Source organism: Petaurus breviceps, unplaced genomic scaffold (assembly GCF_028583685.1).
Source record: "Petaurus breviceps papuanus isolate PSGF00001 unplaced genomic scaffold, PetGlider_PUasm1.0 37, whole genome shotgun sequence".
Taxonomy (NCBI): Eukaryota; Metazoa; Chordata; class Mammalia; order Diprotodontia; family Petauridae; genus Petaurus; species Petaurus breviceps.
Window position 1 is genome coordinate 93,095,883 of NW_027186296.1, and position 72,089 is coordinate 93,167,971.

The 72,089-nt window shown below is 35.6% G+C and overlaps 2 protein-coding genes across 2 annotated transcripts in view; both read left to right on the forward strand.

Annotated features, from left to right (window-relative positions):
- Positions 1-848: 848 nt before the first annotated feature.
- On the forward strand, positions 849-19,009 carry LOC138168663 (pancreatic triacylglycerol lipase-like). Its single transcript, XM_069097570.1, has 12 exons — positions 849-894; positions 3,677-3,831; positions 4,445-4,570; positions 6,958-7,092; positions 8,329-8,440; positions 9,999-10,118; positions 10,217-10,336; positions 11,068-11,186; positions 13,218-13,347; positions 15,627-15,735; positions 16,295-16,459; positions 18,946-19,009. Exons 1-12 carry the CDS (start codon positions 849-851, stop codon positions 19,007-19,009), a joined length of 1,401 nt encoding a protein of 466 aa, XP_068953671.1.
- Positions 19,010-61,486: 42,477 nt separating this feature from the next.
- Positions 61,487-72,089, forward strand: part of LOC138168664 (pancreatic triacylglycerol lipase-like) — a 16,613-nt gene continuing 6,010 nt past the window's right edge. The window contains exons 1-8 of the mRNA XM_069097571.1: positions 61,487-61,532; positions 64,377-64,531; positions 64,707-64,832; positions 67,907-68,041; positions 69,264-69,375; positions 70,867-70,986; positions 71,085-71,204; positions 71,886-72,004. Coding sequence (XP_068953672.1) covers positions 61,487-61,532; positions 64,377-64,531; positions 64,707-64,832; positions 67,907-68,041; positions 69,264-69,375; positions 70,867-70,986; positions 71,085-71,204; positions 71,886-72,004 — 933 coding nt within the window. The remainder of the gene's footprint in view (positions 61,533-64,376; positions 64,532-64,706; positions 64,833-67,906; positions 68,042-69,263; positions 69,376-70,866; positions 70,987-71,084; positions 71,205-71,885; positions 72,005-72,089) is intronic.

Sequence of the window (72,089 nt, forward strand, 5' to 3'; positions counted from 1 at the left end):
GATTATTGTCCATCTCTTCCACCTTTAGAGTCAGAGTATTACAAAATTCTCTGACCTGTGTTCTTCATTATCTCTCTAATTTCTTAGACATTTCATCTGTTCTCATAGATTCAAGAATCATCTCTATGCAGATGACTGCCAAAGCTATGAACCAGCCCTAATTACCATTCCTAAAATATATCCCTCATATCAATTATTTGCAAGACATTCCCTCCTAAATGTCCCAGAAGAATCTCAAAGTCATTACTTACAAAAATGGAACTCAGGAGCTTCCCCCTACACTCAACATTTGCTGAGGAAAAAATACTGACTCCTCAGTAATTTACCTGAAGGATTCAAAGCTCCCACCATCTATCTGCTTCCTACCTACCTCTCTAGTCTGATTTTATATTATTCCCCTCCATCTAGTCTATGGTTGTTGAACGTTTTGAATGTTGAAAATGAGCAACTACTAATTAGATTAATGAACACTGCTTTCTACCTACAGGCATTCTTTCTCTGACTATAAGTACTATGGAAAAATTTCCCCCTATCTGTTTTTTTCCATGATTAAAATGAGAAATATACACTTGGCAGCTTCTCTCTTTTTTGTGCCCATTTCCCATGGCAATGCAAGCAGAAGATAAGATTTTGTTATAAAAGGACATTTATAGGCTGTTGGGAACAGTGCATGGGGCTTGCCAGAACTTCCATGGTGAGTGAAGGAAATCCTTTCTAGGCTGTTTTATTATGCATATTATTGAAAACACAACAGAACAAATGAAAAAAAAAATGAAGTGAACATGAATCATTATGATCTTTGTTATGTTACTCTACCAAGACTCAACTATGTATTTGGCTTTATTTAGATGCTGCCAATTTGGACGATATCTCTGCTATTGGGCATAGTGGCAGGTAAGTAACCATATTTATGTGAGTGTTGGACATTTAATTCCCTTGTGTATCTCAGTCTGTGAAATGGTTTAGAATTATTTGCTCTATACAGGCAGTCTGATGTAATAGACAGAAAGTCAGCTTCTACATCAGGCAAACAGGGGTTCATGTGTCACCCCTGGTATATACTGGCTGCTTGGATGCTGTGCAAGTAACCTAGTGCTCTAGGTAATTACCTAAGACTAAGTTGCAGAGCAGTGGTTGATCTGCATTTTTGAGGGAGTTCCTCACAATGATGTCCCTATGCCCATGGAATCATAGGATGGCCAAAAATAAATATCCCATGCAACAGTGTTCTGACTTAAAATTCTGATAACATTGTGAACATTGAATATGTTTTCTTTGAGGGAGTGTTGACATTGTAATTTTCAAGCCCAGAATTATGCTAACTTCTTTATTGCTTTTGCTTATGGGCTGAACCTGCATGTCCTCCATCTTGAATGCCTGTTGGGCCAAAGGTTCGGTTAGGACCAAAAGATGAAAGTCTTTTGGGTCTTGGATAAAATTTAAGTTCTCAAGTAAATGCTCAGCACTAATTAGAGCTGAGACCATCTCTCCCTCTCACATAAGATTGCAAGAACATATAGGTTCAGATGTGTGCAGTGCTTTCCTGTTCAGCACAATTCAAAAGAAATTTAGTGAATACCAACTGTACCAAGTACTGCATGTACAGAAAAGGGAGAAAACAGATAGTTCATTTCCATAAAGACTCAATGGAATGAGGGACATGAGACATGTACACAAATAGCTGTAACGCAAGGTAGAATATGCTAATAGCAAAGGAGAGATCTAAGCAAGGTGACATGAGAAATATTAGTAAGGAGAAATGATTTCTAGTTGGTAGAATTAGAGAAGACTTTATTGGAATATAGCACATGCATTGGGCCTTGAAGGAAATGGGGGGGAAGGTGAAGCATGAACAAAGGATAATAAGATTTAGAGCTAGAAAAGACTTCTTACATCATCTAGTCCAGTCCCTTCAGTTTACAGTTTCCTAAATGAGATTCAGGGAACTTAAATTACTTTGTTAGGTCACACACCTGAAAGTAAGACTCTTGAATCTATTTGACTCCAAGCCCAGTCTTCTTTCTTCTCACTGTACTCCTGACTGTCCATGAGGCAGACAGGATGACACTGAGATATGATTATAATAGTCTAGTTTGACTAAAAGCATATGAGGGGATTGATATTTATTATAATTAGACAAGTCTACAAAGGAAGGATGGAATCATGTTGTAGAAAGATTTAAAAGTAAATAAAGGACCTTACACTTTATCCATTAGACAGTGGGGAGTCACTGATGGTATTTGATGAGTTATATTTTAAAGGTTACATAATCAAGATTATAAGGGAGAGAATAGTGATTGGAGGCAGAAAGACCCATTAAAAGGTATTGCTAGGTCCAACTAAAAAGCAATGAAACATTTAAAATATGGAGGTTATAGCAGTAGTAGAAATGAAAGGCAGGATGTGAGAGATGCTATGGATCTTAAATAAATAGGACTTGGCATTTGATTTGATGTAGAGGATGAAGGAGAGAGAGTAAAATGCAAAATGAATTTGGGTTTTGCAGCTTCTGAGACTGGGAAGATGGTGCTGTCATTAATATAAATTGACAAGTTAACAGAGGGGCAGGTTTTATAGGGGAAGGAGTTCAGTTGGAATCATGTTGAATTTAAGGGACTGATCTGAGAGGTGCTGTAGATAAATGGAAATACATATTCTCTCACTGGATCCCCCAAGCAGCACTACTATATATTATTATCATGCCTATTTTGCAATAAGAAAGCTGAAGTTCAGAGTTGCTCTGACTCCTCTAGACTCCTACAGCTAGTAAAAAAATACAAATCACACCTATGTGTTATTTTATGGTTTTAATTTCTTTGGAGAGGCAAGGTGAGGCAATTGGGGTTAACTTATTTGCACAAAATCACACAGCTAGTTAAGGGTCAAGTGTCTGAGGCTGGATTTGACTTCAGATACTCCTGACTCCAGGGATGGTGCTCTATTCACTACTTAAGTGCTGAAAGCAAGTTGTCAGGATTGGTGTTCAAACCTACTTCTTTAAATTACAAGAACAAAGTTTATCCTACTGCACTATCCATTTTTTAATTAAGAAGAATTTTTTTTTAGTCTGGGTCTCTGTGTCTTCCAGGTTAGAAGTAGGGGGGCTACTCCCTGGTCTCATCTAATCACCAATAGCAACATGGAAATTTTGATCTAGTCTGTTTCTGACCTGGGTCATTTCACTCCCTTCCTAGGCAACCTGGAAGTCCACTGCTCCCAATGACTCAACATTATCAAGGCCAGGGCAGATTAGAATTTATAAGCTCAAGAGATCCTTCAAGTTCAGCCTCCCTAGTAGCAGGGACTATGGTGTGGGCCACCACATCCAGCACTGAGGTGTCTCAGCAGTGCTTAGCACAGTGTGTAGCACATAGTAGTGCTTAATATGTTTGTGGATTGATTAGCTATGGTGTGCTTTTCCCAGATTCTATTGCTTGTGAACCCAGCCCAGAGATGGTGGGATTTAAAACAAAACAAAACAAAAACGGTTTTTGTGGAGGTCTTACAAGGACAATAAGAGGCACGAGGGACTTTAACCATTTGTTGATTTTGAGGAGAGAGAAGTAAAATCTAAAACATTATTTTAACAAGCCCTTATTCTGTGTAGCAGAAAGCTCAAAAAAACTGCCTTCTGGTTTAATTTATTACTGAGATGTTCCTTTCTGGGTGATTTCAGGAGACGAAGTCTGCTATCCAAGACTGGGATGCTTTACGGATGATGCACCCTGGGCTGGCATTGTACAAAGACCCTTGCATGTGCTCCCCTCATCTCCAGAAAGTATCGACACCCGTTTTCTTCTGTATACCAATGAAAACTCAAACAACTATCAAGTAAGCCATGCTATTATTTTAAGATTTGTGATTTGTGCATATCATTTAGAGGAAATAGTAGACTGCCTAGATTTCTTTGTTCCTCACTAAATACACTCCAGAGAAGGAAGGCAGTTGGAGTTGGAGATCTTTTTTTAAAAAATAAGATCAAGTTTTAATTTCTTGCGAATTATCCATGGAGTCACTATTTATCTTATGTCAAGTCATGTCAACAAACATGTATTAGGCATGTACTATGTGTCAGGCTCTGTGCTAAGGGCCAAGTTCACAGTCTAATGGGGAAGATCATATGCAAACAACTGTGCAAACAAGGTGAAGACCTATAGTTTGTATTTAAAATATCAATATTTACCTTAAATATAATGAGTAAGGATTAGCTCCTCTTTCTATGTCATATTTTTGCACATTCAAACTGCCTTCACTATCATTATTAGAGCATATGTTTCACACTTTATTTCCTAAATAATAGCAGAATCCTGTGGCATTTACCGATTGGGCTGTGATTTGCAATGGTGTTAGTGTAGCTATGCAAAAGACCTTTATCTCAGAAACTTTTCCTCTCATATTTCAGAAAACAGAGGGGTTGACATGCATGTTTTCCTTCTTACCACAGGAAATTCTTCCCGACAATTTGGCAGCCGTCAAGAGCTCTAATTTCAACAAGAATAGAAAAACTCGATTTATTGTTCATGGCTTCATAGACAAAGGTGAAGAAGGCTGGCTGACAAACATGTGCATGGTAGGGGAACAGCAATAGTAAACCCAACACTATCATTCTCTTATACTAATCTTCACAGAGCCCATCCTCACAAATATACCGTGAGGAAAACAGTACAAGTTTTGTTATTTTTGTTCTGGTTAAGTGAGAACTAAGCAGTTAAATGGTATAACTTAAGTGCATGCTGCCAAAAAAGGTCAATGAAGGAAAGGGGAAAAAGCATCAAAGGTATTTGGGTTCAAATTCTGCCTCTGATGCTCCCATTTGTGATCATGTATTCATATATTCAGTGTGTAAGGCAAGTAGCAAGCAAGATCTTTTGACTCCCTTACCAACATTCTCTCTATCATACCTTTTTGCCCTGATTATACTCTAAAGTTACCACTCGTGATACTCTGTCTTTTTTGAGGGCTTTCTATTTAGCCTTGGATTCCCAAATGAAGCATCTAACATGGCATAGGACAAAAACATTCCATCAGCCATGATTTCTGCTCATGGACTTCTCGCTGAAAGCAAAATATGTACACCTCCTCCATCTTTTTGATCTTTACCTCTGAAATATGTTTGAAACCTATGATCCCTCTGATCATAAAAATATGTAAAAAGAGAATCAGATTTCACCGTTTAACAAAACATAGTTTCCAGTAGCCAAAGTAGTATTATGGCCACATGTATTAATTCTTTCACTCATTCAGAAAATATACACCGATGATCTATTGTGGGCTGAGAAGATCAATGACTTCTCCAAGAAGCCCAAACCAAATCAGTTACAGGTTATGACCATTTCCAGAGTTTTATCCTACTGGCAAATCCCCTCATTTAATTCATTTCCATGGATTATTCATTAGATATTTATTAATTACCCAATATGTATAGGGTCACCATGATGGCCCCTGACTATTTGCTATAATTTAGCTCATTGAAGGGCAATTCACAGTGATCATGGAGATGATGTCAATTGTCTTACTGCAATCTACTCATTTCACACTTTTACACATTATGAACTACACGAGTTTTATACATTAAATGAAAAGTGAAGAGAGAAAATAAGGATAACGATGAAGGATAACCATTTTCCCCATAAATGAGGATGCAAGCTACAAAGGTACAGTTTGCTGATATCCTCATTTTGGTCTAGTATTTTTTTTAAAGCAACCGGGGTTAAGTAACTTGCTCAAAGTTACATGGCCAGGTGTTTCTGGTTGTCTGAGCCTGGATTCGATCCCCAGGTTGTCCCGACACTGGAGCCAGTGCTCTTACTGGCTGTGCTACCTGGCTGCCCCGGTCTAGTATTATAGACACAAAATTTCCTATAACATGGTAGGAATTATAGAGGGAAAGAGCACTGATTTGGGAGTCTAATCTTGGCTTCAGCATTTATTAGCTGCCAGCCCTTTTTCAAATCATCTGTCAGTTCTACTCTCAGTTTCCTCACTGAAAATAGAGGGAGTATAGAAAATAAGCACTAGATTTGTAGTCAGCGTTTTAGGGTTCAAATTCTAGATATGCTTTTTACTAAGAGTGTGGTCTTGGAGCACTTTTGCTTCCCTAGACTTTTGTTTCCTCTTCTATGAAATCAAGGGATTAGAATAGGTGACCACAGATGCTCCTGATTCTGTTTTAAGCTTTTTGACTAGCTGTTCCAAATTTGGGGGTGGGGAGGCAGGGTAGTACAATGGATTGTGTTTTGACTTTAGATTAAGGATGATATGAGTGGAATATCAGCTCCCTGGAGCAAAGCCCCATTTGCCCCATACTAGTTATGGTTCTATAGGAACGTAAAAATGCCTAAAAGGACCAAAGGTTTGAACTACGTATCTGCAGTATATTTTTTCATGTGAAATAGCTTTCCAGGGATGTAGCTATAAAGACAATTATATGGGGTTGTCCCCAAATCTCTTTAGTTTCATTGAAAACAGGATATTTTAAACAAACTAACAAACTTTTTCACTCACCAATTATACTGACCTCTAAAGTACTGCTAGGGGAAATCTCTCTATGCAGACTTGTCCCTGTTGTTACTTAATAACAATAACATATTGCATATTCTACTTCCTGTAATTTCCCATGATACACTTTCTCTACTTGCTGCAATGGAATCCCTCAGTATAGTCCTTGCTGAACTTCAGATACCAGTTATCAACGAAGTCAAATTAATAGTTGGAAATGTTAAATGTCAAAGGGTAGCAACTTCATATTGTACCATCCTAATGGTATATAATAATAAAAATGTTTTTATTATTGGTAATGTATATATTTCTTCATAGCTTTTAAGATCTTGAACAAACTATACATAGAAAATATAGTTCATAATATTTGTTAGTGATAAGCAAAAGAAAAAAACTTTTAAAAATGGATGTTCTGATACTCCCTTAATGATTGAACTATTTTTTCTTGTATTTTTCTAGACCTTGTTTAAAGTGGAAGAGGTAAACTGCATCTGTGTGGACTGGAAAAAGGGTTCACGGACTTTATACACACAAGCCACACAAAATGTTCGAGTAGTAGGAGCTGAGATAGCCTATTTTGTGGATTATCTGAAGGTAACTAAGTATCTTCATGCTGTCTCATACACTCTATCCATTGTTCTTTGAACAATGTGCCAATACAATTTCTAGAGGTCATCATGAACCTTTCTATACAAAGATTTTAGCTTTTTTTTTAGTTGACCAGAAGGGAACAGTAGTGTGACTGCATTTGGGTTTTCTCTGCAAATAATGATGTGGGCAGGTCAGTGGATAAAATGCTATATCTTGAGTTAATAAGACCAAGTTCAAATCTGACCTCAGATACTTACTGACTGTGTCACCTGGGTAAGTCACTTAACTTCTTTTTGCCTCAGTTTCCCCATTTGCCAAATGGGGATAAAAATAGCTTCTACTTCCCTGGGTTGCTGTGAGGTTAAAACAAGACAGTATTTGTTAAGTGTTTTGCAAACTTTAAGGTTCTAATATGAATGTTTATTATTATTATGAACACAGACCTATTTTTTTCATTTTGCCTAAATTGCCTTCTCCTCTCTTTTCAGAAAATGATTAAGCAACTAGTTTAATCGATGCACCTTACCCCCAACATCTTACAACTGATTTGCACCAGTAGATTGACTGAATTTTTGTAGTTTTAAAATCTACCCTACCTAGACATTTATCAAGGGGCAAATTATTTAGCATGAATCAATATCACCTTTTAATAAATGTTGGAAAGCAGGGGGGAACAGTGAAAAGAATGCTTGATTGAGGGTCTGAGGATCCTAGTTCAAATCCCAACTCTATTACTAAACTTCCTTGCATAAGCTTGGGCTAGTCAATTTTCTGGGTCTCCATTCCTAAATATGGAAATGGTTGGATTGGATGACTTCTGAGGGCACTTTCACCACTGAATTTATGATCTATTCTACTTGTCACTATAAGACATGAGAAATCTTAGACTCAAGCTGGAAATAGCTGGGCAGTTCCTTCTTACCACTTCTTATTCTACATCTTTCATTTGGGAAGCTTCTAATAATTCTAAATGGTGAAATTAGAATCAGATCTTCACTTTCCCCAAAACACAACAAAATCATCCTAAAGACAATGTTGCTTAAGATAAGAAGCACATGATAAAGGCCATAAATCATGAATACTTTGATATTCTCCCCTACTTGAAAAGTTAGACATATCATTGTTTCTCTATTGTGAAGTGAGAAACAACTCTCAATAAAGACTCTCAAGGAATCTTTATGTTATGATCATGTCACTAATACCAACCTAGCCATTTCTGAAGACCTTTTCTCTCATCAGAATGAGTTTGGATACTCTCTTTCCAATGTTCACATCATTGGCCACAGTCTGGGATCCCATATTGCTGGAGAGGCTGGGAGAAGATCAAATGGTCTCATTGGACGAATCACAGGTAGGATTAAAAGGGTGAAATCTGCAATGTTGTGCTTACATTGCAATGATATAATTAAGACATGAGGATGGACATTATGGAAACTTGGTGATCTGTTAAATGTTAAGTAAAATCTCCATTTCGCCTGCTATGAGCATAATATAGGTAAAAGGTACATAAAATTGTCTTTTGTTGGAAGAGACACTTGATCTGACTACATTTCCTGGTCTGGGATAATTAAGATTATTTTACCTCACAAAGATAATCTTATCCTTGACAAGACAAAAATTTTCAGGGAACATTAACTAAAAAGCTCTTTTAGACTTTTATCTATTCCCTTCTTTTTGTCTTTGACATCATAACTCTGTCAAAATAATCAGCAAAACTCTGGGATCTGGAGAATCTGTTTTCAGTATTTACATTTTGACCACCTCAAATTGATATTTAGAAAAAAATGGTATTTTCACAGGCTTTATAGCAGGGAAATTCTCAAAAAAGTTAGAAATTCATTGGTAAGCTAAAAGTACCCCCCCATCCTTCTATTTCTCTCAAGGTTAATACCACTGTGGTGTTATTCAAGTGATGGACAATTCTAAAACTGGTTTTCCCTGACTTCTATAAATTGAAACCCAGTGGTAAATACTATGATGCTGAGAAAATTCATTTTATAAAAGAAAGGGCTACAAAATATCCAAACATATTCTAAAAATAATAAGAAATTCAAGCTATCTTTCCCCTCAATTATCAATACACACACACATAAGATCTTGGGCCAAGTTACTTAACCTTCTTAGCCTCAGTTTCCTCATCTGCAGCACAGAGAAAACAATTACTCAAATTACATATCTTAAATGAATGTTTGAGTGAAATGTACTATGCAACTCAAGCACTACCTAAATATGACCTGTTATATTATTATCATAATTATTACATAAATCACCAAACGAAAGTGATTATTATCTACAAAGATCTTCTATAAAAATTCTTAGAGATATGGCCTAGAATTGTGATTTCATTGATAGTGAATTCTTGGATATGGAGTGACCAATTCAGATCAACAATTCTCTGCAATTTATAGAGTTGCCTAAAATATTGAGAGATTAAATTACTTGCTCAGGGTCACACATCCAGTGTGACAGATTGAACATCAAAGAGAGGAACAGAGCCCAGGTATTCCTGCTTGGACCTTAGTTCTCTATATACCATGTCATATGTTGCTGCCACTAAATATGGCTTATTGTCTTTTTTACATTTTTCATTATTTCATTTGATATTCTTCACTTTTCTATTTTTCCAAAAGAATTTTATTATTTTACTCATTACATTTTTTTGTAATTAAATAAAGATTTTATTGAATTATAAATTAGTATGGGTAAAATTGCTGTTTTATTTCACTGGTCCTGCCATTCCATGATCAAAAAATATTTCTGATATTTTAAAATCTTATTTTTAAGAATTTATTTATTTAATTTTAGTTTTCAACGTTCATTTCCACAAGATTTTGACTTCCAAATTAAATAATGGTTTATGTTATAAGAGATAAAAGAATATAACTAAAATAAAACAATATTTCGCCCAGGATTGGATCCTGCTGAGCCTTGCTTTGAAGGGACCCCAGAAGAAGTTCGACTGGATGCCAGTGATGCCTTGTTTGTTGATGTCATTCACACAGATGCTGCTCCTTTCCTTCCTAATTTAGGTGAACTTTTCCTCTTGACTCTTGCAACTATGATGAATAATAATTAAGTTGTTCACAATGCATTCAAATACACTTAACATTTGTTCAAAATGTCTTAGGTTTAGGAACGAGTCAAATTGTGGGACACCTCGATTTCTTCCCAAATGGAGGAAAGGAAATGCCTGGATGTCAGAAAAATATCCTTTCTTCAATTGTAGATATAAATGGAATCTGGGAAGGTAAGTCAATTCATCATACAACAAAAGTTACCAGTAAAATGCTTATTAAACCATCTTGCCAAATTTGCCAAGATGTCTTGCCAAAACTTTGCCTAAGTCATCTGTATAATTATGGATTTCAATTTCTGTTCCATAGTTCTCTACCATTGTATTAGACCTCCATCCTTGAGTGGCAGTATGTAGTTATGAAAGGAAATAAATTTGTAAAAGGGATCCATTGGGTCAGTCCAGCTTGTCCTTTAATTTAACTATATATAGAACCCCAGTAAATCCATTATGCCTCAAGATAAATTCCCCCCAGGCATATATATTTGATGCAATTTTTGTAATAATTATCTACATTTGAGAGTCAGAGTGGTCTAGTGGTGAGAGTGAATCCTACCTCAGACAAGTACTAGTTGTAAGATGCTGGGTAAATCACTAAGCCTTTTGGTAGCCAAGTTTTCTCTCTAAGTTGAAGAGAATGTGTCACCCTCCATTGGTAGAGGAACCCTCTTCCCAGGAGCTCCCTATATTAATGAAATGACAGGCCTGGTCTAACAGTTCTTTGTGATAGCTGAATGTATCACAAAGCAAACTATAGTTTCTAAAAAGTGCGTTATGTGCTTAACGTTCAACCATGGTATACGAAGTCTATAACTTATGCAAATGTCATCAATTTCTAGTAATAACTTTGGATCCAAATAAAATAATGCAGTGTCCCTTCTGTGTGATCCCATCTAATTTCACAGGAACTCGTGATTTTGTAGCGTGTAATCACCTGCGGAGTTACAAGTATTATTCAGATAGCATCCTCAACCCAGGTGGCTTTTCTGGATACCCATGTGCTTCCTACAAAGTTTTTGAGGCAGTAAGTAATTGCTCACCATGAGAGTCAGCATAGCATGCTGCATAGAGAATTGGGTACCAAGTCCATAAAAACTGGGTTCTCTTCTTAACTCTGGCACACATTTGCTTGACCTTTGGCAGGTAACCACTTCTTAGTGCTCTGGAAAGGTGCTGACCTGCACTGATAGAGGGAGTTTCCTTACCATGAGCTTCCTTATAAATGAAACCACATGTCAAGAAACAGAGAAAAGGTCTTTCTCCACACATTGTAAGAGACCTAGAAAGGACAATTAGAGGCCATTTAATGCAAACTATACTTGAAAGCTATCCTTATTACTATATACCTGAAAAGTGACCATCCAGGGGCTATGAAAGTCCTCTATCAAGAGAGGGACTCATAACTAGTCCATTACATTTTTAGATATTATAATTGTCAATATTTATTTACTATCATGTGGCCTCTTTCATCTTCTGTCCAAAATTCCTGGTTCTGTCAATTGTGACCCAAAAGAACATTTTTATTCCCTTTTATTTAACAGTTCTCAATTTATCTATTAAGTGGCACCTGTTTTTCCTTTTTTCCCGAATACAAACCCTCATTTCATTTAATCCTTGAGAACAAGTAAATGGAATATACCTAAGTCTCCCATCCCACCAGATCTCTATAGAATAATTCTGAACATTGTGATATAGTGGAAAGAACACTGAACTAGAAATTAGATGACCTGGGTTCCAGTCCTATTCTGACACTATGTGTCACAAAACATCATCTCTAGTGTTCCAAATTCTTTACCTGGAAGATGAGAAAAGAGGGTTAGATTTCCTAAGACCCTTCTAGCTCTAAGAAAATATAATTTATTGATTTCTAGTATCATTTTCCGCACAAAGTATCTTTAATCAAGTCTGCTACATAATAATTCTACTTTAAGTCTCATAAACCTGATTTTAATCACATAACGATATTAGGATTTTCAGTGTAAATATGACATTTTCATTCTGGTTCCAATTACTCTAATGATTGCCTCATCTTTCCTATTCCTTATTAGTACTTGTGAAGTATTTGTTTCATTTAGGAAAGTTTTAGAAACTTTATTTGGGATTCATTTTTCAAAAGAATACAGCACATAGAAATCTGATTTAAAGTCTATCTGCTGCCAAATTTAAAAAAGGAATTAAAATCAGAAAGTTTGTCGAAGTATGGATCAACTAAGCATACTGCTAACTGACTGGATTTTTTTCAGTTTTGTCTAGTAGTGTGGCCTACTATAAACAGAGCTTTAGATTCCTTAAAAAGGAAAAAAAGAGATTTGCTCAGGTATGCAGTACAGCATTATTGTGCTGTGATCTTTGATCCCAGGTGTTGATTAGGTTCACCCAATTACTTTTAAAAACTAACCTTTCTGATGTTCATACAAATATTCTTTCCAAAATGATCAATGACGAATGTTATTTAACAAGTAAAAACATCTCAAGTTCTAGTTGTGATTTATGTCACAATAGATGCTGCACTGGAATTGCTTTGTAAATACCTGAATTCTCATTCTGCCTCAGAAAGCTCCTAGTGATGGGACCCTGGGCAACTAATTAAATCTCTCTCAACCTCAGTTTCTTTATCTGTAAAATGGGGATAATAATGGCATCTACCTTACAGGTTGTGTTGTAAAGACCAAAGGAAATAACACATGTAAAGCACTTTGCAAACTCTATGTGCTGTATAAATGCCATCTATGATTATTGGGTGGGTCAAGGGAAGGTCATAGATCCATATTCCATTGTTAGGTTGCATAATACTCATTAGTAGAAGTTTGTTGAAAGCTGCCTTCATCGTTCAATTTAAGCTACCAGTTCAACATTTATTATATTATGCATACTTAGTATGGAGGACAAAATAACTCATTCATATATTTTTAGACATAAGATTTTTTTCTCAACTGTTATGAAGGTACCAGAATTATATTTGCTTTTTAAATAATTAAATGGATGGGGTGAGTGAAAGGAGGTAAAACCTGGAAAGATAACTTGTTCTCATTAATCATTTATTTATTTTCCTCAGAATAAGTGCTTCCCTTGTCCATCTGGAGGATGTCCGCAGATGGGCCACTATGCTGACAGATTTGCTGGTAAAACGGCAGCAATGGGACAGGTCTTTTATCTCAACACTGGGGATGCCAGTAATTTTGCTCGTAAGTTTCCATCTGACTTTCCTTATTTTCACAACTCTGTGACATTGTTATTGCCTGTTGGAAAGCTTCCTCCAGTACATACAGAAAAAAGATGGGATTGATCGTATTTAGGAGATGTCTTTGGAACTTGATGGCCAATTCAGTTTTTCAGGCCAATTCCCTGGCCTGAGAAATCTGGATGACACCACAGCATGGGTCCATTGTTAAATGTTTTGGATGTAGAACTGAACCTCTCTGCTTTCAGCTGATTCTTGAAACAGATTGACAAATATCCAAAGGTTTCATAAAATAAATTTCCTAGTTTCTGTAACTGAGATATTGGCACATTTTCTCAAGGTCATTAAACATAAACCCATATATTCTTTTGTGAATATTAAGAAACATTTTATAGTACAAGGCTTTGGAACCTGTGGCCTCGAGCCCACATGTGGCCCTCTAGGTCCTCAAGTAAGGCCCTTTAACTGAATCCAAACTTCAGAGATTCACAGATGTGTTCTGTGAAGTTTGGATTCAGTCAAATGGTTTTACTTGAGGACTTAGAGGATCACTGATGGTCAGAGGTTGCCTACCACTTTGGTCAGTCCATTTTTTTAATGATCCTTAACCAAGAACTGCTGAAAAATAAACTCTATGAGGTGTAATAACAGCTTATTCATAGCTAAGAGTATACAAAGGATCTGAGAATAGCTATGCATAGTGGAGTGTGGCATCATTTCCATGTTCTCTGGCCAGTAAAAGAAAGAGGACAGAGAACAAAGAGGCTAACGATATAGAAGACACCTTTGCCTTATAATTTTGCCCCCACACTGACCCCACAGGCTTTTAAAATTGTGTAGACGAGCCATGTTGAGATAATGTGGCAGACTACACAGAGTGAGGAACTTGGAGTCAGGACGACCTAGGTTCAAATCCCACTTCTGATCCTTCCTAGCTGTGGTACTCTGGATAAATTCCCTAATCTCTCTGACTCGCAGTTTCCTCATCTGGAAAATGATAGTGTTAACAAGATGGCCTCTAAAGTCACAATGTGAAGAAAGGTTCGATTCCAGTCTCTGCTAGCTGCTTTATATTAACATGTGACCTTTGTCAAATACCTTATACCTCCAAAGCCTTGGCTTTCTTGTCTATAATATGGGGATCATTATACTCTTCATAAATTTTTTTTTGTGGGAAAAACCTTTCATAAACTGCCAAACATCATGATAGTGATCTGCAAGTTGGGGAAGTAATCATAAACTATATAACTTTTTTGATATAAAATTTATAAATTTGGGAAAATTGAAGGTTGAGTCAGAGGACAGATTATTTAATGAAAAATATCTATTATTTAGTACTTAAAAAGAAATGCTATTTTAAGAAAGCAGAAATCCCAAGCCATATCTGAAATATGTAGCAATAAAATACAAGCAACAGGATCATGGAAAAAATAGTTATGAAGAGACATCAGAATTGTAGTCTTGGTCTGGTTTTGTCACTAATTAACTGTGTGACATTGGGCAAGATTAGAGTAGATTGAGCACTGAAGTTGGAATCGGAAGACCAGAGTTCACTCCTGGACAAGTCACCCAACCTTTCTAAGACTCGGTTTCTTCTTCTGTGAAATGGGGCTAAGAATAGCACTTTCCTCACAAGGTCATTTTGAGTATCAAATGAGGTGATATATGTAAAGTACTCTGCAAACTTTAAAGGGCTATAAAAATATTAGCTATTATCATTAAAGTCTATGCTCTGGTTTTCTTATAAAAGCTCTCGTTTGCACAAGATTTTAAGGTGTTCATCAACAAAAATGTGGGTGCCAGACTAGAAATTGACTTAGGCTCCCTCCACATTTAATATTGTACAGTTACTTAAAAATTGGGTAAGTTAATATTAAAATAATTGTGCTAGGCTAAAATTATATCATAGACACAAAATTTCTTTAACAGAAAAGGATTATCAAACAGAAGTTTGCAAATAAAACAATTGCAAACTATTATATTATGCAAATATCATAATTTTTGCATAATATAATAGTCAATATCTAAATTACTTGGTTAGAAAAGTCCATTGACATTAGTTTGAATTAATTTTATTAGTAAGAATTTAAAATTTGCAAATAAAGGAATTACTTAAAACTTTGTATAATTAAGAATCATGCATTCCATAATTAAATTATCACATTTTATGTTATTGCAGACTAAATTATGTTTTACAGAAATCTCTATTTTCTGCTTATATGTTTATATTTATACATTCAATATATTTATTTCTTCATATTTTATATCTACCTTTCTCCCTAGGTTGGAGGTATAAGGTAACTGTCACACTGTCTGGAAAAAAGGTTACTGGAAAAGTAGTAGTTTCTTTGTTTGGAAGTAATGGAAACAGCAGGCAATATGAGATTTACAAGTGAGTTCAATATTACCAAATATCTTACATGATGGAGTTATTTTATGTAAATATGTTTTACCCAAGTTATTGTTTCTAGTTTCACTACTGTGAAAACTGACTTAGTAGTATATACATTTTATAAAGTCAATCACAGGACTTCCTTTTGAATTTTGCATGCAGAAATTGACCTCAGAATTGGGTTTCTAACTTTGGTGCATTGCTACTTATTGGGCCAATAATTAATTTTTATTTCATAAAATGATTTTTTTCTTGTTCTTGTTACCAGGTGTTTATAATCAGTAAACAATTATGATGTTAACACAACAGATGGTGGAAAAAGATTTAATGAGGTCATCACTTATTAAATTCTAGGAGAAAGTTGGGACTAAAACATATTAAAATACTATGAGGCATTTGAGGGCATAAATTACAACTATGTCTGTGTGACTTCTTGCCTCTGTTTAATATGTTGAAAACATAATTGAATTAGCAAAATATGTATCATGTATAGATTTTATAAGTAAATTTATATGTAGAGATTTTTGTACTTTAGTTTGTTATTTCCTTCTGTTCCAAGGGGGAGCCTACAACCAGGTTATACACATTCTAATGAGTTTGATTCAAATTTCGATGTTGGAACAATTCAAAGAGTTAAATTTCTTTGGAACAACAATGTGATCAATCCAACCCTGCCCAGAGTAGGAGCATCAACGATCACTGTAGAAACTTCAGATGGACAAACGTAAGTATTTTTTATTGTTAACCAAGAGACATATGAAATATTGAAGAGACATATTTGTAAAATGCTCACACAGAAAAGTTTACTTTGAGATAGATTTGTGCCAGCACCCTTCTCATATTACCTTTAGCTTACATGTAAAATATTTCATGAGACAAGTTTACTTTAGGAAAATTGAGCTTTTAAAGATGTTTTAGTTGGTATCGTGTCATTCAATGAAAGTCCATGGAAAGGTCAATGTTTGACCCTGAGATTCTACCATCATGAGATTCCAAATTATTTAAGTATTTCTCTACCTAATGTACTTCAAAGCAGTATAGAATCACAGAATTTAGAGGGAGGAGGAAGCTTAGAAATCATCAATCTAAGTATTTCATTGTATAGATAAGAAAACTGAGACTCAGAGAGATGAGTGAACTTACAGCATCATAGAAGTAGTAAACATTTAATTGGCTCTAGGAAAACAAAGTTAAGGGAAATGGCATCATAAATGGCAGATAGTTCCATAGAACAATGTGGTCAATACCATTAAGGATACTTTGGACTGAATAATATTATATTACAGTTGTGCCATGTTATCTTAGAGTTTGTTTGTAATCCATTATTGTTATTATTGCAAAATGATCATGGTTGAATTAATGTTGTGTGGTAAATACCTGGTTACTACTATGGGAAATTATTTAATGGTCACATGCCAATTTCTTCATCCATCATTTCTGGCCAAGATAATCCCAAGCCATGCCTTTTTGGAAATGTCTAATATAGATCCAGTCCTATTAATGAGGTATAATATGAGAAAAATTAAACTTAAAAAACAACAGAAGGAGGAAAGATATGTTTTACTTTGGGTTGGTTTCTTGTGTTGCTTCATATATTTATTTAACATTTAGCAAATATTTGCCGAGTGCCATTAAATTCTGGATAAATTCTAGAAAGGAATACAAGGATGAAAAAATGTTCTTAAAATTTTTTTATCTTTTCATCTCCAGTATTTAGCAAGGCTCTTTCATATAGCATATAGTAGATGTTTAATAAATGCTGATTTAATTGTTAAATTGAATTGAGCATGCTAACTGTCCTCACAGAGCAGGAACTTCAAGGAATATGCAGTATTGTGCTCAAATTCAGCTTCACAAATGATGTTCCATAGAATCAGTGTTTAGCAGCACTCAAGGTGCATAAGGGTTCTATGGCAGTATTTTGAAGCTAGCAATATTTTCCTCTATCGAATGTTAAGTACAAAATTATTTATCAAAATTACATATTACCTGAGTCCATTCAACAATAGACTAATTTCAACTTTTTCTTTAACATTTCCTTGGCATTCCTTTATGCTGGAGGTATTCTGTACCCATAGATCCCCTTGACTAGTAGCTACCACAGTGCATGGCATGCAATAGGTGGCAAATACATGCTTAATTTTTTGAATGATTTATTATGGGTTCTGTCAATATTTTTAAAACCTTTCAGAGTATGCTCTAATTCTTTTCTGAAATGTCATATTAAATAGTTGACAATATTTTAAAATATAAGGATAAAGTCCATTCCCAGTCCTTTGGTCCTTGCACTTCTTGAAGTTAGTTGGAAGTTCCTTAACTGAAAGTATTTGAGGCAAAACTTACAAGTTGGCTCCTGTGGAATATCCAGTATCCTCTCCCCTTCTCACAATAGTGCCTTCAATTCTGGAAACCCTCCTCTCTCTCCATTTTCCTTTCTTCATAAAGGGAAGTTTGCAGCCTCAGAAAACTCAATCATCAATATTTATACTTTAAGACACTATAAAAAGCATTTATTGAGTACCTACTACAATCAAAGCTCTCAATTAAATGTTTTGAAGGATGCAAACTCTTTGCTACATGTGTGACCTTAAAGGAGTTACTGAACCTTAGGACCTTATGGTACTCATAGAGGACAGCTAGGTAGCACAGTGGATAGAGCATTGGTCCTGTAGTCAAGAAGAAATGAAGTCTATTCCAATCTCCTTTTACTAGCTATGTGACGCTATGCAAGTCATTTCTATGTTTAAGATTCCTCATCTGTACAATAAGTATAATAACAGTCACGTATCTCCCAAGGTTGTTGTGAGGATCAAATGAGGTTATTTGTTAAGTGCTTAGCACAGTGCTTGAAACATAGTAAGTGCTACATATGTTAGTCAGTTGCAATAAAAGTACTTAGTAGTAGTAGAAGCAGTAAAATTAGATGATTAGAATTTATTCAATCCAATCAAGCAAACATTTATTAAATACCTACAATTTATAAGGCATATTCCCAGACCTCAATGTAGCTTATACCATAATGTTCCTTTCAGCTTTAATTCCTATGATACAGGGATTTACAGTCTAACAAAGGAGATATAATTTACTCAAATTGCTAGAGAAAAATATAAATGCTTAAGAGACATAAAATGCTGTGATATAGCTCTACTTATGTGCATATGTACAAAGATAATAAGATAATTTTAGTTAATTTTGCTTTTTTTTCTGTAGGTACAATTTCTGTAGCAAAGAAACTGTAAGAGAAGATGTTCTGTTAACTCTTGATGCATGTTAAATAATTATTTCCTGTAGTAATAAAAGGCAAATGTAAAACTATTCATTGTATTTATTCATCATTAATATCTATATTATTTTCATTGCAGTTTTTAGTGGGGAAACATTTTTTTAATGAAGGATTCATTCTAGAACTATACCTGAACTTTATTGGATTTCCCAAAATATCTCCTGGCATTTTGCTAAGATGATTCGGCAAATCACCATTTATCCTGTTTTACTACCTTGTCCAGATTTGTGAAGTATGCAAAAGGGAGTAATTTCTGTATTTTCTAGGTTTACATTATTAGCGGAAAGGGAAGATGAGCATTTTTTCCCATTGCTTTTGCCAATTTCACCACCTTTTCTCCAGTCCATATGATTTCTTGAAAGAAATGACATTTAAAGAGATGAAATCATGATTGATATGAAACTACATAATGGATTGGGGCATATGATAGACAGGAATGGAAGAGATTTAGTAGAAAATGAAAACAAGGGTCAAGAAAGTTTAGTTTGAGTTCAGTAGAAAAAAGTAGAGAAAGAATAGACAAATTATTTATAGGAGTGATACTTATGAGGAAAGGTAACCTGGGGATTCATGAGCAGTTGGAGGAAACTTAATAAGGACATATTTGATGGTTATCCCAGTGGTTGAGTGTCAGAGATGGGATTTTCAAATATATCGATGGTAGTTTACATTCTAAACACACACACACACACACACACACACACACACACACACACTAATGCACATACCTGCTTCTATTTCTCATTTTCACATAAATTATTAAGTTCCAGATATCAAGTGTTAAGAAAAGCCCAAATAATGCCAATGTATAGGATTTACTGATAGAATATTTTAGTTTTCATCCTTTCATTAATTAACGAGTGAGCTAACAGGGTGGCTAGGTGGTGCAGTGAATAGAGCACCGGCCCTGGAGACAGGAGGACCTGAGTTCAAATCTGGCCTCAGACACTTGACACAATTATTAGCCATATGACTTTGGGCAAGTCAACCCCAATTGCCCTCCAAAAAGCAAAAAACAAACCAAAAATAAAAACCAGTGAACTAATAAAACCATAATTTTAATTGATGTGTCACAAACTCAAACTTTAAAAATCAAAGGAAAATGTTTGGTATGGCTTTATTACACTTTGTCTGAATTATGGCTATCCTTCATGCCTGGATTGTTTGTCCTCTTCATCTCTGACTCCTAGCTTTCCTAATTTTTTTCTTTTTTTGTAGGGGGGAAAGCAGGGCAATTGGTATTATGTAACTTGCCCATGGTCACATGGCTAGCAAATGTTAAGTGTGTGAGGCCAGATTTGAACTTAGGCCTTCCTGACTTCCGGGCTGGTGCCCTATTCTCTGTGCCACCCAACTGTCCCCTCCTAGTTTCTTTTAAGACTTATTTCAAAACCCATTTCCCATGAAAAACTTTTTTTCCAGTTTACCTCATCCCCACACACCCCTAGTCCTTTCATTTTAAGATAATATTCCTTTTATATTCTATATGCATTATACATACAAAGCTATTTGAATGTGGTTTCCCCTATTTTATTGTGAGCCCTTTTGAAGTCAGAGATCATGCTTTCACCATTCTATGTATCTCCATCACAGGGCACACCTCCTTCACATATACATATGTATATACACATACATGCATGGATGCATGCAGGCTTACACATATAGCACATGTAAAATTCAGCACACTTGAAATGGATCAGTTCACCTGCAAGTGGAACTTTAAAACATGTTCATGGGCACAAAGAAAACCTGCCCAAATAAAGAGGATTAAGAAAAGCTGAAGATAAGTTTTAAAAAACACAACTGTTAATCAAAAATCAATTTGTTAAGATAATTTTTACTTTGAACTCAAAGAAGTATTCATGCAATTTAATTATTTTAATTTATTGTTAACTGTATTTTAAATTTTAGCCTAACTTGCTTTGTGCAACTGGGCCACTTGATACCATCATCACATGTGATCTGAGACATGAGATAAACCAGGCTAGGCAGGCAGTTCAGGATAGAACTCCATTTCTTGATACAATGAGCAAGGTTTTTACAGAGCAATGAGACAAAGAAGGTAATTATAGGTCACTATGTTTTCCATTACTGCTTTGTTTAGTTCCATGTCAGGCAGATGATGTCAAGAAAATCATGAAGGCTATCATGTCCATGCTTTATCTAGTGTTCCTGTTTCATACTGGATGGGCTGTACATGCCCTCATACTTAGTTCCTTCTGCATCACTGCTATCAGGGTGAGTAAGAATTCAAGGTTCTCTATTCCCTGCACATCATGGAGAGTGGTGAGCCACCACCTGGTTGGCTTGGGAGCAGCTACAAGAAGCTGACTGCTTCTATCTGCCTAACTGGAGTTGTCCCTCAACAGTTTTGAACTCTATTTTTGATATTTATAAAATGTTCTTGTAAAAAAAAATGTATCAATTCATTGCTTTAAAAGCTTCAATTCAAAATTTTCCCTGGAGTTAAGGAAGATCCCATTTGCTAACATGTAGAAAAAGTTTCAACTGTTCTTATTAAGAAAAGCCACTGATGTTACATTTAATAAAGGGTAGTGGAAAATAGATTAGAAATTAATTGGAAACTATTGAGCTAATAAATAAAAATATGAGTTGGATTTATGTAAAAATCAATAATGTAGACAGGCCATTGACAAATTTGATTTTAAAATGAAGAAAACTATATTTCCAGGACAAAAAGTGAATTCCACATCAATTAAGAGGAAATTAAAATGATCATCAGGAAATATTTTGCCCAATTTTATGCCAACTAATCTGACAAAGCTAAATTTATAAATGTAAATGAAAATGTAAATTGCACAGATTAAGAGAAGAGAAAACAGAATATTTAAAGAATCCCATCTTAAAGAAAAAACAAAATAACAGAACAAGCCATCAATGAACTCCTAAAGGGAAAAAAAAAGCAGGGTCTGATGGTTTCATAAGTGAATTCTACTAAACATTTAAAGAACAATTAATTCCAATACTATATAATTTATTTAGAAAAGCACGTGAAGGAGTCATACCTGATTCCTTTTGTGACACAAATATGGTGCTAATACCTAAACCAAGAAAAGCTAAAATAGGGATAAAAAACTACAGACTAATTTCCCTAAGGAATATTGATGCAAAAATTTTAAATAAGTATTAGTAAGGAGATTGCAACAATATATTACCAGGATGATACTGTACAACCAGGTGGGATTTATACTAGGAATTTAAGACTGGTTCAATATTAGGAAAGCTATCAACATAATTGACCATTTCAATAACAAAAACAGAAATTGTATGACTATCTCAATAGTTTCTGAAAAAAAACTTTTGACAAAACACTAGAGAAAAGGAATAATTAGAACTTTCCCTAAAATAAGTATTACCTATCTAACACCATTAGTAAGCAATATTCATAGTGGAGGTAGGCTAGAAGCCTTCCCAAGTAGATCAGAGTAAAGCAAGGATGCCCATTAACAGTCTATTATCCAACATTGTGCTATAAATTTTAGCTTTAGCAATAATAAAAATAAAAGAAATTGAAGGAATAAGCATAAGCAAGGAGAAAACAAAGTTATCGGTTTTTCCAGATGATGTGTTGATTGGTATACTTAGAAAATCCTAGAAAATTAACTAAAAAAGTATTGAAACAATTAAAAACTTTTGCAAAGTTACAATATCATTAGAATTTCTCTATATTAGCAACAAAACCCAGCAACAGGAAATGAAAAAAATAAATTTTATGTAAAATAACTCTAGACTACATAAAATATCTGGGAGTCTACCTGCCAAGACAAACCCAGGAACAATATAAAAAAATTTTACAAAAGACTGAAGTCAGATATAAACAATTTGAAAAATATCATTTGCTAATGGGTAGATTGAGCCAATATGATAAAAATGACAATTCAACTTAAATTAATTTACTTATTCAGTGTCAAACCAATCAAACTACCAGAAACTTTTTTTCAGAGAACAAAGTTTGGCAACATACTTTCTTAAATGACACTTTTTAATAAAACAATTTAAACTGGTGGTCTTAACATAACCTCAATTAGTGACCATTCCTTTTTAAAAAAATATTTCCATTTCAGTCATGTTGTAAAAGAATAAAATGAACTAAGGGAAAAAAATAAAGAAAGTGTAAATAGAATGTTTTTCTTGGAATTCAGACTCCATCAGTTCTATCTCTGGATGTGGATAGGATTTTCTATCATGAATCTTTTGGCCTTATCTTATATCATTATATTCTTAGCTAATAGGACAGAAAAGAAACATGAAAAATGTTGGAGTAGATATGGCAAAATTGAGATACAAATGTACTGTTGCTGGGGATGAACTGATCCAACCATTCAAGGGAACAATTTGGAACTATGCCGAAAGGGCTATAGAACTGTACATACCCTTTGATCCAGCAAGGCTACTACTAGATCTCTGTTCCACAAAGCCAAAAAAGGGAAAAGGATTTATTTGTACAAAAATATTTATAGCAGATCTTTTTGTGATAAGAAGGAATTGGGCACTAAGGGAATGCGATCAATTGAGGAATGGCTAAACAATTGGGGGTAAATGTTGTAATGGAATACTATTGTGCGATAAGAAACAAACAGGACTGATTTAAAAATCTGGAAAGTCTTACATGAACTGGTGCAGAGTTAAGTGAACAGAACCAGAAGAAAACAGTAAATAGTATCAGCAATATTGTGTGATGAGCAACTGTGAATGAATTGGCTATTCTCAGCAATACAATGATCCAAGACAATCCCAAACGACTTATGATGAAAACAGCTATTCGCATTCAAAGAAAAAACAGATGGAGTCTGAATAATGATTGAACTTTACTATTTTTCACTTTTGGGGGCTTTTTTAGTCTATTTTCTTCACAACTTGACTATACAGAAATAAGTTTTGCAGGACTGAACATGTATAACCTACATTAAACTGCTTACTATCACAGGTAAGGAGGAAGAATATTTGAAATTTAATTTTTTTAAATGAACATTAAAAATTTTCTTTACTTTTAATAAGGAAAAATAAAGTATTATTTAAAAGTTGTAATAGTGATTTCTTGACCCAATAGCAGGTATCTTTGTTTTTGTCAAATACACTTTCTTAATTTGCTTCTGTATACAGTGTACTTAATATGTTCCTCTGATCAATGTTTCTATTTCTTAACCAAGTAAATAAAAATGCTCATGACTTCAGTGGGATTTTTTTATATCTTGCAACTTTGGTAAAGTTAAGTGTTTTAATAAATTTTTAGTTGACTCTAGGATTTCTAATAAACAATATATTATCTACAAAATTTTGCAATTTCTTTTCTTATGTTTAGCCATTCTATTTTTAAAATTTTTTCTTAGTGCTATAGATTGTTTCTCTAGCACTGTTGTTGTTTGTCCTTCATTCTTTTTCTTTTTGCTTTTTGGAGGGCAGTTGGGGTTAAGCGACTTGCCCAAGGTGACACAGCTAGTAAGTGTTATGTGTCTGAGGCTGAATTTGAACTCAGGTCCTCCTAAATTCAGAGACAGTGCTCTATTCACTGCACTACCTAGCCACCCCTTGTCCTTCATTCTTAAAGAGGATCCTGACATAGGGAAGGCGATTTCATGACTGCATTGGAATTAAGTGAGGGGAGGTTGTGGAAAGTCACCAGTCTAACTTTCTCCTACAGAGCTATCTGAACGCAGTAGCAAGATATAGATCAGGATTACTGGAGATGACCCCTGGATGCATTGGGAGACCTTGGCCTTTTGAAGCTAAGGGCTTTCCCAGGTCTCAGTTTGACTGAGGAAACACCCATTCAGTGATTAAGGCTAGGTAAGAAAGGAGGTGAAGAATGGATGAAGAACCTAGTCAAAAATAATCAATCTGGGAGGCAAAGACCCTCAGGTCTTTTGGCCAAAATAGAAATGGTTGCTATTCCCATTCCCTCTGGGCCATGAGGGTCCAAACAATGAACAGGGGAGGCTTGTGCTGGAAGCCATAGTTGGCTGACCAATGAGAGCCAGAGTCATGTTGGGTTGAAGGCATGGTCATTAAGAAATAACCCCAAGATATTTCGCAAGGTTTCAGTGATCAAAATTTACTTTCCCTTAGGCAGAGCACCACAGGTAAGGGTATCATACTCCCTATGTGGACAAGAATAGAGGATAAGAGGGGAAGGGTGGGGAGAAACGGGGAGAGAAGGGAAGATGAAATATAGCCTTATGGTACAAGTGCAGTTCTAACTGATTCTGAAGCCTTTGCCAACTCCTCTCAATGCTAGTACCTTCCTTCTTTTGATTCTCTCTAGCTTCTCCAGGATATATTTTGTCTTTACATAGCTGTATGCATGCCCTCTCTCTCATTAAACTATGATCCTTTTGAGACTATAAATCATCTTATGCCTTTTTTTGTATCTCCAACGCACATAGTAGGTCCTTAAGAAATGCTCATTGACTAATTTTACTCTTCATTTCATTTCCTCTCCCCCTTTTTACATAATTCATTAAAGGAAATTGTTGGTAGCCACTTTTTATAGACATATGTTTTGATCTCTTCTTACACCTCACCCTCCCATATCCACGTATATTTCTGTGTCTGTTCATGGGTTCCCCTCAGTTCTTGTGCTTAGGACACAATTTCCTTCCTTGCAATTGACTGGATTTTGACCTTGCTATGTTTGAAGCAATCTCAGACTGTGGCACTTGATAATGAGTGTGCTTTCTGCATCCAGGATAGTTTCTGTCCCCTTCATACTCCTATGACAGTCAATGTCAATCCTGGCTAATTTGTGCATAAATTGTGGAGAAATGAACTCAATCTGAATGAGGACAGGTGAGGCTATCTGAAGGTTATAACAAGTTTAGACTGCACTTGGTATCCTATGTTGACATTTTGATTATCCAGAGCCACAGATGGCAAGTGCCCTTAACTTTCCTTTGGTGATGCAAGTCTGCCAGATCTCTCTGAAAGTTTGCACTTGTGTCAATATTGACTTGTCTGCAAATACAACTCCAAAATGCTTGGCTTATTTAAAAAAATATCCCTGTGTCTACATCTTTAGAGTCAGAAGATCAGGTGAATTTTAAAGACCTTTTCATATCTTTTAAATTAGCTGAATTTCTATGTAGAGCACAATCTCTGCTAATTTTGCCCTACTATTAAAATGACTGAAAGGGTAAAGTAGTTAAAAGACACTGGGTTTCTCATAATATTTAGAGCAAGAAGGGACTTTAGACATTCTCTATTCTTACCTTCTTCTTTTACAAATAAAATGACTGAATCCCAAAGAGGGAAGGTGACTTTCCCAAGATTACACAAGCAATAGAGTCAGGATTCAAATTCAAGTGTTTTGTTTCTGAGCCCAGTGTTCTTTTGACTATATCTCCCTATAGGGATGGTTATGCTGGTGCCTTCTTGAATGTTCATGTACTGGGTCTGATATATGAAGATATTTTATGTGCAATGGAGGTTGCTTGTCTCTCTTTTCTTTTCTCTCTTTTAGATTCAAACTGAGGAAGAGTAGCTAACTTCTTTGATGATAGAATCTAAAAGATTTGATAAGATTAGAACACAGGGTCAAATATAAGATGTAATTTAATGAGCATAAATATGAAGCCTTGGACATGAGTTGAAGTAGCCAACCTTATAAGTATGAGATGTGGAAAGACAGCCGTTCATATAGAAAAAAAAAAACCTAGGAGATTTAATGAGTAGCAAGGTTGATATGTCAATAGTGTGATAAGGCAGGCAAAAAGTTTGATGCAATTTTAGGGTGGTGACTTAAAAACAGTGTAATTTATACTTCTAGGAAATCTGATGCTCTGTAGTTATGTCTTGTACTTGTATATTTGATTAAATGAACCATGCCCAAGAATTTAAATTTATACTCACTAAATTTCAACTTATATCTCACCCAGTATTCTAACCTTCTGGGATCTTTGTGGACTTTACCATTTAAGAAGTCAGCTATTTTTCCTTGGTGTGGAATTCAGTTTCCTCTTCTAGGGGAGTGATTGTCCCAAAGTGCTCTGAGAAGATGACATCTGTTATACTAGGTTCAGTTTTTGGCACCAGAATTTATTTTATTTTTGTATTTTAAAAGTTGCATTGTTAACTCTAGTTTTTATATCACAGAAATTCTGATGTCTTCTCTCTCCCTTCAGTGATCTTCCATTGTAAAAAAAAATAATGGGGTTAATTAATGACACAGGCATCACATTCAATAGTACATGCAACGTTTTGCACCTTGCCCTACAGAAAAACAAAATCAGGGAGATGCATTTCCTAATCTTCTGACAAGAGCCAGGATGGGTCATTATAATAAATGTTCAACATTCAGCCTCATTTCATTGTTTATTTAATATAGTTTGTTGTGGGCATTGTAGCGTCACATTTTAGGAAGGGTATTAATAAGTGAGAGAGTATCCATTGGAGCACAACAGGATCTTGAAGGGCCAGAAGAGTATGCCATATGGAAATATATTCAAAGAATTGGGAATGTCAGAAAACTTAGAGACAATATGATAGTTATTATCAAGTATTTGAAAGGTTGTCATAAGAGTGTTTTGCATGGCACTAGAAGACCGAGCTAGGAACACAATGGGTGGAATTTTCCAAGTGACATATTTAGGTTTTAGAGAAGCAAAATCTTCCTAACAATTTTAAAAAAATGTAATTTATAGAGTAAAATAAACATTTCCATAACATGATACAATAAAAGACCATTATACATGAAACTCTAAATCTACTATGTGATGTGCCATTAATTTCAAATATACACTAAAAATACCTTGTAAATTTCTTTTTTTCCTTCCCTCCCCCTGTTCTAGACATAGCTACCATTACACACAAATAGGTGTGTGTATGAGTCTGTGTATGTATACACATATAATCACATATATACATGTGTACACACACATATATGTAAAATTATTCTATACATACATCTATCAATTCTTTCTCTGAATGCAGATAGTGGCATTCTTCATATGCCTTTATTGTAAATTTGGGCATTTATAATAGATAAAATTACTTATTCACTAACCATGTTCTCAAAACAATATTACTATTACTGTATACAGTGTTCTCTCAGTTCTGTTCATTTCACTCCATGATTTTGTGCAAATTTTTCCAAATTTTCTTAAAATCATTTAGCTTCTCATTTCTTATAGGAAAGTAGAATTGTATCATAATCATATAGCACAAATTGTTGTCCCATTCCACAATGGATGGGCATCCCTGCAATTTCCCATTCTTTGCCCCCCAAAAGAGAGCTGCTATAAACGTTATAGAACATATAGGTTCTTTTCATTTTCCCCTAATCGTTTTTGGAAATAGACTGAGTAATGCTATTATTGAGTCAAAGGGTATAGGTAGTTCAAGAACTCTTGGGGCATAATTCCAGCCTGCTTTCCAAAGTGGTTGGATCACAACTCAATCAACAATGAATTAATGTCAAAATTTTAACACATCCTCTCCAACATTTGTCACTTAACCTTCTATCATTTTAGCCAATCTGGTAGTTATAAATGATATATCTTAAGGATGTTTTAATCTGCATTTTTCTAATCAATAATGACTTAGAGCATTTTAAAAATATAAATATAAATTATTTTGACTTCACTGGAAAACTGTCTTCATATCCTTTGACCAATCAGTTGGGTCTTCTTAATGATTTGAAATCTCTAAAATTGGAATGTGCTGCCTTGGGAGACATTGGGTTCTCCCTTCCTGGAGGTCTTTAAGGAAAGGCAGGATGATAACTTATTGGATATTTTCTTATATGTCTCCTCACACCCTCAACCAACTTCCCAGAAAATGCTGTCAGCACTTGTTGACTGTACTCCCTTCCCTTTCACTACTCAGCCTTTTGCAGACTTGCTTCTGAGATCATCACTCAACTGAAGCAGCTCTCTCCAAAGTTTCCAAAGATCTCCTTTTTCATTTTTCTGTTGTTTTTTTTTTTGAGGCAATTTTGGGTAAATGACTTGCCCAGGATCATACAGCTATTAAGTGTTTGAGGCCTGTGATCTCTTGATTGCCAAATCTTGTTGCTTCTTTTATTCCTTATCCTTTGTAATCTCTCCATAACAATTACACTTTTGTTTAACCTCTCTTCATGGCTATTGCCTCCCTTTTGGGTGTTTTAGACATCATTCCTTTGGACTCTCCTCCTATCTGACACCCTCTTCTCAGTCTCCTTATCCAGATCATCATATATATATATATATATATATATTATACCCTAACTATGATTATATTCCAAATCTTCATCTATTCTTTTTCTCCACTTTCTCATTTAGTGACCACATGAGTTTCCATAATATAATTATCATCTCACTTCAAATGACTCTCAGAGCTATATTCTGCCATAGTCTCTTTCCTGAGCATCTATCCTGCATTACTAACTTCCTATTGGGCATTTTGAATTATATATACAAATAGGCATCTCAAACTCCAAGTCCAAAATGTAAATTATTACATTTCTATCTCTCACCCAGTATTCCACCAACCTGTCTTGGGTCCCTGAGCGTCTGATTGGTGAACTTTATTTTCTTTCTTTTTAAAAATTTTTATTTATGGAATAAAACAAACATTTCCATTATAGAATATAACAAAGATGATTGCAAATGAAAATGCAAATCTATCATGTACAACTGCTATTCCTTTTAAATATATAATACAATTATCATGTAAATTTCTTTTTCCCCCTTTTTTCTTCCCTTCCCCCACCCATGGTAGAGATGGCTGCTGTTAGACACAAATAGGTATACAAATGTAAAAATTATTAAGAAATCATGAGCAGGCAGATTTCAGAAAAACCTGGAGAGATTTCCATGAACTGATGCTGAGTGAAGTGAGCAGAAGCAGGAGAACTTTTTACAAGGTAACAGCAACATTGTGCAATGACCAACTTTGAGCAACATTGCTCTTCTCAACAATACAATGATATAAAAGAATTCCAAAAGACTCATGACAGAAAATGCTACCCACATCCAGAGAAAGAACTATGGAGTCTGAATGCAGATTAAGGTATATTATTATTTCTCCTTTTTCCTCTCCGGCTTTTCCGCTTTTGTTCTGATTCTTCTTTCACAAGATGAATAATGTGGAAATATGTTTAATATGATTGTATATGAATAACCTGTATCAAATTGCTTGGTGTCTTGGGGAGGGAGGAAGGAAAAAAATTGGAACTCAAAATCTTATAAAAGTGAATGTTGAAAACTATCTTAACAAGTAAATGGAAAATATAAAATATTATTTTAAAAGAGTAAAGAAATGTAAAACTAGTCTATGTGCACTTTGATTTATCAGTCTTTTTCTTTCCAGCATGACTGAGAACACTGCATTTTGTCTGCCTCTGCTCCCTTTCCACACTTATTTCTGGGAAAATAATCAAATCAACACTGATATTCTCAGCAAGGACTTGCTGACCAATTCATCTATATCATAACTGATTTCTTTCACCAAAACATCTTTCTTTATCCACCAATAATACCTTACACATATCTTCTTCCCCCATTAAAATGTTAGCTCCTTGAAGACAAGGACCATCTTGTTTTATTTTTTTTTCATCCCCAGAATTTATCATAGTGCCTGGCACATAATCCTCAATAATTAAAAACAATAATTTCATTAAGCAGTACTACTTCTAGGTCTGTATCCCAAAAAGATCTAAAAACAGGAAAAGGACCCACATGTAAAAAAGTATTTATAGCTGCTCTTTTTGTGGTGGCCAAGAATTGGAATTGAGGGGATGCCCTTAATTGAAGAATGTTTGAACAAATTGTGGTATATAAATGTTATGGAATATTAATGTTCCATAAGAAATGATGATCAGGGAGTCTCTAGAAAAACCTGGAAAAACTTACATGGACTGATGCTGAGTGAAGTAAGCAAAACCAGGAAAAAACTGTACACAGTAACAGCAAAATCATGTGATGACTATCTTTGGTAGACTTAGTTCTTTTCAGCAATGCTAAGATCTAAGACAAGTTGTAGCAGCAAGCACCCCAAGCGTCCTCAGGGTTTGCCGCCCATAGGTTCTTGGATCTGCTTTGTTAAAGGAAAGCAACCCAAAATGGGTTAACAAGCTCACTTTAGTCAGTCAGACATATATCGTTTACCTTGTTCAGGGGAAAAGGTCAACACCCCAAAGTTCAGAATACACAGACAGAATTATCAAGACAGAAACATATCAAGTAGACAGATTTTCAAACTGTACAACCATTACATCCATACCCAGTCAACATCTGGGTTTCCACATCTGGGTTTTGCAAGGCTGGGGGACTCTCAGCAACGGCTTCCCAGAATTCAGATCAAATCACAGAACACTTCTCAAAGTGAATCCCAAAACAAAGCTACACATCAGGGCTTATATAGCCTTCTCCTGGCTCAGAGAATGTAACAACCTTGTTGACCCACTGGCCAATCAAAAAGTATCTTCTGAAAAACAAGCCTCCCTCCCCAGGCTTCTGGTGCACTTTAGCCTAAGGGCAGGGAAGATCTTCCAAATTTGCATTCCCATTACACAAGTCCAAAAGAGTCCATTATAGAGTATAACAAAGATGATTATAAATTATAAATAATGTTGTCCATGACCAGTAAAAGAACTATGGAGTTTGTATGCAGATTGAGGCATACTATTTGCACTCTCTCTAACTTTTTTTTTTGATATCTGATTTCTGGTGGTTTCTCCCATTGGTTACAATTCTTCTTTACAAAATGACTAATATGAAAGTATGCTGAATATGAAAGTCTATGTAGAGCCTTTTTCAGATTGCATACCATTTTGGAAAGGAGTGAAAAGAGGGAGAGGGAGAAAATTTAGAACTCAAAATCTTTTGAAAGTGAATGATGAAAGCTAAAAATAAATAAATTTTAAAACATCATTTCTTTATTTCCTCGAAACTGATACCTGGTGGCAAGTTGACCCACCAATCCCAAGTGCCGTTCCCAGGCCTATCACTGCAGGGCTTGATCCAATGGAGCAGGGTAAGAGATGAATGCAGGACCCAGGGCAGGGGCAACAGCCTGGAAATTTAAAAAGCCCCTACCTGAATTTCCAGGGACCAGCATGGCAGAGTGAACCCTGGCTTCTCTAATCCACCCCTCTGACTCTGAAAACATGGTAATTATTGCCCCAGGGCAAAAATTTTAAACAGTAAAGGCTTGGGAACCCTGGAGGAAGGGCATGGCTAAGGCCCTGCCTTAAAATGAATGAAAAACAGATTGCAAAGAAAAAGACTCTAGAATTCTATTATTGTGAGAGCAAGGAACCAAATTCTGAAGGAGACAGTATTGATTCCACATCCACTGTTCAAGCCTCAATGTGGAATATGAACTGGTCTCAAACACAGAAAACAATCTTAAATAAGCTCAAAAAGAACTTTGAAAACCAAATTAGAGAGGTAGAAGACAAAATCAATATCTCATTAAAATCAAAATTGTGAAATTAGAAAAATATTACAATGAAGAAAACAGCTCCTTAAAAAGAAAAATGTGTGAACTGAAAATGAAATCTGAATATATGTAAAAGGAGCTTCCAAAACTGAGGAAAATAATTCTCTAAAAATTAGAATCAACCAAATTGAAGCTAATGACTCTATGAGGCACCAAGAATCAGTCAAACAAAACATCAAGAATGAAAAATTAGAAAAAGAGGCAAAAGGGGTGGCTACGTGGCATGGTGAGTAGAGTACGGGCCCTGGAGTCGGGAGGACCTGGGATCAGTTCCAGTTTCAGACACAACACCCACACACACACACACACACACACACACACACACACACACACACATACACATGCACACAAAACTGTCTGTTTAACCTTGGGCAAGTTACTTAACCCCAGTTGCTTTAAAAAAGAAAAGAGAAAAAGAAAAAGAGGCAAAATATCTCAATGGAAAAATAACTGACCTGGAAAACAGATCCAGGAGAAATAATATGAGAATTATTGATCTACCAGAAAATTATCATGAAAAAATGAGCCTGGACAACATCTTCCAAGAGCTCATCAAGGAAAACTACCCTGATTTCCTATAACCAGAGGGTAAAATAGAAATAGAGAGAATCCACCAGACACCTCCTGAAAGAGATCCCAAATTGAAAAGTCCATGAAATTTTGTTGCCAATTTCCAGAACTATCAGGTAAAGGAGAAAATATTACAAGTAGCCAGAAAGAAACAATTAAATATTGTGGAACCACAGTGAGGATCACAGAGGATGTGGCAGCTTCTACATTGAAAGATCAGAGGAGGGCGGCTAGGTGGCACAGTAAGTAAATCGCTGGCCCCAGAGTCAGGAGAACCCGAGTTTGTTTCTGGCCTTAGACATTTAACACCCACACAAAAACACTAGCCGTGTAACTTTGGGCAAGTTACTTAACCCCAATTGTCATCCAAAAGGCAAAAAAAAAAAAAAAGAAAGAAAGAAAGATCAAAGGAATTGGAATATGACTTTTCACAAGGCAAAAGAGCTCAGGTTAAAAACAAGGATCACCTATCCAGCAGTACTGAGCAAAATCTTCCATGAAAGGAGATGGTCATTCAATGATATAGCAGATTTCCAGACCTTCCTGATGAAAAAGCCAGAGGATGGGGTGGCCAGGTAGCACAGGGAGTAAGAGCACTGGCTCCAGTGTTGGGATGACCTGGGGATTGAATCCCGGACTCAGACACTTAGCACCCACCCAGAAACACCTGGCCATGTAACCTTCAGCAAGTTACTTAACCCCAATTGCTTAAAAAAAAGAAAAAGAAAAAGCCAGAGCACAATGGAAAATTCAACCTCCAATTACAAGGCTCAGGAGAGACATAGAAAGGTAAATAGGAAACACACACACATATACACATAATCTGTTATTTAATAAGAGCAAACTATTTACATTCCTATATGGGAACCTGATACTTGTTAATATGAATTCTATACCTATGGCAACATCTAAAGGAGATATAGATAACTAGAGAATGTGGGTATAAATTACACAAAATGATGATAATAAACTTTATTAAGGGATACAAAGGGACTGAAATGTAAAAAGAGGAAAGAATGAAGCAGAAAAGGGTAATTTATGCCACAGAAAGAGGCATAAAAACATTATAGTAGGAAAAGTAGGAAGGGAGGTGAGCAATATATGAGCTTTTCCATCATTGGTTCTGGTGCAAGGAGAGAGTAACAAAATCAGTTAATTATAGGACTCTATCAAGAAGAGAAATAAAATTTATCATAATAAAAGGAAAGAGGGGAGGGAGAGGAGCATTACATGAGATCTATTCTTGTCAATCTTGGTTCAAGGAAGAAATAACATACTATATTAAGTATAAAAATCTATCGTATGTACAGGCAGTAGGAAGGGGAAAGGGATAAGAAAGGGTAGGTATTTAGAAGGTAGGGAAGAGATAGTAAGGGAGAAGGGAAGGAAAAGGGAGGAGGTCTGATAAGAAGGGAATACTGAGGGAAGCAGTGGTCAAAAGGAAAACTCTTAAGGGGAGGAAGGGAGAAGGGGGGAAAATAAAAGCATAAACGGGGGAGGGAATAGGATGGAGGGAAAGATACAGATAGTAATCATAACTGTGAATGTGAATGGGATGAACTGTCCCATAAAACAGAGGTGCATAGGAGAATGGATTAAAAAAATAATCCCACAATATTGTGTTTATAAGAAAGGCATCTGAAACAGGGGGATACACACAGGGTAAAAGCAGCGGTAGCAAACCTTATCTCAGACAAAGCAAAAGCAAAAATGGATCTAATTAAAAGAGATAAGGATGAAAACTATATCCTCCTAAAAGGCACCATTGAGAATGAAGCAATATCATTTCCAAACATTTATACACCAAACAGTACAGCACCCAGATTCCTAAAGGAGAAGTTAAGGATGTTAGAGGAAGAAATAGATAGCAAAACTATACTAGTAGGGGACTTCAATCTCCCCTCTCTGAGCTTGATAAATCTAACCTCAAAATAGACAAGAAAGAAGTTGAGGAAGTAAATGGAATCTTAGATATGGTAGACCTCTGGAGAAAAGTGAATGGGGATAAAAAGCAATATACCTTCTTCTCAGTAGTACATGGCACATATACAAAAATTGACCATGTACTAGGACATAAAATCCTCACAATTCAGTGCAGAAAGGCAGAAATATTAAATGCATCCTTCTAAGATCATGATGTAATAAAAATTACTAATAAAGGGCCATGGAATGATAGACTAAAAACTAATTGGCAACTAAATAACTTAATACTATATAATGAGTGGGTCATACAAGAAATTATAAAAACAATTAGTAACTTCATTCAAGAGAATGACAGTAATGAGACAACATACTAAAACTTGTGGGATACATCAAAAGCAGTTATAAGGGGAAGTTTTATATCCCTGAATGCATACATAAATAAAATAGAGAAAATGGAGATCAATAAATTGAGCATGCAACTGAAAAAGTTCGAAAAAGAACAAATTGAAAATTCCCAATTAAGTACTAAATTAAAAATTATAAAAACCACAGGAGAGATTAACAAGATTTGAATTTAAGAAAACTATTGAATTAATAAATAAAACTAAGAGCTGGTATTATTTAAAAAAAACAATAAAATTGATAGACCTTTAAGTTAATATAGTTTTTTAAAAAAAAAAGAAAGAAGAAAACCAAATTATAAGTATAAAAAATGAAAAGGGTGAATCTACCTCCAATGAAGAGGAAATTAAAACAATAATTTGGAATTATTTTGCTCAATTGTAGGTACATAAATTTGACAATCTTAGTGAAATGGATGAATATTTACAAAAATATAAGTTCCCAGACTAACTGAAGAGGAAGTAAACTACTTAAATGACCCCATCTCAGAAAAAGAAATTCAATAACCCATCAATGAACTACCTAGGAAAAAATCTCCAGGGCCAGATGGATTTGCTAGTGAATTCCACCAAACATTTAAAGAACAATTGACTCCAATACTTTACAAACTATTTGGAAAAATTGGAGGAGTCCTACCAAATTCTTTTTATGACACAAATATGGTACTGATACCTAAATAGGGAAGAGACAGAGAAAGAAAATTACAGACCAATTCCTCTTTTGAATATAGATGCAAAAATTCTAAATAAAATAGAAGCAAAAAGATTACAGCAACTCATCACAAGAATAATACACTTTGATCATGTAGGATTTATTCCAAGAATGCAAGGGGAGTTCAAAATCAGGAAAACTATTAGTATAATTGATCACATCAACAACAAAACTAGAAGAAAACATATGATTATCTCAACAGATGCAGACAAAATACAACATCCATTCCTATTAAAAACACTAGAAAGTATAGGAATAAATGGAGTTTTCCTTAAAATAATAAGTAGCATCTAATTAAAACCATCAGCAAGTATTACATGTAATGGGGATAATCTAGAAGCATTTCCAATAAGATCAGGGGTGAAACAAGGATGTCCACTATCACCTCTCTTATTCATTTTGGTACTAGAAATGTTAGCAGTAGCAATAAGAGAAAAAAAATAAATTGAAGGAAGCAAATGGGGCAAAGAATAGACAAAGATATCATTCTTTGCAGATGATATGATGATATACTTAGAGAATCCTAGAGAATCAAGTGAAAAACTACTTGAGATAATAAATAAATTTGGTAAAGTTGTAGAATATAAAAAAGTGCTCGGCATTCCTATATATCTCTAATAAAATAAAACAGCAAGAGATAAAAAGAGAAATCCCACTTAAAGTTACTGTAGACATAAAATATTTGGGATCTACCTGCCAAAACAAACCCAGGACTTATACGAACACAATTACAAAACACTTTTCATACAAATAAAGAACTGAGTCAAATCTATAAGAATACAATCCACTCCCCAATTGATAAATGGTCAAAGGATATGAACAGGCAGTTCTCAGAAGATGAAATTAAAGATATCTATAAGCATATGAAAAAATGTTCTAAATCACTCTAATCAGTGATTAGAGAAATTCAAATCAAAACAGCTCTGAGGTACCACATCTCACTGGCCAGATTGGCTAAGAAGACAAAACAACGAAATGATAAATGCTGGAGAGGATGTGGAAAAATTAGAACATTAGTGCATTGTTGGTGGAGCTGTGAACTGATCCAGTCATTCTGGAGAGCAATCTGTATCTATGCTCAAAGGATTATAAATAAATGCATGCCCTTTGACTCAGCAATACCACTTCTACAGTTATATCGCAAAGAGATCAGAGAAATGGGAGGAGGACCTGTATGTACAAAAATATTTATAGCAGCTATTTTTGTGGTGGCAAAAATTGGAAATCAAAGAGATGCCCATCAATTGGGGAATGGCTGAATAAGTTGTGGTTTATGAATGTAATGGAATGCTATTGCATAAGAAATGAGGAGCAGATGGACTTCATAATAACCTGGAGAGACTTATATAAACTGATGCTGAGCGAGAAGAGCACAACATATGTGTGACGACTAACTTCAATAGACTGGGCTCCTCTCAGCAATGTTAGGTTATAAGACAACTCCAAAATATTCATGATCAAAAGAGATATCCGCATCCAGAAAAAGAGATGTGGAGTTTGAATGCAGATTGAAACAAACTATTTGCTGTGGTTTTTTTCTTGTTTTCTTGTGTTTCCTCTTCCCCACTGATCATTCCATCAGTTATAATCCTTCTTTAAACCTGACTAATGATTAGTGTGAATATATTTGTAGATCCTATATTCGAGTGCATGATGTCGTGATGGGGGGAGGGGGAGGAGAGGGAGATGGAAAAATTTTGAAACTCAAGGGTCTGTGGAACTGAATGTTGTAAACTAAATGTAAATAAACCAATTTAACTTAAAAAAGTAAAAGAAAAAGGAACCAAGAAGAAGAAGAAAATAATAAAAAAAATACTTTTATAGATTTAGCTCTTCTCAGCAATGCAAGGATCTAAGACAACTCCAAAAGACTCATAATGGAAAATTCCATCCACATCCAAAAAAAGGTCTCTTCTTTCTTATGGTTCCTCCTATTGGTTTTTATTCTTCTTTAAAACATGACTAATGTAAAAAATATGTTTATATTAATGTATATGTAGAACCTACATCAGATTGCAAGCCATCTTGGGGAGGTGGGAGAAAAGAGAGGGGGAGAAAATTTAGAACTCGAAATCTTAAAGAAATGAATGTTGAAAACTAAAAATCAATCAATTGATTAATAAATAAGAAAATAATTTAAAAAGAATACGCTAAGATCAAAGGAGAGACAAAGCAAAGTGAAATGAGAAATTTGAGGAAGGGGAAATGATTTCTAGTAGGCAGAATTATCCAAAGCATGTGCTCCCCTCATCTCCAGAAGAAATTGACAACTATTTTCTTCTGTATACCAGTGAAAATTCAAACAGCTATCAACTAAGTCATGCTATCGTTTTAGGATTTATGATTTGTGCATATTTTTAGAGGAAATAATAGACTTCCTAGATTTCCTAGTTCCTCACTAAATGCACTCCAGAGAAGGAAGGCAGTTGGAGTTGGGGCCCTTTTTTAAAACAATAAGATCAAGTTTTACTTTCATGTGAATTATCCAGCGAGTCACTATTTGTCTTCTATCAAGTCATGTCAACAAACATATATTAGGCATCTACTATGTGTCAGGCTCTGTGCTAAGTGCCAAGGATAAAAAGAGAAGGGAAAATAAGAGTCTGTGCTCTCAAAGAGTTCAAGGTCTAATGGGGAAGATCATATGCAAACAACTCTGCAGACAAGGTGAAAAATATGAATAATTTCCTTAAATATAATAAATAAGGTCAGCTCCTCCTTCTAGGTCATATTTTTGCACATTCAAACTGCCCTCACTGTCTTTATTAGAGCATACATTTCACACTTTATTTCCTAAATAATGGCAGAGTCCTGTGGCATTTACCGATTAGGCTGAGATTTGCAATAGTGTTAGTGTAGCTATGAGAAAGACCTTTTTCTCAGAGGCCTTTCCTCTCATGTTGAAACAATCATATTTCAGAAAATAGAGAGGTTTATATGCATTTTTTTCTTTCTTAACACAGGAAATTCTTCCCGACAATTTGGCAGCCGTCAAGAGCTCTCATTTCAACAAGAATAGAAAAACTTGATATCTTGTTCATGGCTTCATAGACAAAGGTGAAGAAGGCTGGCTGACAAACATGTGCATGGTAGGGGAACAGCAATAGTAAACCCAACCCTCTCATTCTCTTATACTAATCTTCACAGAGCCCTACCCCCAAAAAACATTGTGAGGAAAACAGTACAAGATTTGTTATCTTCATTCTAGTTAAGTGAGAACTAAGCAGTCAAATGTTATAATTTGTGTGCATGCTGCCAAAAAAGTTAATGAAGGAAGGGGGAAAGAGCAATGGATTTAGATCAAAGATACTGTGTTCAAATTCTGCCTCTGATGCCTCCTACATGTGATCTTAGGGTCAGTTTGTAAGGCAAGTGGCAAGCAAGATCTTTTGACTTCCTGACCAATGTTCTTTCTGCCTTACCATGTTGCCCTATCATAGCAACAAAATTTCCTATAACATGGTGGGATTTATACATGGTAAGAGCTTTGATTTGGGAGTCGAATCCTGATTTTAGTATTTATTAGCTGACGACACTTTTTCAAATCATCTGTCAGTTCTAGTCTAAGTTTCTTCACTGAAATGAGAGGGAGCATGGAGAATAAGCACTAGAATTGTAGTCATAGTTTAGGGATTCAAATTTCAGATCAGCATTTTACTAAGTGTGGTCTTCGAACACTTTCGCTTCTCTGGACTTCTGTTTCCTCATTGATGAAATCAAGGGATTAGAATGGTGACCACAGATGCTCCTGCTTCTGTTCTATGCTTTTTGACTAGATGCTCTAAGTTTGGGGCTGGGGGGGGGGCTGGGCAGTACAATGAATTGTGTTTTGACTTTAGATTAAGGTGATATGAGTGCAAATTCTACCTTAGACAGATACTAGCTGAGTGATCCTAGACAAGTTAATTAACCTTTCTTAGCCTTGATTTCTCCATCTATAAAATGGGTATAAAGTGAAGATACAATGACATTAACACATGTAAATTGCTTTGCAAAAGTTAACATGCTATATAAATGCTATATAGTATATGCTTATATTTCCTTTCAGTGCTAATATTCCTAGTGCAGTACTCTAATGGATATAATTCTCACTTCCTCTTATTTCCTCAAGGAACAGTGACTCTTATATTTATGTAGCAAGGCTACTAAGGAGACAGACCTTAAGTGCTTGTGTTCTAGACTTCTGAAGCCAGGCAGATGAGGATTGAAAGGCAGCCCAATGAATGTCTAGAAGAGGAGGCCGCCTGCAGCCTTGAGGCCATGTATTGCCCTCTAGGTGTTCAAGTGGAGCCCTTTAACTGAATCCAAACTTCACAGAACAAATCCACTTAGTAAAAGGATTTGTTCTGTGAAACTTGGACTCAGTCAAAAGGAAGCACCCAAGGATGTAGAAGGTCACATGTGGCCTTCCAGGCAATGGGACCACTACCTCTTGGTCTCCTCAAGGCTTCTTCTCCATGTATGCTCAGGCTTTTTGGTTAAGAGAGCAGGTCCTCAGGCCCCATGCTGGTGGAACATGGTTCTCAGGAGCCAAAAGATCTTTCTTTTTCTCCCCCTAAATGCCTCTCTCTTCAAGCATTCAGCAAATTTTAACTCAATTCAACAAACATTTACATTAAATGCCTGTGTTCTCAGAAAGCTTGACTTTCTGTGAAGAAGCCAAAATAGGAGGGTAGGAGTCCTTGGCAGAGCCATAACTACACTAATGTTTCTGTGGCAAATCTATTTGGGTGTGTGAGGGTCATGGTGGCAGAGAAAAATTATTATTCCCCATGGGGGAAACCCATCCCCTCTCCCCAAACAGTCCTAGCACCTCTACATTTGGAACTGGGAGGAGAGAGAAAGCTGGTCTCCAGGAAAGTAGACTATAGCTACAGGACTGTAGCCAAGTGTTTGCATCCCATATTCCCCTCCACCTCCTACCTGGGATATCAGCTCCCTGGAGCAAAGCCCCATCTGCCCCATGCTAGTTTTGGTTCTATAGGAAGGTACATATGCATAGAAGAACCAAAGGTTTGAACTATCTATCTGCAGCATATTTTTTTTCATGTGAAATACCTTTCCAGGGATGTAACTATAAAGAAAGTTAAATGGGTCTTTCCCCAAATCCCTTTAGTTTCATTGAAAACAGGATATTTTAAAACAGACTATCAAACTTTTTCACTTACCAATTATACTCATCTATAAAGGCCTGCTAGGGGAAATCTCTCTACAAAGACCTGTCCCTGTTATTACTTAATAACAAGAACACATTGTATATTATACTTTCTGTAGTTTCCCATGATTCACATTTCTCCACTTGCTGCAATGGAATCCCTCAGTGGAGTCCTTGCTGAACTTCATATACCACTTTTCAGCAAAGTCAGATTAAAAGTTGGGAATGTTAATGTCAAAGAGTAGTAATTGAATATTGCACCATCCTTAAAATACTTTTATTATTGTTAATGCATGTATTTCTTCATAGCTTTTAAGATGTTGAGCAAACCATACTCTGAAAATATAGTTCATTATTGTTGTTAGTGATAAGTAGAAGAAAAAATATCTTTTGCACTAAACTTTAAAAAGTGTATCTGAATGGATTTTAGAGTGACAGAATCCATTCAGAGATGGAGCATGGCAGATTTCCATCCCAGGAAAGTGCCCATATAGGTCTGGGCAGGGGTAGCACAGAGCACTTTGGGACTGCACCAGCACAGACCTAAGAGCAGACTACAGCAGAGGGAGAAGGAGTCCCAGAAAGCAGATTCATCCACTCCAAGTGTGATTTGCAGCTGTCTCACCACAGGACAATGGATCTGTCAGAGCTGAGTAGGAGAAAGTGTAGGGCCACAGCAGTGACTGCAGCTTCTCCTGCAGCTATCAGCCCACAGCCTGGAAGTTTAAAAATCACCTACCTGAATTTCCAGAAGCCAAGATGGCAAAGTAAACCCAAGCTGCTTCGAATTCCTCTTCCCTGACCCAGAAAACCCAGAGACAAATGTCCCACCCAGAGTAAAATCCTAAAATAGTGGAAATAGCCTCAAGCTTAGGAGTCACTGAGAAAGGGTGTAACTCAGGCAGTAAGGATTCTGAAGTGAAGGGTGGGAGGGGTCCCAGCAAGCCCCATCTCAGCTGACCAGAAAGAGCTTCCAAAGCCCAGGGTGGTGGAGCCTGCAAGTACTAACAACAGAAGCCCAGATGGGATTTAGCACCACCAGAGGAACTTACAGATACCTGCTCTGCTGGCTGCCAGCTGCTGAGCCTGCCTGAGCTGTAGCCCTGGGGCATAGAGGTGAAAATCTGATGTGGCCAGACCACCTCTGCCCCACAGATTACTCTGTGAGCCTCAGTGTAACTCAGGGGAAACACTGAGAATCCTGGCCTTGGCCTCAGTCTAGACACCTAGAGGCTACAGAAGTCAACAAGAAAGCCCTTAGCTCCCAGTCTGAGAAATCAGGAAATAGGAAATCACAATGGGAAAAAAGGAAGCTGAGAAAGGAAAAGCAAAAGGAAAAGAAAATCAATCCAACCTTATTATCGCAAGCAAGAACAACCAAATACAGAGGACAACATGGACTCTATACTCACACCTGAGACCACAGAAGGAAATATGGACTGGTCTCAAGCCCAAAAAGAATTTTTGGAGGAGCTCAAGAACTATTTAAAAAGCCAGATTAGGGAAGTAGAAGATAAATTTAAGTCTACAGTGACAAAATTGGAACAATAAATCTCACTAAAAAAAAACAAATCCTCAAAAAGTAAAATTTGTGAACTGGGACAGGACACTCAAAAATCTAACTGGAGAAAATAGCTCCCTAAAACAGAAGCTTCAGAAACTAACTGAGGAAAATAATTTACTAAAAATTAGAATCAGTCAAAATGAAGCTAAGACTCTGTGATGCATGAAGGGTAAGTAAAAAAAAAAAAACATGAAGGGGGCAGGTAGGTGGTGCAGTGAATAGAGCACCAGCCCTGGAGTCAGGAGGACCTGAGTTCAAATGTGACCTCAGACACTTAATGCAAAAACTAGCCATGTGACTTTGGGCAAATCACTTAACCCCAACTGCCCTCCAAAAAGCAAAAACAAAAAAAAATATGAAGATAGAAAAATTAGAAGAAAGTGTATAATATCTCACTGGAAAAACAACTGACCTGGAGAACAGATCCAGGAGAGATAAACCAAGAATTATTGGTTTACTGGAAAGCCATGAAGAAAAAAGCAGACTGGACAATATCCTCCAAAAGACTGTCAAAGAAAACTGTCCTGAAGTCCTAGAATCAGAGGATAAAACAGTTATTCAAAGAATTCACTGGGCTCCTCCTTAAAGAGATACAAAATTGAAAACTCAAAAAAAATATAGTAGCCAAATTCCAGAACTACAAGATCAAGGAGAAAATACTGCAAGCAGACAAAAAGAAAAGAATTCTAATATAGTGGAACTACATTCAGGATTACACAGGACCTAGCAGCTTCTACATTAAAAGATTTGAGGGATTGGAATTTGATATTTTGTAAAGCAAAAGAACTAGGACTGCAAGCAAGAATCAACTACCTAGCAAAACTAAGCATTATCTTTCAAGCAAGGAGATAGTCATTTAATGAAATAAAAGTCTTCCAGAATTTCCTGATGAAAAAGCCAGAGCTCAATGGAAAATTTGATCTCCAATTACAAGACTTAAATAACTTGAGATTCAATAACAGCAAACTCTTTACATCCCTATATGAGAAGCTGTCTGTCAATATTGAAATTTATGATTGTTGCAACCTTTAAAAGGGATATACATACATAGAGATAGTGGGTATAAATGAACTAATCTGGTGATTTTAAAAATCCTTATTAAGGGATTCAAAGGGTCTGTAATGGGAGAAAAGGAAAAGAGAAGGCAGAGGTAAATTATGCAACACAAAGAAGCATAAAAACGTACTATAGTAGAAGGGAAGGAGGGAGGGAGATGAATATCACATAAACTATTCTCATTGTTTCTGCTTCAAAAAGGGATCAACATAATCAGTTAAGTTTAAGATTATAATTGTGAAAGGGCACAAAAACTCATTATAATAGAGGGAAAGGAGGGAGGGAGAGGAGCATTGTATGAAATTTACTCACATTCATTTGGGACCAAAGAGGGAATAATATACTCCTATAAGAATAAAAATCCATTGTGCACTACAGGTAGTAGGAAGGGAAAGGGAAGAATAAAAAGGGGGGTGGTTAGAAGGGAGGGAAACAATAGTAAGGAGAAAGGATAGTTAAAGAGAGGGGGCACAGGGAGGGAATACTGAGGGAGGTGGTGGTCAAAGGGAAAATTCTTAAGGAGGGGAAGGGAGAAGGTAGAAACAAAAACATAAACAGGGAAGGAATAGGATGGAGGGAAAGATACAGATAGTAATTATAACTGTGAATGTGAATGGGATTAATTCTCCCAGAAAATGTAAGAGGATAGCAGAATGGATTAAAAACCACAATCCTACAATATGCTTTCTACAAGAAACACATTTGAAACAAGGGGATATACACAGGTTAAAAAGTAAAAGAATGGAGTAGAATATATTATGCTTCAGCTAAAGTAAAAAAAGCAGGGGTATCAGTCCTTGTCTCAGATAAATCAAAAGCAAAAATACATTTAATTAAAAGAGATAAGGAAGGAAACTATATCTTGGTAAAAGGCACCATTGAGAATGAAACAATATCATTACTTAACATATATGCACAAAGTGATACAGCATCCAAAATCCTAGACAAGAAGTTAAGGGAAGTAGAGGAAGAAATAGGCAGCAAACCTCTACCAGTGGGGGACCTCAATCTCCCCCTCTATGAAGCTGATAAATCCAAACCTCAAAAAAGAAAGAAGTTAAGGAGGTAAATAGAATTTTAAAGAGGCTAGATATGATAGATCTCCAGAGAAAACTGAATGGTGATAAAAAGGAATATACCTTTTGCTCAATGGTACATGGCACATACACAAAAATCGACCATGTATTAGGGCATAAAAACCTCACAATCCAATGTAGAAAGGCAAAAATGTTAAATGCATCATTACCAGATCATGATTCAATAAAAATAATATGCAATAAAAGGCAAAGGAAAGATAGATGAAAAACTAATTGGTAACTAAATAATTTAATCTTAAAGAATGAGTGGGTCAAAAAAAATTATGGAAACAATCAGTAACTTCATTCAAGAGAATTACAATAATGAGACAACATACCAAAAATTGTGGGATGCAGCAAAGGCGGTTCATAGGGGAAGTTTTATATCTCTGAGAGTATTCATGAATAAATTAGAGAAAACAGAGGTCAATGAATTGGGCATACAATTGAAAAAGCTAGAAAAAAGAACAAATTGAAAATCCCCAATTAAATACTAAATTGTAAATAATGAAAAACAATGGAGAGATTAATAAAATTGAAATTAAGAAAACTATTGAATTAAAAAATAAAACTAAGAGTTGGCTTTATAAAAAAAACAATAAAATTTGTAGGCCCTTCGTCAATATCATAAAAAAGATAGAAAATCAAATTACAAGTATCAAAAATGAAAAGGTGAATCTATCACCAATGAAGAAGAAATTAAAACAATAAGGAGGAATTATTTTGCCAAATTGTATGCACATAAATTTGACAATCTTAGTGAAATGGATGAATATTTACAAAAATAAAAGTTGTACAGATTAACTGAAGAGGAAGTAAATTACTTAAATAACTCCATCTGAGAAAAAGAAATCAAACAAGCCATCAGCGAACTGCCTAAGAAAAAATCTCTAGGGCCAGATGGATTTACTAGAGAATTCTATCAAACATTTAAAGAACAATTGATTCCAATACTCCACAAACTATATTTGGGAAAATTAGTGAAGAAGGAGTCCCACCAAATTCTTTTTATAACACAAGTATGGTACTGATACCTAAGTCAGGAAGATAAAATGGAGAAAGAAAATTATAGACCAATTTCCCTCATGAATATAGATGTAAAAATTTTAAATAAAATATTAGCAAAAAAACTACAGCAACTTATCTCAAGAATAACACATTTGATCAGGTAGGATTTATTCCAGGAATGCAAGGATGGTTTAATATTAGGAAAACCATCAGTATAATTGATCATATGAACAATAAAACTAGCAGAAACTAGAGATGATTATCTTGATAGATACAGAAAAGGCTTTTGGCAAAATACAACATCCATTCCTATTAAAAATACTAGAAAGTATAGAAATAAATGAAGCCTTCCTTAAAATAATAGGTAGCATCTATTTAAAGCCATCAACAAGTATTATATGTAATGGGGATAAGTTAGAAGCATTTCCAATAAGATCAGGGGTGAAACAAGAATGTGCACTATCACCCCTCTTATTCAATATGGTACTAGAAATGTTAGCAGTAACAATTAGAGAAGAAAAAGAAATCCAAGTAATCAATTAGACAAAGAAGAGACTAAGCTATCACTCTTTGCAGATGATATGATGATATGCTTAGAGAATCCTAGAGAATCAAGTAAAAAACTACTTGAGACAATAAATAAATTTGGCAAATTTGCAGGATATAAAATAAATCCAAAATAAATCCTTGGCATTCCTATATATCTCTAATCAAATCCAACAGCAAGAGATCAAAAAAGAAATCCCATTTAAAGTTACTGTAGACATTATAAAATATTTGGGATCTACCTGCCAAAACAAACCCAAGACATATGTAAACACAACTACAAAACAATTTTCACACAAATAAAGTCAGATTTAACTAATTGGAAAAACACCAATTGCTTGTGGCTGGGTCGAGCTAATATAATAAAAATGACAATTTTACCTAATATAAATTACATATTTAGTGCCATACCGATCAATCTACCAAAAAATTACTCTGTAGAGCAGGAAAAAAAATACTAACAAAATTCATTTGGAAGAGCAAAAGGTCCAAAATATCAATGGAATTAATGGAAAGAAATGCTATGGAAGGTAACCTAGCCATACCAGATTTTAATCTCTATTATACAGCAGCAGTTATCAAAACTACTTAGGACTGGTTGAGGAACAGAGTACTGGATTAATGGAATAGATTTGGTACAAGAGACTCAGCAGTCAATGACTATAGTAATCTACTGTTTGATAAACCCAAAGACCCCAGCTTTGGGGATAAGAACTCACTATTTGACAAAAACTGCTGGGAAAACTATAATAAAGTATGGCAGAAACTGGACATAGACCATTATCTAACACTGTATACCAAAATCAAATCCAAATGGGTGCATGATCTCTGTATAAAGTCTGATATTGTAAGCAATCTGGGAAAGCAAGGAATACTTTAGCTGTCAGATTTATGGAGAAGGAAAGACTTTATGACCAAACAAGAGTTAAAGGGCACTATAAAATGCAAAATGGATAATCTAGATTACATTAAATTGAAAAACTTCTGTACAAACAAAGTCAATATAACCAAGATTAAGAGGGAAGTGGGAAATTGTGAAAAGATTTTTTACAACCAGTGTCTCTGTTAAAGGCCTCTGAGTCAAATCTATAAGAACACAAGTCACTCTGCCTTTAATCATTTATCAACTGGGGCTTCCAAATGAATTGAACTCTCACAAAATAGAATGTACTGCCTTGAGAGACATTGGGCTCTCAATTTCTGGAGGTCTTTAAGCAAAGGCAGGTTAATCACTTGTTGGATACTGTCTGATATCTCTTCTCACATCCTCAGTCAAGTTCCTACAAAATTCTGTAAACACTTGTAATTCTAATTCCTTTCTTTTTAGTTTTCATCCTTTTGCAGACTGGCTTATAACTAAATGGAAACTGCTCTCTACAAAGTTTCCAATGATCTCCTTTTTCTTTTCTTTATTTTTTGAGGCAGTTGGGTTTAAATGACTTGCTCAGGGATGTACAATTAATAAGTATTTGAGGCTTTATTTTCTCTTAATTGCCAAATCTAGTTGCTTCTCTTTAGTTCTTATCCTATCTAATCTCTCTGTAACAACTGACACTTTTATTTAACCTCTTTTCCTGGCTATTGCCTCCTTTCCAGGTGTTTTTAACAATACTTTTTTTTGCTCTCCGCCTACCTGACCACCTCCTCTCAGACTCCTTTTCTGGATCATTGTTCATATATTATACCCTAACTATGATTATTTCCCAAGGCTCTATACTTAGTTCTCACCTATAGTGACCACACCAGTTCCCATAATTTAATTATCATCTCAATGCTAATGACTCTCATAGCTATATTTTGCTTTATATAAAACCCTCGTCTCTTTCTTGAGAACCAATCTTGCATTACTAACTACTTATTGGACATTTTGAATTATATATCCAAATAGGCACCTCAAACTCCAAGTCCAAAATGTAACTTCTTACTTTTCTATCTCTCACCCAGCATTCCACCAACCTGCCTTGTGTCCCTGAGCTTCTGATTGGTGAACTTTCTTTTCTTTCTTTTTAAAAATTTTTATTTATGGAATAAAACAAACATTTCCATTTAAAAAGTATAAGAAAACAAGACGATTGCACAATTGAAATGCAAATCTATTATGTTCAACTTACTATTCTTTTTAAATATATAATATAATCATCATGTAAATTTCTTTTTCCCCCTTTTCTTCCCTTCCCCCTTCCACCCTAGAGATGGCTGTTGTTAGACACAATTAGGTATACAAATATAAAATTATTAAGAAGCGATGAACAGGCAGATTTTTTTTTAAATCTGGAGAGACTTACATGAACTGATGCTGAGTGAAGTGAGCAGAACCAGGAGAACATTTTACAAGGTAACAGCAACATTGTGCAATGACCAACTTTGAGAAACATTGCTCTTCTCAGCAATACAATGATCTAAAAGAATTCCAAAAGACTCATGATGGAAAATGCTATTCACACCCAGAGAAAAAAATGCAGTTTGAGTTCAGATTGAGGTATGTTATTTTTTTTTCCTCTTGTGCTTTTCCCCTTTTGTTTTGATCTTTTTCAGAAAATGAATAATGTGGAAATATGTTTAATATGATTGTACTTGAATAAACTGAATCAGATTGCTTGGTGTCTTGGGGAGGGATGAAGTAAAAAATTTGGAACTCAAAATCTTATAAAAGTGAATGTTGAAAACTATCTTAACAAGTAATTGGAAAATATAAAATACTATTTTAAAAGAGTAAAGAAATGTAAAACTAGTCTATATGCACTTCTATTTATCAGTTCTTTCTCTTTCCAGCATGACTTAAGAACACTGCATTTGTCTGCCTCTGCTCCCTTTCCGTAGTTATTTCTAATAAAATAATCAAATCAACACTGATATTCTCAGAAAGGACTTGCTGACAAATTTATCTATATCATAATTGATTTCTTTCCCCAAAACATTTTTCCCTATCCACCAATACTATCTTACATGTATCTTCTTCTCCCATTAGAATGCTAGCTCCTTGAAGACAAGGACCATCTTGTTTAATATTTTTTTCCATCCCCAGAATTTATCATAGTGCCTGGCACATAATCCTCAATAATTAAAAACAATAATTTTATTAAGCAGTACTGCTTCTAGGCCTGCATCTCAAAAAGATCATAAAAATAGGAAAAAGACCCACATGTACAAAAATATTTATAGCAGCTCTTTTTATGGTGGGCAAGAATTGAAATTGAGGGGATGCCCCTCAATTGAGGAATGTTTGAACAAGCTGTAGTATATGAATGTAATGGAATATTAATGTTCCATAAGAAATGATGAACAGGCAGACTCCAGAAAAATCTGGAAAGACTTATATGAACTGATGCTGAGCGAAGTAAGCAAAAGCAAGAGAACACTACACAGTATCAGCAACAATGTTTGATGACTATCTTTGGTGGACTTAGCTCTTCTCAACAATGCAAAGATTTAAGACAACTCCAAAAGAGTCATAATAAAAAATACATTCCTTGTCCAGAAAAAAGAACTATGGAGTTTGGAAGCAGATGGAAGCATACTATTTGCATTCTCTCTAACTTTTTTTTATATCTTCTTTCTGGTGGTTCCTCCCATTGGTTATAATTCTTCTTTACAACATTACTAATATAAAAATATGTTGAATATGAAAGTCTATGTAGAGCCTTTTTCAGATTGCACACCATTTTTGGGAGGAGGAAAAAGGTGGAAGGGGAGAAAATTTAGAACTCAAAATTTTTTGAAAGTGAATGATGCAAACTAAAAATAAATAAATAATTTGAAACATCATTTCTTTATTTCCTCCAATCCATACCTTTTATCAACTTTCTTCTTATTGAAAATGGAATCATAAACCTTCCAGTAATACAGATTAACAACCTCAGAGTCACCTTAGATCCTTCAACTTGTCTTACCCTATATATCCAATCAGTACCAAGTACACATCCTGCTTTTTACCTCTACAACATCTCTCCCAGGTGTCTCTAATCACCACTTTTACATCTAACACATTAGTATGATCCCTTATCAACTCTTGCATGTATAGTGCAATAAGTTTTTAATTGGGCTATCTACTTCATTTCTCTGATCTGTAATCAGTCACATAGCAGCCAAATGATTTCCTTAAAGCATAGATCTGACCAGATCATTGCCCTATTCAATAAACTCTAATGGCTCCCTATTACCTCTAATAAAAAATGTAAATTCTTCTGAATGGCATTCTTGTGTAAATCCTTCAATTTGGTATTCAAAACTCTTCATGGTGTGGTCACTAATTAATTTTCCAGCATTTGACATGTAATCATTATTACATAAACAAATTTACACAATGTTACACGTATGAAGTACATAACTCCCCTTCACAAACTTTAAGTTTGACCCATGCTGACCTCTTACTATTTTTCATAGATAGCACTGCATATTTTATCTCCATGACATTGTACTCTGTGTCCCCCACACCTGGAATGAGAGCCCTACGTTTACCTTTTATCCCATCTCTTCCTTTTAGGACCTCTAATTTCATTGAAGATTCAATTCAAGTAATATCTCCAGCATGAGATCTTTCCTTATACCTCCAGTTGCAAGGGCATTCATGGTCAAAAAAGTTCTTGTATCTACATATATATATACATATGTATGTATGTATGTATATATGACCATGTTTGTCTTTCCTGGGTAAAAAATATGGAAGGAAGGAATGTTATGGGCAATTATTAATCATTTGCTATATACCACATACTCTGTTAAGCAATTTACACATAGATTCTCATTTGATTCTCACTGCAAATTTGGAGGTAGATGTTATTATTTTATCCATTTCACAATTGTTTTAGAACAGAATTTTTATAACTTTGAAGAAATGGAGGCAGATAGAGGTAATGTGACATGCCCAAGTTCACACAGCTAGTATCTAGACCAGGATTTGAACTTAGGTCTTCCCAACTTAAGACCCAGTGTTCCATCCTCTGTGCCAACTACTTTGCTTTGTCTTTGTATCTCTAGAACCTATGCTAGTATCTGCCATATAAGAGGAACTCAAAAATTCTTATTAATAAATTGATTGACATTCTAAAGGGTATTTTTGGTCAGGTATGGGATTAACTTTGCAACTTTCAGAATCTCTTGTAATTCTGAGATTCTATCCCTCTCTACTTTTTTTGTTTTACTACAAACCTAAAACAATGAAGAACCACAATTTCACTTTTTTTAAATCAAAATATATTTTCAATGGACTGAATTCATTTTCTCTCTCTTTTGGTAGTCCCCCTACTAGAGAAAAAGAAATTCAAAATCAACATAATCAATGTGAATTTTTGTGGGATATGTAAACAAAGTATTTTTTTCAATTTTGTTTTGTATGTATGTGTGTGTGACTTTTTCCAAGCTATCTAGAATAGCTATTAGTGGTAAATAGGGTTTTTACCAAATAATACCTACTTAAATATAAAAAAGGAGGTTGTGGTACACACACACACACACACACACACACACACACAAACACACACACCTATATAAACTCTGATGAAAAACAAAAGATGCATTTTTTTATGTTCCTTAAGGTTAACATCAGAATTTTGAGGTAAAATTACTGGCTTTCTAGAGATACTTCAGAAAATATCACTTCCCCAGCAGCTATGAACCCCTTCTCCATGAAGATCTATTTATGTGGTTTATAAATAAATACAATAAGTGGAATCCTTTCTGAACATTTTGTTTAGGATTTGAATTCCAGCTTTTAGATACCTGTCTAGACATTTTGGAGTAGTTCAGATATTTCAAAAGCCACGAAATAGTACAAACTTGTTGACTCAGCACTATCACTATTAGATTTCTATGACCAAGGAATAAAAAAATAGGACAAACTATTCATCTGTACAGAGATATTTATAGTAGCTATTTTTGTTGTAGCAAACAACTAGAAACAAAGTGATATTATATACATAGCAATATTTTATATTTATATAGTCATTTCCAAATGGAATATTTTCAAAATTCTTCTCCACCACTTGCCTTCCAGATAATATCCCCCTTGAGCTTTTCTAAAATTTTGTTGAATTCTATTTCAGCATCATCTTTACTTTTTATTCCAGAGGTATATCACCTAGACACCTTTTCTATTATTATCCAATTCCTTTCTCTCATGAATGGTTTCTTTCATATTATTGTTAAGAAAAAATGTATTCTAGATTAAGTTAGTATCAAGTCAAACTAATTTCCACCACCTAAAATTATTAAGCTTTAATACTAGGTTAATAAGAAGGAAGTTTAATCATTTAATTGTTTGAATATTTCCTGAGAGTGTTTTCATTGAGTTGTAGAAAAATCATGTAGGCTGGTAAATTGTCATCACTTAGTTATAAAGTTACTGTAATAAGGGCTATTCAAAAAAAATTTCTTATATGAATCTTGATCCACTAGAATTGTAGGGAGAAATGGGGTCCCTACAAAAGCTATAAGGCTGAAATAAGGATGGATTGTCCTCCATATTGAATACCTTTCCATCATTGTTCCTGAAGAAGAACTGACCTTTTTCCTCACCATAGCCAACTTTTCCACTTTGGCACGTGAGTTCATTCTCTCATCTCTTCTAAGATCTTCTTCTGCTGATAATCCCCTTCCTTTCTCTCTCATCTTCAATTTCTCTGGTGCATCCCTCTCTTCCTCTACATATGCTTAGGTCTGTCACTTCCTTAAAAAAAAAGAAAGGAAGGAAGGGGCAGCTAGGTGGTGCAGTGAATACAGCACCAGCCCTGGAGTCAGGAGGACCTGAGTTCAAATCTGGCCTTAGACACTTAACACAAAAACTAGCTGTGTGACCTTGGGTAAGTCACTTAACCCCAACTGCCCTCTGAAAAGCAAAAAAAAAAAGTATCATTTGATCTTTCTATCCCCTAACCAAACTGCTACTATCTTTCTGTCCTCTCATCACCAAAGTTCTAGGGGGAAAAAAAAGTTGTTTATACTTGATGAATTCACTCCTTTTTAAAAAAATATTTTTTTTTCTCAAAATAGCACATTAAGGGCACACAGAGAGAGGCAGGCAGGATGAGGCCTGATTAACATGGCAGCAAGTTGTCTCACCAACCACAAGGGCCATTACCAGTCCTATCAATGAAGGGCTGGGACTGGACAAAGCAAGGTAAGAATCAAATGCAGGGCCCTTGGCAAGGGTAGCAAATACTCCAGGGACTACCAATCCATAGCCCAGAAATTTAAAAAGCCCCTATATGGACCTCCAGGGACCAGAATGGCAGAGTGACCCCCGGCTGCTCCAACCCCCCCTCTCTGACCCTGAAAACATAGTAATTATTGCCCCAGGCAAAACCCTAAACAGTAAAGGCTTGGGAACCCTAAAGGAAGTGCATGAATAGGGCCCTGCCTCAAAATGGGTAGAAAGCAAACTGAAAAGACAAACACTCTGTAGTCCTACTACCATCAGAGGGAGGAACCAAATTCAGAGAGAGACAGTGTTGACTTCACACCCACAGCTGAAGCATCAAAAGAGAACTGGTCTCAGTCACAGAAAGCTTTCCTAGATGAGCTCAAAAGGAACTTTGAAAACCAAATGAGAGAGATGGAAGACAAAATGAATAATTCTTTTAAAATCAAAATTGCAAAATTAGAAAAACATCACAATGAAGAAAACAGCTCCTTAAAAAGAAAAATGTGTGATATGGAAAAGAAGCTCCAAAAACTAACCAAGGAAAATAATTTACTAAAAACTGGAATCAACCAAATTGAAGCAAATAACTCTATGAGGAACCATAGTTCAAACCATAGTTTGAATTAGTCAAACAAAACATCAAGAATGAAAAATTAGAAAAAGAGGTAAAATGTCTCAATTGAAAAATAACTGACCTGGAAAACAGATTCAGGAGAGATAATCTGAGAATCATAGGCCTACTGGAAAATCATGATGACAAAGTGAGCCTGGACAACATCCTCCAAGAGTTCATCAAGGAAAACTGCCCTGAGATACTAGAACCTGAGGGTAAAATAGAAATCAAGAGAATCCACTGGACACCTCCTGAAAGAGATCCCAAATTGAAAAGTCCTCGAAATGTGGTCAAACTCCAGAACTACCAGGTAAAAGAGAAAATGCGTTAAGTGGCCAGAAAGAAACAATTCAAATATTGAGGAACCACAGTGAGGGTCTCACAGGATTTGGCAGCCTCTACACTGAAAGATCAGAGGCAGTGGAATACAATTTTTCAAAAGGCAAAAAGGCTTGGGTTACAACCAAAGATCACCTACCTACCCAGCGAAACTTAACATATTCTTCCAGGCAAGGAGATGGTCATTCAATGATATAACAGATTTCCAGACCTTCCTGATGAAAAAGCCAGAGCTCAATGGAAAATTCAACTTCCAATTATGAGAAGCAATAGAGACATAGAAATATACACAAGGAAAACACACACACACACACACACACACACCCTGTTATTTAATAAGAGTAAACTGTTTATAGACAAGTAGATGGTATGAGTACAAATTACACAAAATGACAATTAAAAAAACGTTATTAAGGGCTACAAAGGGACTGCAATGGAGGAAGAGGAATGAATGAAGTGGAAAAGGGTAAATTGTGCCACACAAAGAGGTATAAAAAAAATAATGGAGGGAAAAAGGAGAGAGAGGGGAGTATTATATGAGCTTTTCCCTCATTGGTTCTGGTGCAAGGAGGGAATAACACAACCCGTTAAGCATAGGACTCTATGGAGAAGAGACACAGAATGTATCATAATAGAGGGAAAGAGGGGAGAGAGAGGAGCTTTACATGAGATTTGTTCCTGTCACTCTTGGTGTGAAGAAGAAATAACATACTACATTAAGTATAAAAATATCCTACGGGAAGTAGGAGGGGGAAAGGGCTACAAAAGGCAGAGGTGGTTAGAAGGAAGGGAAGAAATAAGGGGGAAGGGGAGGAAAAGGGAGGGGGACTGATAAGAAGGGAATACTGAGGCAGGCAGTGGTCAAAAGGAAAACTATTGAGGAGGGGAAGGGAGAAGGGGAGAAAAAATATAAGCATAAACAGGGGAAGGAATAGCATGGAGAGAAAGAAACAGATAGTAATCATAGCTATGAACATGAATGGAATGAACTCTCCCATAAAACAGAGGCAGATAGCAGAATGGATTAAAAAACATAATTGTACAATATGATGTTTACAAGAAACACATCTGAAACAGGGGATACACACAGGGTAAAGGTAAAAGGCTGGAGTAAAATATATCATGCCTCAGATAAAGCAAAAAAAAAAGCAGGGGTAGCAATCCTTATCTCAGATAAGGCAAAAGCAAAAATTGATCTAATTAAAAGAGATAAGGAAGGAAACGATATCCTGCTAAAGGCACCATCGAGAATGAGCCAATATCATTACTTAACATATACTCACCAAGTGGTATAGAATCCAAATTCTTTAATGAGAAGTTAAGGGAGTTAGAGGAAGAAATGGATAGCAAACTATACTAGTAGGGGATGTTAACCTCCCCCTCTCTGAACTTGACAAATCCAACCTCAAAATAAACAAGAAAGAAGTTAAGGAGGTGGGAGGGGCGGCCAGGTAGCACAGCAAGTAAGAGCACTTGTGTGTCGGGATGACCTGGGGATCGAATCCCAGGCTCAGACACTTAGCACCCACCCAGAAACACCTGGCCATGTAACCTTGAGCAAGTTACTTAACCCCAATTGCTTAAAAAATAATAAAGAAGTTAAGGAGGTGAATAAAACTTTAGAGAGGGTAGGTATGATAGATCTCTGGAGAAAACTGAATGGGGATAAAAAGAAATATTCCTTCTCAGTGGTACATGGCATATACACAAAAATAGACCATGTACTAGGACATAAAAAGCTCACAATTCAGTGCAGAAAGGCAGAAATATTAAATGCATCATTCTCAGATCATGATACAATAAAAATAAATGCAATAAAGGACCATGGAAAGACAGACCAAAAACTAACTGGAAACTAAACAATTTAATCCTAAAGAATGCATGGGTCAAACAAGAAATCATAGAAACAATCAGTAACTTCATTCGAGAGAATGACAATAATGAGACAACATACCAAAATTTGTGGGATGCAGTAAAGGCAGTTCTTAGGGGAAGTTTTACATCCCTGAGTGCATACATGGATAAATTAGAGAAAAGGGAGGTCAATGAATTGGGCATGCAACTGAAAAAACTAGAAAAAGAACAAACTGAAAATCTGCAATTAAACACTAAATTAGATATACTGAAAACCAAAGGAGAGATTTAAAAAATTGAAATTAAGAAAACTACTGAATTAATGAATAAAACTAAGAGCGGGTTTTATGAAAAAATCAATAAAATTGATAGACACTTAGTCAATATGATAAAAAAGAAAGAAGAAAAACAAATTATGAGTATAAAAAATGAAAAGGGTTAATCTACCATCAAAGAAGAGGAAATTAAAGCAATAATTAGGAATTATTTTGCCCAATTGTATGCACATAAATTTGACAATATTAGCGAAATAGATGAATATTTAAAAAATATAAGTTGCCCAGATTAACTGAAGAGGAAGTAAGTTACTTAAATTACCCCATCTCAGAAAAAGAAATCAAACAAGCCATCAGCAAACTCCCTAGGAAAAAATCTCCAGGGCCAGATGGATTTACTAGTGAATTCGATCAAACATTTAAAGAACAATTGATTTCAATAATCCACAAACTATTTGGGAAAATTAATGAAGTCCTACCAAATTCTTTTTATGACATGAATATGGTACAGATACTAAAACAGGAAGAGATGAAACAGAGAAAGAAAATTATAGACTAATTTCCTTCATAAATATAGATGTAAAATTTTTAAATAAAATATTAGCAAAAAGACTACAGCAACTTATCACAAGAATAATACACTTGGATCAGGTAGGATTTATCCCAGGAATGCAAGGATGGTTTAATATTAGGAAAATGATCAGTATAATTGATCATATCAACAATAAAACTAGCAGAAACCACATGATTATCTCAATAGATGCAGAAAAGGCTTTTGACAAAATACAACATCCATTCCTATTAAAAACACTAGAAGGTATAGGAATAAATGAAGCCTTCCTTAAAATAATAGGTAACATCTATTTAAAGCCATCAGCAAGTATTACATGTAACGGGGATAAGCTAGAAGCATTTCCAATAAGATCAGTGGTGAAACAATGATATCCACTACCACCCTTCTTATTCAATCTGGTACAAGATATGTTAGCAGTAGCAATTAAAGAAAAAGAAATCAAAGGAATCAAATTAGGCAAAGAAGAGACCAAGCTATCACTCTTTGCAATGATATGATGATATACTTAGAGAATCCTAGGGAATCAATTAAAAAACTGCTTGAGACAATAAATAAATTTGGCAAATTTGCAGGATATAAAATAAACCCACATAAATCCTAGGCATTGCTGTATAATTCTAATTAAATTCAACAGCAAGAGATATGAAGAGAGATTCCATGTAAAGTTACTGTAGACATTATAAAATATTTGGGGATCTACCTGCCAAAACAAACCAAGGACCTATATGAACACTACTACAAAACACTTTTCGCACAAATAAAGTCAGATCTAACTAATTGGAAAGACATCAATTGCTCATGGTTGGGTCGAGCTAATAGAATAAAAATGACAATTTTACCTAAATTAAATTATATATTTAGTGCCATACCAATCAATTTACCAAAAAAGCTACTTTATAGAGCTAGCAAAAATAGTAACAAAATTCATTTGGAAGAACAAAAGGTCCAGAATATCAAGGGAATTAATGAAAAGAAATGCTAGGGATGTGGTGGACTAGCTATACCAGATTTTAATCTGTACTATAAAGCAGCAGTCATCAAAACTACCTGGTACTGGCTGAGGAATAGAGTAGTGGATCAATGTAATAGATTGGGTACACGAGACTCAGCAGTCAATGACTATAGTAATCTACTGTTTGATAAACCCAAAGACCCCAGTTTTGGGATAAGAACTCACTATTTGACAAAAACTGCTGGGAAAACTGGAATATAATATGGCAGAAACTGGGCATAGAGCATTATGTAACACCATATACCAAATCAAGTCTAAATGGGTGCATGATCTAGGTATAAAGGTTGATACTGTAAGCAAATCTCAGAAAACAAGGAATAGTTTACCTGTCATATTTGTGAAGAGGGGAAGTCTTTATGACCAAACAAGAATTAGAGAGCATTATAAAATGCAAAATGGATAATTTTGATTACAGTAAATTGAAAAGCTTCTGTACAAACAAAGCCAACCTAACCAGGTTTAGGAAGAAAGTGGAAAATTGGGAAAGAGTTTTTACAACCCATGTCTCTGATAAAGGACTCATTTCTAAAATACACAAAGAATTGAGTTTAATCTATAAGAATACAAGTCATTCCCCAATTGATAAGTGGTCAAAGAATATGAACAGGCAGTTTTCAGAGGAAGTAATTAAAGATATCTATAAGCAACAAATGCTCTAAATCACTATTGATTAGAGGAATGCAAATCAAAACAAGTCAAAAACCACATCTCACCAGTCTGATTGGCTAAGATGACAAAACAGGAAAATGGCAAATGCTGGAGAGGATGTGGACAAACTAGAACAGTAATGCATTGCTGGTGGAGTTGTGAAGTCATCCAACCATTCTGTAGAGCAATCTGGAATTATGCCCAAAGGGCTATAAATAATTTCATACCCTTTGACCCAGCAATACCACTTCCAGGGTTGTATCGCAAAGAGATCATAGAAGTGGGAGATAGACCCATATGTACAAAAATATTTATAGCAGCTCTTTTTGTGGTGGCAAAGAATTGGAAATTAAGGGGGGTCATCTCAATTGGGGAATGACTGAACAAATTGTGGTATATGCATGTAATGGAATACTATTGTGCTATGAGAAACGAGGAACAGATGGACTTCATATTTAACTTGAGAGGCTTACACAAACTGATGCTGAGTGAGAAGAGTAGAGACAGGAGAAATTTGCACACAATTACAGACACAACATATGTGTGATGAACAACTTTGATAGACTGGACTCTTCTCAGCAATTCAGAGTTATAAGTCAACCCCAAAAGTCTCATGATGGCGAGAGATGTCTATATCCAGAGAAAGAACTGAGCTTGAATCCAGATTGAAGTAAACTACCTGCTATTTTTCTTTTTCTTGTTTGGTTTTGTTTCCTCTTTCCCACTGTTCATTCCATCTGATATAATCCTTCTTTATAACTTGACTAATGTCTAATGTGAAAGTATTTGCAGATACTATATTTGATTGTATGCTGCCATGGTGGGAAGGGGGGAGGGAGAGAAAATTTGAAACTCAAAGAATTGTGGAAATGAATCTTGTAAACTAAAAGCAAACAAATTAATAAAGACAAAAAATTACACGTTAAAACTATTTTTAACATTTTAAAAAAGTTTTGAGGTTCAAAGCCCAATCTTCCGTACCTCCCTCCCTTTACCCCTTCCTGGTGTAGTAAGCAATCATATATAGTTTGTATATGTGCAATAATGTGAAATATTTCCATAGTATTATGGTAAATTAGTAGTATTTTTGTAATATAAAAACTACATAGTAGTAATTTCGTACAGGAAGACAAGAATGTATAAATGAAAGAAAGAAATGGAGAAAGCAAAAAAAATAGTATTCTTCAGTCTGTATTCAGACAATATCAGTTCTTTCTCTGGAGGCAGAGTATATATTACCAGGAGTACTCTGGGATTTAATTGGATTATTGTATTGCAAAGAATAGCTAAGTAATTCACAGTTCATTGTACAATACTGTTTTTACAATATATAATATTCTCCTGATTCTGATCATTTCATTTTGCAACAGTTCATGCAAGCCCTTCCAGGTTTTTCTGAAATCATCCTACTTATCATTTTTAATACCACAAGAGTAGCTGAATCCATTGCTTTAGCAGCCACTAACTTCTAAGTCCCATTAATAACATCACTTACAACCCTATATCTTGACTGAACTTTTGATCCAATGCTACCTATAATCTCTTCATTGTTAAACTATGAGATCTTCTCTTAGACCTCATTGTCCTTGACTTTTCTGTATCTTTGGACACTTGGATGGTCAACCTCACCATGCCTTCTTTCCTTTTCCCTCCATAATTCTACTTCCTCCTGGTTATTCTTCAAGTTCAATTATTGCACTTCTGTCTCCTTTGCAGGATGGATTATTGTCCATCTTTTCTACCTATAGAATTAGAGTATTACAAAGCTCTCTGTCCTGGTTTCTTTATTATCTCTCTACTTTCTTAGACATCTCATCTGCTGTCATAGATTCAAGAATCATTTCTATGCAGATGACTCCAAAAGCTATGAATCGACCCCTGTCAACATTTTTTAAAATCTATCTCCACATATCAATTATTTGTCAAAAAAATCCCTCCTAAATGTCATATAAGAACCTCAAAGTCAATATTTACAAAAATGGAACTCAGGAGCTTCCCCCAACACTCGTCATTTGCTGAAGAGAAAATACTAACTCCTCGGTAATTTATCTGAAGGATTCAAAGCCCCTATCTGCTTCCTACCTACATCTCCAGATTGATTTTATATTACTCCCATCCATCTACTCTATGGTTGTTGAATGTTTTGAATGTTGGATTTTAACAACTACTAATTAGATTAATAAACACTGCTTTATACCTACAAACATTCTTTCCCTGACTATAACTACTATGGAAAAATTTCCCACTATCTGGTTTTATCTGTGATTAAAATGAAAAAATACACACTTGGCAGCTTCTCTCTTTTTTGTGCCCATTTCCCATGGCAATGCAAGCAGAAGATAAGATTTTGTTATAAAAGGACATTTATAGACTGTTGGGAACAGTGCATGGGGCTTGCCAGAACTTCCATGGTGAGTAAAGGAAATCTTTTCCAGGCTTTTTTTTATTATTTATAGTATTCAAAACAAAACAGAACAATTGAAAAAAATGAAGTGAACATGAATCATTATGATCTTTGTCATGTTACTCTACAAAGACTCAACTATGTATTTGCTTTTATTTAGATGCTGCCAATTTGGATGATATCTCTGCTATTGGGGATAGTGGCAGGTAAGAAATCATATTTATGTTGGTGTTGGACATATAAGTGCCTTGTGTGTCAGTCTGTGAAATGGTTCAGAATTGTTTCCTCTATACAAACAGTCTGAAGAAATAGATAGGAAGCCAGCTTCTATATCAACAGAACCTAGGTTCACATCTCATCCCTGGCATATACTGGCTGCTTGGATCCTGGGCAAGTAACTTTACCTCCCTGTGGTCGAAGTAATTATCTAAGACTAAGTTGCAGAGCAGTGGTCGATCTGCTTGTTGAAGGAATTCCTCACAAAAATGTCCCTACATCCACGAAATCACAGGGTGGCCAAAAATAAATATCCCATGCAACAGTGTTCTAACTTAAAATTCTGGTAACATTGTGAACACTGAATATGTTTTCTTTGAGGGAGCCCATGGACTTTGCAATTTTCAAGCCCAAAATTATGCTAACCTCATTATTGCTTTTGCTTATGGGTTGAACCTACATCTCCTTCATCTTGAGTGCCATTTGGGCCAAAGGTTCAATTAGGACCAAAAGATGAAAGTCTTTTGGGTGTTGGATAAAATTTAAGTTCTCAAGTGAATACTAAACACTGATTAGAGCTGGGACCATCTCTCCCCCTCACATAAGACTTTAGGAATATATAGGTTCACATGTGTGCAGTGCTTTCCTGTTCAGCACAATTCAAAAGAAATATACTGAATAACAACTGTACCATGTACTGTATGTACAGAATAGGGAGAAAACATATAGTTCATTCCCCGGACTCAATGGAACAAGGAATATGAGACACATACACAAATAGCTGTAATGAAAGACAGAATATGCTGAGTGCAAAGAAGATGTTCAAGCAAAGTGATATGAGAAATTTGATGAAGGGGAAATGATTTCTAGTAGGCAGAATTATCCAAAGCTTCATTGGGATGTAGCTCCTGAATTGGGCTTTGAAGGAAAAGAGGTGGGGGGAGGGGGGAAAGGTAAGTATGATCAAAGGATAATTAGATCTAGAGCTAGAAAGGACTTCATAGATCATCTAGTCCAATCCCTTCAATTTACAGTTTCCTAAATGAGACCCAGGGAACTTAAATTACTTTGTAAGGTCACACAGCTGAAACTAAAGCTCTGAGTCTGACTCCAAGCCAGTTCTTCTTCTAACTATACTCCTGACTGTACATGAAGCAGACAGGATAACACTGAGGAATGACCAATAGTCTAGTTTGACTAAAAGTATATGAGGGGAGTGATATTTATTAGCATTAGACAAGTCTACAAAGGAAAGATGGAATCATATTGCAGAAAGATTTAAAAGTAAAGGACCTTAAACTCTATCCATTAGACAGTGGGGAGACACTGATGGTGTTAGATAAGAGTCATATTTTAGAGGTTACATTATCAAGATTATAAGAGAGAGAGAAAAGAGATTAGAGGCAGAAAGACCCATTAAAAAGTATTGATATCATCCACCTAAGAAGCAATGAAACTTTTAAAATATGGAGGTTGTACTGGTAGTAGAAATGAAAGGAAGGATGCGAGATATGCTATAGAGGTTAAATAAATAGGACTTGGCAAATGATTTCATGTAGAGGATGAAGGAGAATGATGAAAATGCAAATGTATTTGAGTTTTCCAGCTTCAGAGACTGGGAAGATGGTGCTGTCATTAACATAAATTGACAAGTTAAAAGAGGGGCAGGTTTTATGGGGAGAGGAGTTCAGTTGGAATCATGTTTAATTTAATGGACTGATCTGACAGGTGCTGTAGGTAACTGGAAATACATACTCTCTCACTGGGTCCCCCAAACAACCCTAGCATATATTATTATCTTCCCTATTTTGCAGTAATTTGCAGTAATATTTTGCAGTAAAAAGCTGAATTTCAGAGTTGCTGTGACTCGTCTAGACTCCTACAGCTAGTAAAAAAATACAAATCACATCTATGTGTCACTTTATGGTTTTCATTTCTTTGGAGGGGTGAGGTGAGGCAATTGGGGTTAAGTTACTTGCCCAAGGTCACACAGCTAGTAAGTGTCAAGTGTCTGAGGCTGGATTTGAATTCAGATCCTCTTGACTCCAGGGCTGGTTCTCTATTCACTACTTAGCTGCCCCAACTTTATGTTTTTTAAAGCAAGTTGTCAGGACTGGAATTCAAATCTACTTCTTTAAATTAAAAGAAAGTTTATCCTGCTGCACCATTCATTCTTTAATTAAGGATAGTATTGTTGTTGTTGTTTTTTTTTAGTCCGGGTCTCTCTATATCTCCCACGTTAGAAGTACAGGGGCTACTCACTTGTCTTATCTAATCACCACTGGCAACATGGAAATTTTGATCAAGTCTGTTTCTGACCTGGGTCATTTCACTCCCTCCCTAGGGCAACCTGGCCGCCCCCTGCTCCCAAGGTCTCAATATTTTCAAGGCCAGTCTGATTCCATTGCAGCTTAGAACTTCTAAGCTCAAGAGATCCTTCAAGTTCAGCCTCCCTAGTAGCAGGGACTATGGTGTGGGCCACCACATCCAGTACTGAGGAGTCTTAGCAGTGCTTAGCACAGTGTGTGGCACATAGTAGGTGCTTAATATGTTTGTGGATTGATTAGCTACGGTGTGCTTTCCCCAGATTCTATTGCATGTGAGCCCAGCACAGAGATGGTGGGATTTAAAACAAAAAAAAAAATGGATCTTCTGGAGTTCTTACAAGGGCAATAAAAGGAATGAGGGACTTTAACCATTTGCTGATTTTGAGGAGAGAGAAGTAAAAACTAAAACAATATTTTAACAAGTCCTCATTCTGTGTAGCAGAAAGCTCTTCAAAACTGCCTTCTGGTTTAATTTATTACGAGATGTTCCTTTTCTTGTGGTTACAGGAGACGAAGTCTGCTATTCAAGACTGGGATGCTTTACAGATGATGCACCCTGGGCTGGCATTGTACAAAGACCCTTGCATGTGCTCCCCTCATCTCCAGAAAGTATCAACACCCGCTTTCTTCTGTATACCAATGAAAACTCAAACAAATATCAAGTAAGTCCTACTGTTATTTTAAGATTTGTGATTTGCGAATATTATTTAGAGGAAATAATACACTGCCTAGATTTCCTTGTTCCTCACTGAACATACACCAGAGAAGGAATCTTAAAAGAATCATATTTCAGAAAATACAGAGGTTGATTTGCATTTTTTTCCCTTCTTAATACAGGAAATACTTCCTGACAATGTGGCAGCTGTCAACAGCTCTAATTTCAACAAGAATAGAAAAACTCGATTTATCGTTCATGGCTTCATAGACAAAGGAGAAGAAGGCTGGCTGACAGACATGTGCATGGTAGGAGAACAGCAGTAGTAAACCCACCCTCTCATTATTTTATACTAATTTTCAAAGAGCCCTTCCTCTCAAAAATATTGTGAGGTAAACAGTACAAATTTTGCCCCAATTGTACTCTGAAGTTACCACCGACAATAATCTCTTAGTTATTTTGAGGGTTTTCTCTTTGGTCTTGGATTTCCCAAATAGAAGCATTTAGCTTGGCATAGGAAAACAATATTTCATCAGTCCTGAATTCTGCTCATTGACTTCTCACTGAAAGCAAAAGATGTACACATCTTCCATCTTTTTTATCTTGACTTCTGATTTCTATATTTGAAACTATGATCCCTCTGATAATAAAAGTTTTAAAAGGAGAACAAAGAGATTTTACCTTTTAACAAAATGTAATCAGTTTCCAGTAGCCGAAGTTGTATTATGACCACATGCTTTATTTCATTCACTCATTCAGAAAGTATACACTGATGACCTACTGTGGGCAGAGAAGATCAATGACTTCTCCAGGAAGCCCAAATCAAATCAGTTACGGTTTATGGCCATTTCCAGAGCTTTAGCCTAGTGGCTAATCCCTTCATTTAATTCATTTCCAAGGATTATTCATTAGACATTCATTAATTACTCAACATGTATAGGGGCACCATGATGGCCCCTGACCATTTGCTATAATTTAGTTCATTGAAGGGCAATTCACAGTGATCATGGAGATGATGTCAATTGCCTTATTGCAATCTACTCATTTCACACTTTTACACATTATGAACTACACTACCTTTCTACAGTAAATGAAAAGTGGAGAGAGAAAATCAAGATAACAATGGAGAACAATGGTAATTTTTTGTTCCTATAAATGAGAATGGAAGCTACAAAGGAACATTTGTTGACATCCTCATTTTGTTCTAATAACATAGACACAAAATTTACCATAACGTGGTAGGAATTATACATGGAAAGAGCACTGATTTGGGACTCTAATCCTGGCTTCAGCATTTATTAGCTGACGGCCCTTTTCCAAATCATCAGTCAGTTCTAGTCTCAGTTTCCTCACTGAAAAGAGATGGAGCATGGAGAATAAGCCCTAGATTTGTAGTCAGCATTTTGGGGTTCAAATTCCAGGTCTGCTTTTTACTAAGAGTGTGGTCTGGGAGCACTTTTGCTTCTCTGGACTTTTGTTTCCTCATTGATGAAATCAGGGGATTAGAATAGGTGACCACAGATGCTCCTGATTCTATTCTAAGCTGTTTGACTAGATATTCTAAATTTAGGGGTAGGGGATCTGGATAGTACAATTGATTGTGTACTGACTTTAGATTAAGAATGATATGAGTGCAAAATCTACCTTACACAGACACTAGCTGAGTGATCCTAGATATGTTAATTAACCTCGGGTTAATTCTTGCTTTCTTCATCTATAAAATGGGGATAAAGTAAAGATAGAATGAAGTTAACACATGTAAAGTTCTTTGCAAAAGTTAAAATGCCATATAAATGCTAGCTGGTATTATTATTATTATGTTTCCTTTCAGTCCTAATATTTCTAGTGCAGTACTCTAATGGATATAATTCTCACTTCCTCTTATATCCTCATGGAGCAGTGACTCTTTTATTTAGCTAGCAAGTCTACTAACGAGACAGACCTTAAGTGCTTGTGTTCTAGACTTCTGAAGCCAGGCAGAGGAGGGTTGAAAGGCCCAATGAATGTCTAGTAGAGGAGGGCACCTGCAGCCTTGAGGCCATATATTACCTCTAGGTGCTCAAATGGAGCTCTTTAATTGAATCCAAACTTCACAGTACAAATCCACTTAATAAAAGGATTTGTTCTGTGAAACATGGACTCAGTCAAAAGGAAGTACCCAAGGACCTAGAAAGTCACATGTGGCCTTCCAGGGTACAGGGCAAGTACCCCTGGGTCTCCTCAAGGTTTCATCTTCAAGTATGCGCTGGCTTGTTGGTTATGAGAGCAGGTCCTCAGGTCCCACTCTGGTGGGACGTGACTCTCAGGAGACAAAAAATCTTTCTTTTTTCTCCTCCTCAGTACCTTCCTCTTCAAGCATTCAGCAAATTTTGATTCAATTAAACAAAGTTTTGCATTAATTGCCTGTATTCTCAGAAAGCCTGACTTGCTGTGAAGAAGCCAAGATGGGAGGTTAGGAGTCACTGGCAAAGCCATAACTAGATTAATGTTTCTGTGGCAATTCTATTTGGGTGGGTGAGGGTCAGGGTGGTAGAGAAAAATCATTATTCTCCATGGGGGAAACCCTTCCCCTATCCTCAAATAGTCCTACCACTTCTACATACTAGGTTTGGGACTGGGGGGAGAGAGGAAGCTGGCCTCTAGGAAAATAGACAATAACTATAGGACTGTAGCCAGAGAAGTGTTTGCATCCCATATTCCCTTTCACCTTCTATGTGGAATATCAACTCCCTAGAGAAAAGCTCCATTTGCCCCACGCTAGTTTTGGTTCTATAGGAAGGTACATATGCATAAAAGAACCAAAGGTTTTAACTATCTAACTATAGGATATTTTTTATGTGAAATACCTTTCCAGGGATGCAGCTATAAAGAAAATTATATGGGTTAGTCCCCAAATCTCTTTAGTTTCATTTGAAACAGGATATTTTAAACAAACTTTTTCACTTACCAATTATACTAATCTCTAAAGGCCTGCTAGGGGAAATCTCTCTACACAGACCTATCCCTGTTTTTACTTAATAACAACAACACATTGCATATTACACTTCCTGTAGTTTCCCATGACACTCATACACTACTTGCTGCAATGGAATCCCTCAGTAGAGTCCTTACTGAACTTCAAATACCGTTTTCAGCAGTCAAATTAATAGATGGGAATGTTAAATGTCAAAGAGTAGCAATTTCATATTGTACCATCCTTAAAATATTTTTATAATTGTTAATGGATATATTTCTTCATAGCTTTTAAGATCTTGAACAAACCATATTTACCACATGTAGTTCTTTATGCTTGTTAGTGATAAGTAAAAGAAAAAAATATTTTACAAATGGATGTTCTAACACTCCCTTAATGATGTAACTATTTTTCTTGTATTTGCTCTAGACCTTGTTTAAAGTAGAAGAGGTAAACTGCATCTGTGTGGACTGGAAAAAGGGTTCACGGACTTTATACACCAAAGCCTCACAAAATGTTCGAGTAGTAGGGGCTGAAATAGCCTTTTTTGTCGATTATCTTAAGGTAACTAAGTGTATTCATGCTATCTCATACAATGTATCCATTGTTCTTTGAATTCTGTGCCCATGCAATTTCTAGAAGTCATCATTAACCTTTCTATGCAAAGGTTTTAGCTTTTTTTTAGTTGACCAGAAGGGAACAGTAGTGTGTCTGCATTTGGGTTTTTGTCTGCAAACAATGATGAGGGCAGCTGAGTAGATAAAATAGTAGATCTTGAGTTAAGATGACCGAGTTCAAATCTGGCCTCAGACACTTACTGGCTGTGTCACCCTGAGCAAGTCACTTAACTTCTTTTTGTCTCAGTTTCCCCATCTGCAAAGTGGGTATAATAATAGTATCTACTTCCCTGGGTTACTGTGAGGATAAAACGAGAGAGTATTTAAGTGCTTTGCAAACTTTAAGGCACTGTATGAATGTTTATTATTATTATGAACAGAGACCTATTTTTTTATTTTGCCTTAATTGCTTGCTCCTCTGTTTTAAGAAAATGATGAAGCAACTAGTTTAAATTGATGCACCTCACCCCAACTTCCTACAGCTCATTTGCACAAGTTGATTGACTGAATTTTTCTAGTTTTCAAAACTACAGTGCCAAGATAATTATCAAGGGGCAAATTATTTGTGCATATGTCAATATCAGCTTTTAAGAATGTTGGAAAGCAGTGGGGCACAGTGGAAAGAATGCTTGATTTAGGATCTGAGGATCCTAGTTCAAATTCCACCTCTACTACTAAACTTCCTTGTATAAACCTGGGCTAGTCAATTTTCTGTGTCTTCATTCCTTAATATTGAAATGGTTGGATTAGATGACTTCTGGGGGCACTTTCACCACTATGACCTATACTCCTACAAGACATGAGAAATCTTAGACTCAAATTGGAGATAGCTGGGCAATTTCTTCTTATCACTTCTTATTCTAAATCTTTGCTTTCGGAAGCTTCTAACAATTCTAAATAGTGAGTTTAGTATCAGACCTTCACCTTCCCCAAAACACGATAAAATCGTCTTAAAGACAATGTTGCTTAAGATAAGAAGTAAGTACAGGATAAAAGTCATAAATCGTGAATATTTTAATATTTTCCTCTACTTGAAAAGTTAGACATAGCATTATTTCTCTGGTGAGAAATGAGAAACAACTCTCAATAAAGACTCTCAAGGAGTCTTTATGTCAAGATCATTTCACTAATACCAACCTAGGCATTTCTGAAGACCTTTCTCTCATCAGAATGAGCTTGGATACTCTCCTTCCAATGTTCACATCATTGGCCACAGCCTGGGATCCCATGTTGCTGGAGAGGCTGGGAGAAGATCAAATGGTCTCATTGGACGAATCACAGGTGTACTTGGTGATCTTTTAAATGTTATGTAAAATATTTAAAAGCTCCTTCATTTTGCCTGCTATGAGCATCATACAGGTAACGTATATAAAATTGTGCCTTTTCTTGGAAGAGACACTTGATTTGACTACATTTCCTGTCCTGGGATAATTAGACTGTTTTACTTCACAAAGATAATCTTATCCTTGACAAGAGATGAAATTTTCGGGGAACATTAATTAAAAAGCTCTTTTAGACTTTTATCTATTCCCTTCTTTTTGCCTTTGACATCATGACTGTCAAAAAATCAGGAAAACTCATGGATTCTATGGAGAATCTTCATTCTGTATTTATATTTTGACTACCTCATAGGGGTATTTAGGAAAAAATGGTATTTTCACAGGCTTTATAGGAGAGAAATTTTCAATAAAGTTTGCAATTCTCTTGGTAGGCTAAAAGTACCCCCATCCTTCTGTTTCCCTTAAGCTTAATACCACCATGGTGTCATTTAAGGGATGGACAATTCTAAAACTGGTTTTCCCTGCCTTCTATGAATTGAAACCTAGTGGTAAATTTTGTGATGCTCAGAAAATTCCTTTTATAAAAGAGATAGCAACAAAAGATCCAAGGATATTCTAAAAATAATAAGAAATTCAAACAATCTTTCCCCACAATTATCAATACACACACGTAAGATTTTGGGCCAAGTTGCTTAACCTTCTTAGCCTCAGTTTCCTCATCTGCAGAACAGAGATAATAATTACTCAAATTACATGTCGTAAATGAATGTTTGAGTGAAATGTACTATGCAACTCAGGCACGATCTAAATGTGACCTGTTATAGTATTATCACCATTATTACATAAATCACCAAATGAAAGTGATTATATCTACAGAGATTTTCTAAAAAAAATTTTAGGGATGAGGCCTAGAATTGTGATTTCATTGATAGTGAATTCTTGAATAAGGAGTGACCAACTCAAGTCACCAATTCTCTGCAATTAATGGAGCTGCCTAAAATACTGAGAGATGAAGTTACTTGCCCAGGGTCACACATCCAGTGTGACAGATTGCACATCAAAGAGAGGAATAGAGCCCAGGCCTTCCTGCTTGGTAGTTAGCTGTCTATACACCATGTCATATATGGGTGCCACATACTAGGTCTTATATATTTTACATTTTTCATTATTTCCTTTGGTATTCTTGACTTTTTAATTTTTCTGAAAGAATTTTATTATAATTTTTCTCATTCAATAATTTTGATAATTAAATTGAGATTTTGTTGAATTATGAATTATTTTGGGTAAAATTTTCATTTTATTGTACTGGTCTTGCCATCCCATGATCAAAAATCATTTCTGATATTTTAAACTCTGATTTTTAAAAAAAAGCATTTATTTAATTTTAATTTTCAACATTAATTTCCATAAGAATTTGAGTTCCAAATTAAATAATGGTTTATGTTACATGAGATAAAATAATATAATTAAAATATAACAATATTTCACCCAGGATTGGATCCTGCTGAGCCTTGCTTTGAAGGGACCCCAGAAGAAGTTCGACTGGATGCCAGTGATGCCTTGTTTGTTGATGTCATTCACACAGATGCTGCTCCTTTCCTTCCTAACTTAGGTGAGCTCTTCCTCTTGATTCTTGCAACTATGAGGAACCATAATTAAGTTTTTCACAATGCATTCAAATGCAGTTAATACTTGTTTCAAATGTCTTAGGTTTTGGAACGAGTCAAATTGTGGGACACCTCGATTTCTTCCCAAATGGAGGAAAGGAAATGCCTGGATGTCAGAAAAATATCCTTTCTTCGATTATAGATATAGATGGAATCTGGGAAGGTAAGTCAGTTTAGCACATAACAAAAGTTACCAGTAAAATGCTTATTACCATCTTGCTAAATTTGCCGAGATGTCTTGCCAAAACCCTGCCTTAGTCTTCTGTAGAACTATGGATTTCAAAGTCTGTTCCATAGTTCTCTACTATTGTATAAGACCTCTGTCCATGTAGTTATGAAAGGAAATATATTTGTAAAAAGGATTCTTTGGGTCAGTCCAGCTTGTCCTTTAATTTATTTGAACCCCAGTAAATCCATTATGCCTCAAAATGAATTTTCCCCCACCCATGTATATTTGACCCCATTTTTGTAAACACTAAATACTTTTGAAAGTCAGAGTGGTCTAGTGGTAAAAGTGCACATATCAGAGTGAGAGAGATCTTGGGTGAATCCTACCTCAGACAAGTACTGGTTGTATGATGCTGAGCAAGTCACTAAACCTCTTAGTAGCCCAGTTTTCTCTCTAAGTTGAAGAGAATGTGTCACCCTCCATTGGTATCTTAGTGATAGCTGAATATATCACAAAGCAAACTATAATTTCTAAAAAGTATGATATGTCCTTAAAGTTTGACCATGATCTACAAAGTCTATAACTTATGCAAATGTCATTAATTCCTAATAATAATTTTGGATCCAAATAAAATAATGCAGTGTTCCTTCTGTGTTACCCCATCTAATTTCGCAGGAACTCGTGATTTTGCAGCATGTAATCACCTCAGAAGTTACAAATATTATTCAGATAGCATCCTCAACCCAGGTGGCTTTTCTGGATACCCCTGTGCTTCCTACAGTGCTTTTGAGGCAGTAAGTAATTGCTTGCCATGAGAGTCAGCATAGCATGCTGCATAGAGAATTGGTTTCCAAGTCTATAAAAGTTGGGGTCTCTTCC

Excerpts from the sequence above, each read along its gene's own strand:
- LOC138168663 (XM_069097570.1), top strand. The coding sequence starts at position 849 with ATGCTGCCAATTTGGACGATATCTCTGCTATTGGGCATAGTGGCAG. Across the intron at positions 8,441-9,998 it reads TCTCATTGGACGAATCACAG|GATTGGATCCTGCTGAGCCT; the intron begins GTAGGATTAAAA and ends TATTTCGCCCAG. Across the intron at positions 11,187-13,217 it reads CCTACAAAGTTTTTGAGGCA|AATAAGTGCTTCCCTTGTCC; the intron begins GTAAGTAATTGC and ends TATTTTCCTCAG.